At 54.5% G+C, this 68521-nt stretch overlaps 4 protein-coding genes across 4 annotated transcripts; 2 read left to right on the forward strand and 2 right to left on the reverse strand.

Moving 5' to 3' along the window:
- Nucleotides 1–3824: 3824 nt before the first annotated feature.
- Nucleotides 3825–29053, forward strand: CTDSP2 (CTD small phosphatase 2). The gene is made up of 8 exons (XM_065419330.1): nt 3825–3911; nt 23030–23178; nt 23864–23902; nt 24961–25062; nt 25571–25627; nt 26190–26282; nt 26546–26731; nt 26889–29053. Exons 1-8 carry the CDS (start codon nt 3848–3850, stop codon nt 27012–27014), a joined length of 816 nt encoding a protein of 271 aa, XP_065275402.1. The 5' UTR covers nt 3825–3847; the 3' UTR covers nt 27015–29053.
- Nucleotides 29054–33717: 4664 nt separating this feature from the next.
- On the forward strand, nt 33718–46157 carry AVIL (advillin). Its single transcript, XM_065419207.1, has 19 exons — nt 33718–33783; nt 34554–34628; nt 35262–35458; nt 35902–36010; nt 36393–36503; nt 37023–37228; nt 37685–37763; nt 38303–38401; nt 38607–38760; nt 39078–39178; nt 40099–40236; nt 40360–40518; nt 40988–41167; nt 41269–41414; nt 41488–41632; nt 42881–43069; nt 44497–44565; nt 45417–45548; nt 46044–46157. Exons 1-19 carry the CDS (start codon nt 33718–33720, stop codon nt 46155–46157), a joined length of 2469 nt encoding a protein of 822 aa, XP_065275279.1.
- Nucleotides 46158–47685: 1528 nt separating this feature from the next.
- On the reverse strand, nt 47686–54960 carry TSFM (Ts translation elongation factor, mitochondrial). Its single transcript, XM_065419525.1, has 6 exons — nt 54898–54960; nt 54139–54294; nt 50602–50730; nt 50041–50163; nt 48938–49022; nt 47686–48302 (listed from the first exon to the last, which is right to left on the reverse strand). Exons 1-6 carry the CDS (start codon nt 54958–54960, stop codon nt 47845–47847), a joined length of 1014 nt encoding a protein of 337 aa, XP_065275597.1. The 3' UTR covers nt 47686–47844.
- Nucleotides 54961–56642: 1682 nt separating this feature from the next.
- EEF1AKMT3 (EEF1A lysine methyltransferase 3) lies at nt 56643–58743 on the reverse strand. Its single transcript, XM_065419752.1, has 3 exons — nt 58510–58743; nt 57572–57683; nt 56643–57034 (listed from the first exon to the last, which is right to left on the reverse strand). The coding sequence occupies exons 1-3, from the start codon at nt 58741–58743 to the stop codon at nt 56643–56645; spliced, it is 738 nt and encodes a 245-aa protein (XP_065275824.1).
- Between the last annotated feature and the right edge of the window lie 9778 nt (nt 58744–68521).

Below are 68521 nucleotides of genomic sequence, written 5' to 3' on the forward strand. Positions count from 1 at the left end.
TAGTTTGCCAACCTGCCTCTTCCATAGTTCCCAAGATAGCCTGCTCTCTGCTAACTTCAGTTCTGCTTTCCATTTTAAAGGTAGGCTTGGAAAGACTAGATTTTTATCAATAAATGCTGATAAATGTCAATTCCACCATCCATGCACAAACTGAGGAAAACGTATTTCCATTGATAACAATAGAGAATTACAGCTAGACAAGTAAGAAAAATGCTGTTTGAGAAGTTATTAGAGTTTGAATTAAGGATGTTTACTTTGTATATTTTGACATGTGGTGGAGACAACTTGTGTTTTACCAATTATAAAGCTTTAACTTTTTGAAATCAAAGTCTACTGTCATTAAATAATTAGCTGACCTGCCCTGTCTGAACCCCCACCCCATAATTTCCTGCAATTGTGAACATTTAAATTGATAAACAATGGGGGGGAGCTTAAAAATGGATATCCCTTGAAATTATATATATAAAAAAATCAAATTCTGACATGCCTATTTATAGAGCTTAGCTTCTGAATGCATCCTCTGTCAAAATGGCACTGTGAGGTTTCAGTCACACAGCAGAGCACCGTGCATATCTGAACTTGTGGCTGTCAGCTGGGAAAGAGGTATACAGTACGAAACCAAATTGATGGCTTCCTCACCTTCTTCTCCTACCCTGTCTCTTGTCCCCAGGGCCTCCCCATTCCCTGGCATCCAGCCTCCTTTCTCTCTCTCTCTGCTCCTGGCCTGCTGTCTTATTTCATTCTGTTGCTGAAGAGCGTGCTTTCCCTGTGGACATCACTCAGAGTCTGCTCTGCACGAGACAGTGTTCATAGTGCCCTCTCCCAGCTCAGAGATTTTCCCAGCATTCATTTCAGGGAGCAGCAATGATATTATTGAACATCAGCCGAGGCTTCAACAAAAACAGGTACTCTCCACCTTTGAGAAGTCTGCACCCTTCTGTCTCCTGAACCTCACCCTCCGACTTCCTTTTGCAGCCTTCTCACCTGGGCAACCAAGGTGAACAAGACATGGGCCATCATCAGGAAAGAGAGGGAGAGAATGCTGCTGGACCAGCTAATTCCCAGAAAGCAGAGTTCCCTCTTTGTTGTACGATTATTACACTGAGCATGGGAAATGCTCTCCAGCCCTGCAGGATGGAGCAGTAGCTGCAGATAAGGTTTATTGCCATGAAATGCTGTAAAGATTGAAACATAGTCCTTGCCATTTCTCCCTTTACTTCTTCTTTCAACTCTTATTGTGGCTTCCTTTTATTTTCTGATCCCAGTCTCTACTGATTGTATCCCTATATCCTTGCCTGGCCTGGCAGCCGTCCTTTACACCTGTTTTAATTAAATCAGGAAAGATTTATAGGGTGCTGGGTTGGGCCAGGGGTCCCAGGCAGTCTTGATACTTATCTGATAAGTAGGATTCTAATTCAGATGCTGTGTAGGAAGCTATCAGATATTGTGTAATAAATCCCAGGTGCTGCTCTTAGGGACAGTGAAAATGTCATTTTTCTTTTGCCCGTCTTTTAAGGGGCTGTTGGGGTTTTTTTTTGACCATAGATTTGTAGATTATAAGGCCAGACAGACCTGTTGTGACCATCTAGTCTGACCTCCTCCATAACACAGGCGATAGGCCTTCCCTGAATGAGTTACTCTTTGAACTAGAGTGTATCTTTTAGAAAAAAACATCCAATTTTTATTTTAAAATTGCCAGTGATGGAGAATCTGCCACAACCTTTGGTAAGTTGCTCCAATGTTCCATGATGCTACTGGAGTAGTATTCCAGGTGCACCTTTCAGGCAGTTTTTGCCATGGTGATCTTTAACCAGCCTAATTCAGTCGAGCTGGGAGCTATTGAGACACTGCTTATAATCAGGAGTTATAGAAATCATGGAATAATTGCTCAGTGTCAGAGAGAGATTGTACCCAGAAGGTAAGGTCTGGTTATACCATCTTCAGATAAAATTTGGTATATTGGGAAAATCGGAGATAATAAAAATTATTTCTAGGAAAGAACTATCATTGAATTAGCACAGTAATTAGCAGGTGTCCGAAGAGCATTTCATGAAGGAGCCTGTAGTTTCCGCAGTGTTGGGTCTCTGTATTTAATATGAGAGTGGGTATTATTGCTCTATTTTATCCAAATTAGCTATGGCGAACAGCTAGGAAAAATTTGGGCACCTGTGTTGTTTATGGATGCTGTCTCTATAATTTTTTTTTTTTTAAACAAAATGCACCTAGGTGAGGAAATGACAGAATTAAGGTCGCACAACCTTATATTCTTGTTCTGTGTTTGTACAGCAGGCACTACGATGATACAATAATTAATAATGATGGTAGTCTTTAATTATGTGATCATATATTCATTCCCTGCCTAATTCCATGCACAGTGGATGAGGTAGTTGTAGATTATTTTTCTTTTATCCTTCTGTGCACCATCTAAATCCTGCACTGAATACAGCTCTGTAAATTTCAATCCGTGAGTACTATGTATCTGTCCCCTGAATGAAGTAGGGATACAGGTGGAAAAAATAGTGCAATTCAAGTCTATATCATAACAGGGATCCAAGAAATCCGTTTGCCACGGAAAAACACCGAATTTGAGTTTTTTTTTACAGAGAATGTTTAGTTTTTACATTCTGTGGAAAAAATAAAAACATACCGTAGAACCCTGTTTATCTGAGCCTTCATTATCCGGCTCTCCCTATTATCCTGGGTCAGGGCTTGGGCTGTCAGCCCCCTGCGGCGGGGCTCCCTATTGTAGCTGGAGAAACTAAAGTTCAGCGTTTCATTTTAATTGTGGAAAAACACAGATTTTTTTAAATGTTTTTTTTAAATCAGAGAAGGGGAGGGGGTTATCACTGAGAACTAGGATTCCTGATCATAATGCATAAGTACAAGGGGGGGAAATTAAGGTTACTTGGGCATGCACCCCTCATAGCGATTGTCCTCTTCTCAAGGTAAGGGGGGAGGAAGCCACTATCACGCTAGAAAGTGTTGCATACAGCTTCTTTCCTTTACGGTGGGCTACACAATCCTGCACCGTGACCTAACCTGCCAGGTCTTTCTCTTGCACAATCGGGGAGGGTGTATGTCCCCCACCCTGATCCTTGGCCTTGCTTGCACGGATCACTGGGGTAAACAGAGGCACAACCAGAGCGAGATGCAGCCCCTGGTGTGAGAGGCGTGGCCGCCCCTGCCCACTCCCTGGGCAGCTGGAATGTTTAGTAGGTAAACACCCCATAGTAAGCGTTCTAGCCCCGCCCTCTTCCCCGGCGGCCAATCAGAGCCCGGGAGCAGTTTCAAGGTTTCCCCCCTCCACTCTGAGCGCCTCTGGACTGATACAAAATAACAAAGCTTCGAACGTTGCCACAAAGTAACCGGGGGGCGCGCCCCCCACCCTCCCCGTGCGCCGCCTTGGGCTGGCGGGTCTCCCCCCTCCGTGTGTTTTGCCCGGGGTTGGCGCTCCGCAGGTCGGGCTCAGCCTGCCTCGGGGGCCCGGGGAGCTGCTGCGGGTTGTTTATCTGGAAGAGGGAGGGGGAGCCTGGAAACCGCGCCTGTGTCCCATTTCCTCTGGTGTGTGTGTGTGTGTGTGTGTGTATGTATGTGTGGGGGGGGTTGGCTTTTTTTTTTTTTTTTTCTTTGCGCTCCAGCCCCGGATTCTCCATGTTGGACCCGATCTGAGAAGCCCGGAGCCGCTGCTCGGCTTGCATGCATGCATGCAGCCTACTCCAGGGCATTTGCAGCTGAGGACCACCCCACACCTCCTACACACAGCACCCCCGCCCCCACCTCCCTGGGCCTCTTCCTTCCCCCAACCCCCTCCCACCCAAAGGATCCCCTGGATCTGTGGGATTGTTAGATGGAAAGCGGTTCTATCATCACCCAAGTGCAGAGGGAAGAAGCCCTGGTGCTTGCAAAACAAGGTAAGGGAGAGAAAGTTAGAAACTTTGCAATAAGGAACAGGAGGCGTCTCTCTCCCCACCCCCACCCCCTACTATCACCCCCACCTCCCCAATCTGTGCAATGGTGGGGAGCTAACTCCTGAGCTAGGCAACGTGGGGGCGAAGGGGCTGTTCCTGTTCTGTGCAAATACGGAGGGGGTGTCTCTCTCTTGCACCCTTCCCCACTCGGGTTCGGCGCTGTTTAGCGACCTGTGGGGGGGGCTTTGCTCTTCCATCTCTGCAGCTACGCGGGGCCCTTCGCCTGCCGTCACCCCCTCCCCCTTTTATTAACGTTTGCAAAAAGAGCCTTTGAAAGGGGGCGACTCAACCCAGATGCAAAATCCTCACTTGACCCTTTAAATGTGGTGGCGATTTTCTGCCTTTTCCCCTTCGCTGGTGGGTTTGTTTTTGTCGCTGTGATCGGCTCCCTCCCCTCCTTCCTCTTCTGTCCTGGGCGGCTGGGATTTGGGGAATTTTCATAAACATCCTAGTTATGTGGAGAGGAAGGAATGCCAGGGGCTTCCATGCGTTCCCACTCCCCTCCTCCCCCCCTTTCCGCTGAGCCCAGCGCCTGGATTTTCTTTGCATTGGAAACGATTTATTTTATTATTATTATTATTATTGCATCTGAGATCTTAAAACGTCAGGTTTGAGCTACATTGCTTCCTACTAGCTGCTGTTTGTTCTGCCCTGCCCTTGTCTACAAGTAGGGTGACCAGACGTCCTGATATTAAGAGCTTTGTCTCATATAGGCAACTCCCCCCCCCCCCGCCCCCCCCAAAAAGTGTCCCAGTTTTTTCACACTTGCTATCTGGTCACCCTATCTACAAGTGGGTGCTCTCACGTTGGTCTAAGGGACTGGATGTGGCTCTGTGCTGACCCCTCCAAGCAGCCTTTTCCCAAACCTGGCGTTTTCCAAGCTGGTATAGGAGATTGGGGGGGTTGGGGGGGGGAGTTCAATCCCAAGCTGTCTCCTGCTTTTGCCATGCCACAGGCTGCTAACTTTGCAGGCTTCCCCAGCATAGAGCGCCATGGTTTCATCATGGAAAAAACAAGACTGACCCAATGGGCTTTGCCAATTGCAGGGCACTACGATTGAAAGATCGATCCTCTTTGGCTTATGAATGGAAAACCTAGCTGGAAACACGAACCGGTTTAAATGTGCCCCTTATTGGTAGCTCTGTAGTCCAGTTCTGCTTTGGTTTTTTACTAGCCACTAGTTTCATCTACGGGCAATAAAACCTGTGAGGTGGCTTTTTTTTGTTTGTTTTTTGAGGGGGGGAGGCTTTTGGAGAGAGGAGATCTTGAAATCAGCTGTGCAAAACTGTACTTGGAGACTGTGAAGTGCTGTGACTGGAGGAGTAGGAATAATTAGTCCATTGTTTATTGGGTGTTTCTGATTGCCCTGGTGATGCATTTGTTTGTGTGCAACAGAACATGGAATTGTCTCCCTTTTTTTTTTTTTTTTTTTGAATGCTCTGGGGTTGCATGCGGGTTAATTTGGGGCCTCAGTTTTTCTCCAGTTCCTTTTTCCCAGTGTCTCCATGTTCTTAAAGAGGCAGTGTTGTTCCTTTTAGGGCCAGAACTCTGAAAAAGTTCAGGGGTCGATTTATTTCCCTCCACCCACAGTTGGGCGCACATTTTCCAAAAGAGCCAACCACTCCATGCGCCAGCCACTTCTTAGGGTGCCCGAATGAGAGCTGCATGCATGTTGGGTGCGCCCAGTGTTTTGAAACTGGCGAAACTGTGCAAAAGTCCAGTAGATTTTGCCCCTTGGATGCTAGAAATCAGCTACGTGCCCCACCGTGAGCGAAGGGAGTTTGTTTACCACCGTTCCCTCTGGCTGATTGGGGCCTACCTACCGATTAGCTCTTGGCAGGAGTGCCAGAGATCTTGGAGGTGGCATTGGCTTTGAACTTGCGTTGCTGTTCTCCCCCGGCACCCCACCCCCTTCTTCTTGGTGCCCTGGCTGATACAGAAAGGTTTAATTGAATGCCAGCATCTAGTCGCTACTCTGGCTTGCCTTGTTTCAGGGAAATGGAGGCTCATGGCAGTCGCCCAGAGAAACACTAATTTGGGTGGAGAAATCCCTAGCAAACAAACAAGTTGGCTCTATTTGGAAGTTGGTCGTGAGGAGGCCTGTGTGTTCTTTCTCCTTTTGTCTCGGTGGGTGGCACAGTAAAGGAGATGAATAATTCTTAAGTATTTTACTAGTAAAACTTGATCTTGATAAGGAAGTGGAACAAGTGTTGTTTTTTGGAGAGCGATTAACTACAAGTCTGAGCGTGGGGGGCACGCGGCTTTGGATCCCCTCATTCCGTAGTTTGCTGTTGGACGCTGGCACAACCGGATACTGCTAGCAGTGCTGAGTTTGGGTTTAGTGCAGACGAGATGGGTCCTTCCCCATTACTGAGCCCCTCTGGGTTGTGTGTGCTGATCATCCTTTGGATTTTTGTTGACCCCAAATTACCACTTCAAAGAGAAATTTCCCTAGTGTCTAAACTCCCTATTATAATCTGCTTGATAGGAACAGTTTGTGTCGTTGGCTTTTGACAGTGTAAATTCCTCTTAAAGTGGAGGTTTCTCTGCTTCTGTGTATGTTTGTTTGTTTTTTTCCTTTTGGAGTTTGCCCTCAGCAATTCATTAGCGAGGTTTCAAATAACTAGTTGTTGGACCTTCACAATTGCAGTTGTAGAGAGATCCCTCTTGATATTTGACCTGAGTTTTTCTCAGACCCCAGTCCTTCCCCGCATGATCAGCACGGAAGATAGTCACAGGATTGTCAAACCTTCTTACTGGAATTAGTTTAGAAGAACACCACTTAATAGGAAAAAATTCATTAAGTCCTTAATTGTCTGATGAAATAAATGATCCTTCAATTTTAGAGGTTTGGAATCTTTGCAGAGGAATTTTGGGGTCTTTTCTCAATTTTTTTTTTTTAATCTTGAAAATACAGACACAAATTTTAAAAAGGTATTCCCACTGGTTGTGGGTGAGATTTGTAGTTAAGGATAATTTATTGACTCGGTAGGAGCTGCTCCTGATACCTTTGGGATGTTTACAGAACAGCAAAGTTTTAATGGGTTTTTCTCTTCTTAGAAGCAGTGATTTATGTGTAAGTAGGAGAAAGCCAGTGAAATTCTCCTTTCTAGAGGATCTCTCTCTTTCTCTCTCCACTCTGGCTTTAAATGTTCAGTAACTTCCCAGGCAGAAAACGTATTTCCTCCTCTTCTATATGTTTCTTTGTGGTTTGAACACAATATTGCAACATGACGTTTAACTCAGTCAGCCGCGCTGAGACTTTGTCTGTGTGCATTTCCCCCCATTTCTAGGAACTTCCCAAACAGATGGTTTTTTTTTTTTTTTTTTTTTTGCCTAAAGCAAATGATTCGTGCTGAAATGTCCCCAGAGCGGATCCTCGGGGAGGAAAGTATGTGTTCCTTCCATATGTCCTTAGGGAGTACAATATCTTCGGTACCATTGAGCTCAGTACTAGGTGCACACATGCCACCCCCTCCCCGGGTGGTTGGTGTTCCTAAAGGCTGGGATTGGGCAGGATGGCTTTTCCTGTTGAGTTATTCTCAGGGCTGGATTTTGATTGCTGCAAGAGATCAGGATTTCTGGTCGTGACAGCCATTTTTGGAGCCAGATCAAACAGCAACGTGCTGTGTCGACTCCTCGGTTTTGAAAAATGCCCTGCAAATTGCAGTGCTCAGGGAGGTAACTGACTGGGGTGTGTGAGGCCATTTTAAGATACATTTTAACCAGCCCTTTCAATCCGTTTACAAAATAATGGATCGGGAGCAGCACTGGTTGACCCCTCTTCCCTTAATCCCACAAAACAGCTTTTCTCTCTGATTTTATTTGTTGAAAGAGAGGCACCAAAAACCTTGTTTAGCATGAATCTGATACTGAAACGTCCCCCTTGCTGATTTTTGCAAAAGATCTACAGTTTGGAAATGTTTCTTAATCCCATTATAATGGATAGCTGTATTTGCCTGGGAAGGACTAGGGGCGTAGAGAACATGATGCCAAAATGTCCAACAGGAAGGATTGTCTAGGGGTTAGAGTGGTAGCTGGGGACTCGGGAGACCCGGGTTCAATTCCCTGCTTTGCCACAGATTTGCTTTGTGACCCTGAAGTGGGACCCACAAAGGTACTTAGGCATCTACACCCCCGATTTACATGCCTAAATCCCAGTTTTGGCTCCACTGCGATCCCCAAAACTCCTGCTGAACCCTGTAGGTGCCTAAACACCTACGTTTTCAGGATAACGGTTCCCTCGACGCCTATGTCCTGCCTTTATGCAGGCGCACCAGTGTCTTCCTCTAGGCACCTGGACTCTTATGTCCTGCCTAAGCCCCAGAGCGATTAACGAACTGCGGGGAGATAGAGACGCATCTGCCTATGTTGCATGCAGGGTCCAATCCGGTAGGCGTGCTGAGAAACTGCCCCCAGGATCAGGTCCCTGTCAGAATCCAACTGGAGGAGGAGGTGGGGATGGTTCCCACCTTAAATCGTTTCACCCAGTGGTTAGAGCACGCGCTGTGGGAGAGCCAGGTTCAGTTCCCTCTCTCTGCCAGAGGGGGAGAATGGATTTGAACAGAGATTTCCTGCCTTTCCAGAGAGTGCTCTAACCACTGAGCTAGGGGGTATTTTGATGTGGGGCTCCCTGAGGCCATGTCTACACTACAGAGGCACAACTGTGTCGCTCTAGTGCCATAGTGTAGACGCTTCCTACATCAAAAGAAGGGTTTTTTTTCTCCCCCATCAGTGTAGTGTGTCCACCTCTCCAAGAGGCGATAACCAGGTTGGCGGAAGGAGTCTTCCTTTGAGCTAGTGGGGTTAGTTAAATTGACCGAACTGCGTCGCACAAGGCCTGACGTTTTTTCACAGCCCTGAACGACGTAACTAGGTCAATACCAGGCCTTAGTCCCTCCTGTTAAAGCTGTTCCACTTTGGTTAAATACTTAAGTTGTTGGGCCAGAGAGATTCACTGTATAGGTCAGTGGTTAGGTGGGAGACAGGACACCTCGGGTCCAGTCCCGTGCAGCCCTTTATGATTTATCCACAGTGGAACAGCTTCAGCAACAGACACTGGGTCCCCCAATCAGAATAGCCCATAGCTCAGTGGTTAGAGCACTCTCCCGAGAGAGAGGCTTTGACCAGGTGGCTCCCTTCTCCCTCTCTGGCAGAGAGGGGGAATTGAACCTCGGTCTCCCACATCCCGGGTGAGTGCGAGGCAGGCAACAAACCGCTTCAGTGCCTAAGCTGCCTGACTCCAGGGGCGAGGTTCCCATTCATGGCTCGCTAACAGAGCTAGATGCCTTCCTGCAGCCTGGATTTAGGTGTCTATCGCTATGAAAGGGGCAAAGGCTTAGCACCCCCCCCCCCATCATTGGCATCTCCCATTGGCTAGCTTAGGTGGCTCCCCACCTACCATGCTGGCTTTGCCCATTTTAAGGCACCTGTCTCTCCCCATTCATTGTCTAGGGAGCCTGGTTTGGGCTTTGCGGATGGCGGGGGGCGTTCCTGTGAATTTCTAGGTGCCTAGAAGTTAGGTGCCGTGAGGTTGAGTGTTGCAACACCTAATTCCCTTTGTGGATCCCACCCTTAGGGTAGGTCTACACTTACCCGGTAGTTCGGCGGCGAGCGATCGAACTTCTGGGTTCGACTTATCGCGTCTTGTCTGGACGCGGTAAGTCAAACCCGGAAGTGCTCGCCGTCGACTGCGGTACTCCTGCTTGGCGAGAGGAGTACCGCGGAGTCGACGGGGGAGCCTGCCTGCCGCGTGTGGACCGAGGTAAGTTCGAACTAAGGTACTTCGAACTTCAGCTACGTTATTCACGTAGCTGAAGTTGCGTACCTTAATTCGAATTGGGGGGTTAGTGTAGACCTGGCCTTAGTTGCTTTGTCCTCAGTTCCCCTCCTAGCACTGCTCTATCTCATGAGGGGTGGTGAAGATAAGAGTATGTGGTACTCAGATATCATGGTAAGGAGGACCATATAAGTAGACATGATAGATCTTGCCAAGGACTTACGAATCCCCACACCCTTAGACCTTGTCTTACACCCTTAGTCTTGTTTTACATATTAGATAATCACAGTGGTGCCTTCTGGTATCTCTGAATCAACGCTGGGATTTCCCCCACAGATGTAACCATGCCAATGTAAGCCCCCTAGTGTAGATGTGACGTGCGCCACCGCAGGGTGATGGGCACCAGGGTAAATGGGGGCGGGGGGCTACACCAGGAGTTTGCATTGGTGCAGCTACATCAGTGGCAGAAATTCCAACATAGGCTATGTATTGTTGTTCGACGTATATATTGCAGCGGCACATAAAAGGTCACAACCAAGTTGGGGCCTGTTGTGCCGGGCGCTGTACGGATCTGTGATAAGTGACCGCTCCTGCCCTAAAGATTGTATAAACTAGACCATAGCATCAGCCTCACAGAATAATGTCCCTCTGGGCAGAGGCTTCTGGGTTATAATTGGATTTGCCTTTTACACCTTGTCATGTGCTTGAAATAATTTGGCATTTTCCTTCTGCTTCGCTATAAATGGTGCCTCCCTTAGAGAAGCAAGTCCCGCTGGGTATTGATTCAGTGATATAATGCAGTGAAAGGCCATTGTTGTGTTTGTTTTTTTTTTAAATGGAGATGCCCATTAATTAGGCAGTGAGCTGATGGGGAATCTAGCGTGGTGCTCCCCACCCCCATAACCTTGATCGGCAAACCCAGCCCCGGCCATTTAAGAGGGTCGCACTTCACCGTTCTTAATTGGCCTCTTCCGCACCTAACTCCTAAATAAGGGCACTTTGCATAGGCCGTGAGAGGCGCAAGGGCAGCATGGGCTCGGGTATCGTTGGGAGGATTGCAGAGGAGGTGCAGTAAGAGCTCTCTGGTTGTAGAACACCGAGGCCTTTCCCTCTTAAATACATGATTGACTCCCTCCCCCCTTCACAGCAGGACTCCTGTTTTTTTCCTGCAAGAACCTGGAGTGTCGTTGGGCTGTGTTCCCTTTGGCCTCCTCTAGGTGGTTATTTTGTACTGTTGCGGCACCATTGGTGGGAGCTCTAGTGTAGAGAAGGCTCTGGGCGACCATCAGCGTTTTTCATGCCCTAGGGGCGTGAAATGACAGGGTCAGATGACATAGTGTTTAAAATACAGACTGGCGCCTGATGCCTTGTCTACACTATTGCTTTTCCCTCCCCTTCCCCCTTTGAAATTGTACTAGCATTAGCGATGGGAAAGAATTCAGAAAGAAGATTAATGTAGGTACGGCCTCTGGGGGTGAGGAGCGGTGTCTTTTGTTGGGAGAGACCCTGGTTTGCTCTGGAAGACTTAGGTATATCTCCATATATATTTATTATCTCCTAGAACTGGAAGGGACCTCGAAAGGTCATCGAGTCCAGCCCCCTGCCTTCACTAGCAGGACCAGATTTTTGCCCCAGATCCCTAAGTGGCCCCTTCAAGGATTGAACTCACAACCCTGGGTTTAGCAGGCCAATGCTCCAACCAAGCACTTACGTCACGCTTTTCAATAGTACAAATGCTCACTAGGTTAACCTTAGCACTTCCCTTCCCCGCGCGGTGGTTGCGATCGTCCCTGTTTAACAGAGAGGTGACTTGCCCGAGGCCATAGCGGGAGCCGGTGTTAGCTCTGGGATTAGAACCCAGGAGTTCCTGGATCCCAGCCTCACGTTCAGTCCACTGGACCTTATGTGTCAGGACTTAGACGCAGTAAATGGAAGCTGCATAGATGAGACCAAGGATTGGGGGTTCTCCAAATGGGAGCTAGGTGCCCCCAATCCTGGCCAGGATGCTCAGCCGAAGCTCGATTGTTCTCAGCCACAGACTCGTTAATTTGACTCGACTTCTCTCTCCTTAATGCAGCTGAGGAAGGGGAGATCTACGCCTTGGATTTTAAAGGCCTGTATCCCATTTTCAAATGTCTGTCACAGTCGTGGTGTCTCTTTACGCTGGCTAAGGGCTGGTCTACGCTGGGAACTTCATGAGCATAGCTTCTTCGCTGAGCGAGGTAGCTATACCAGCCTCACCCCTGGCATAGACCGTGCGAGGTTGATGGAAGAATTCCTCCATCGACCGAGCTGCTGCTGCTGCTTCTCGGGGCGGTGGATTACCCGACACCAATGGGAGAACCCTTCCCAGCCACATAAATAGTGTCTACACTGGAGCTGTACCGCTGTAGCGTATCCAGTGTAGACAAGCCCTGAACATCTCCGACCAGGCAGTTCGGCCTTACGACGGTTGGTGAAGCTTGTCACTGCCCCTCTGGCTTTGGGCACTTCTGAGTTCCAGGGAAGACTTTGTGAGTTAGCGGGTTGGGGTGAGACGACGTATTGCCCTGGCGCATCTCCCGACCTGTGGCTGAGGTTCAGGAACAGGGATTGGGAGCAAAAGAGGGTATTTCTCACCCAGATAGTTCAATGGTTTGAGCATTGGCCCCCTAAACCCAGGGTTGTGAGTTCAATCCTTGAGGGGGCCATTTAGGGATCTGGGGCAAAAATCTGTCAGGGATGGTACTTGGTCCTGTTGGTGAAGGCAGGGGACTGGACTCGATGACCTTTCAAGGTCCCTTCCAGTTCTATGAGATCGGTATATCTCCATATTAATTAATAAAGTTTCACATGCTGCTCCTAGAGACTGTTGTGTGACCTTCCAGAACTGGAAAAACCCCGGGTCCTCAGAGCCTCCTCAAATAGCATTGAACCAGTTTTGTGATCTCCCCCTTAAGGCGAGGCTAGACAGAAATTATATAGAGGAAGGGGCCCATCCACTGTCTTGTAGAGGAGTGGGAGATAATATCTGACCCAGGTGACATGACTGAGACCTGGCGCGTTGGCTGTGAGCATTAGCTCATCTGGGCTGCTAATGGAAGAAACTCGCCCTGCCCAACCACCAACCTCCTCCCGTCAGTGTGTGCAAGAAGGAAGTCCTGGGAAGCTGCGAATCAGACTTTTAACGAGCTGGTGGGTGGGGGAGGGTTATGCCGTGCGTCCCAGCCCAGGAGGAATTCCTGTCTTTCTGCCCTGTTAGCCTTTGCTAAACAGGTTTAAGCTGGGGGTGAGCCTGTGCTGCCTGGCTCGTCCTCACCAGTTGCCTTGTGCTAGGTGACTGGGGTTGTGATTCATAGGGACCGGACCAGCTGTGTGCCAGGCAAAAGCCATGGCTTCTCCTGCTGTAACTTCTCTCTAAATCTGGGCAGAGGCTGGCCTGGAGGATGGGAGGGGCTGGGGCATCACTCAGTGCTGGGTCACTCTCGGAGTGAAAGTAGGTTTCATTTTACTCGGGATAGCCTGTGACTGAAAGCCGTTTCCCCCCAGCCCCACATCTCTTTGCTCCAGCAGGAGTGACCCCTCTCCAGTGCTGCTCTTTGCTGTCCATCAAACCCTTCACCTGGGGTTCCGGGGGCTGGGCCCTGGGGTTCCTGTGTTTTGGGGTAGTGACGACACTGAAGTGAGAGGTGAACTTTTGCGGTTTGTCGCTCCGGAGTCCACTGGTTCCTGAGATTTTTTTTTTGGCTAGGGCTAGGAGCAACGTATCCTTTTTTTGGCTCTACTGATTTTGAGATGATCCGTTTGGACTTGTTCTGGTCTTTTTTTAAAAAGGAAAACCCAACGAGCGTGCGCTGTTGTCTTCTGTAAGCACAGTCACCTGCTTGGGGGTGGTTGAACTTCAGTCTTGCCGGCTGCCAGTTTGCAGTCTGGGTGACTGTGCCGTGCGTTGCCAGAGACGTGGGTGTTAAAAACGCTTGAGCTCATCTGAGGTTTGTCTGTCCCCCGACTTCCACTGGTGGTGGGAGTTACAGGGCTAAAATCCTTCGTTTCGGAGGCTGGCTTCAGGAAACCCGGAGCATATCCTGGGAGCATTTCCAGTAGTGTCAGAAAACATACAGAACTGCATGGAAGGGTTTGCCTGAATCTCAGGATCGTTTCAGGGCATAATCTCCTGCCCGGGGGGTCTGGTCCTTGGCACACAGAACGCAAAAGTATATTTATTCAGTGACTCAAAATCAGTCAAGCTGTGTATTTATCTCCAGCTTCCAGCCTCCTCGTTCAGTGGGTGCTGCAGGGTGGTTGCAGGATGTTGGATAGTTTACTCCTACACACAGCCAACGTGCTGCTAAGATCTTACATCTCTGTTCTCCCTGTGCCCTTGGCCCCGCTTACGCCGTGCAGGTGATTGAGACAAGTTGGAGGTTCTCCCCAGGGCAGGTGGGAGACACTGTTGGGAGGTTTAACAAATAAACAATACTTTTGACATGTAATTTCTCTGCTTCGATACCTTAATGACAGTTCCCTGGATTGGGAATGCACTGGGATTATTGCAAAGCAACTCCCTCTGTACCACGCCCAGCACCATGCTTGTGCAGATGCCTCTAAGCACAGAAACACGAGCTGCCTCCCCCAGAGAGCCCTAGCTCTCCCTCTCCACGATCCCCTCCGTGAGAGGAAGCTGTCAGCGGGAGGCAGCTGTGGGCTGCCTGGACAGAGGGACTGGTCTTTGTTCTGCAAAGTTGCACTGAAATATTGGAGTTGAGGCGTGGGGCTGGGTACATGTCACAAGGGCTGGGCTCGGCTCAGGGTGAAAAGTACCAGGGGGATTGCAACCGATTGGGGCTCGGAAGCTGCACCATCACTGGTCTAGGGTGGGTTTAGGGACTGTTTAAACCCCCCTCCTGGGTGCAAGGGGAAGGTCCCTCGGTCGAGCTCTAAATCTCCCCCCTGTTGGGAGCTGCAAAATCGGTGCAAGGGGAAAAGTCTCCTGCCCCTTCCCAGCCCCACCCCCCTGGCCAGGGGGCTATTAGTGCTTGCAGTGGCCAGCCCCTTGGAACTGGTGACACTTGATAGAATAGGGGCTCTGCCATGTGAATAATTCATGTCCTGGAGCTCCCTGCCTGCTCTGAAGGGCTCATCTGCTCTGGGACCTACCGGAATTCCTTTCTGCTCTGGGGCCTCCGCCCTTACTGCTGTGGGTTAACCCCCTCCCCCTTCCCTCTCATCTGCTCTGCAGCACCCCCAGGCTGACCTGGGACCCCACCATTTGTCTTGGGAGTGAAGTTGCAGAGCGAGGGAGGCAGGAAGCTAAGGAAGGAGGCAGCGGCTTCTGGGAGCCGCAGGGGGGAGTCGCCTTTCCCTTGGCACTGCTTGTTCCTGGGCCAGTGTCCTCACAGGTCAGGCAAGCTGTCAGGTGCCGGAGACCCTTCCTCCCCTCTGCGTCTCATCCCAGGGGATCCCGCTCTGCTGCCTGGCCCTGATCTCCCCATGCCGGGGACAGGCTGCAGGCAGAGGGAATTTCCACTTGGGATTCCTAGAAGGAGTAGCTAGTTTCCCCCTGGCCCCCCAAAGAGAGACAATCCCAATTGCTTCCTGACCCTGTAAGCTCGTCCCTCCCAGCTAGCAACCCTGCTGCACGGGGCCCCGGGCCAGGTCACTGAGACGTGCTGAGGATGCACTCGGTGTATTTTTGACACTGCACATCCTACGTGCATCGGCAGCGAATGTATTAACTGGCAGCTTTGGTGCATGGCGCTCGCTGGGGGGGGTGCCTGGGCCAGGGAGGATGGGGGGGCTCAGCCCCTCAGCATTGTGGGCTGAAGCTGAGCTTGCCTCCAGCTGCAAGGTGTAAAGGGGGGGTCATCTCCCCTTCATTATGGGGACGGGCTGGGGAGGGAAGTCTGGGCTTGTTGGGACGGGCCGATAACCCGTCCGTTTCCCCTCTGTTGTCATTCTAGCTTCAGTCCGAACAGACTGGAAATTGGTGGGTGACGTTTATTGGGCTCCTCTGGGTGGCTTCCCCTGGGGCTGAGGGTCTTTGAGATTTCCCCCTTCCCCAGGGCAACTAGAAACCCAGAGGAGAAGTAACCACCTGGGGAGAGTCCAAGTATGGGACGAGGGGACAGGTGCAGTGTGATGGCTGCATTAGTACCTAGGCGGAACAGGGAACCAGGAGGGCAGGGTGAGAGGAAAGGGCGGTGGGAGGGGACTGAAGTGCACTGGAGGGGAGGGGTCTGGCAAAGCAAAGTGTGGGCATGGGGTGGGGAGCGGGGGAGGATATGTGCGAGAGTGACAGAAAGGGGGGTGCCCTTGTGTGCCTCCTAGGAAGTAAATCACTATCCTGTTGCACCAAGGCATAGGCTCTCCAGGGGCTGCCGTAGGAAGGTGAGTCTGACTCTTTACAGGGACAATCGGGGTGGGGGTACTACACTAAAGCCCCCACCCCCAGGGTACAGAGTGAGTTCAGTCACCAGCAAGATGCGCCCCTCTGCTCTCCCTGCAATGGCTGGGCCTGGCCCTCCCCACAGTCATGCCTTACCTTAGCCCGGGATGCTTGCCTCTCATTAACCTTCAGCACTTAGGCTGGGAATTCGAGGGAGCAGCTGCCTCGGATTGGAAGACCCACCCCCGCACTGCACTCTGCGTGATGGGTCCCCGAACACGTGGCTCTGGAAGGGAGGTGGCGAGACCCCACCGCCTGCAGCATCCGGCTGGAACTGCCACTGTGGAGACAGACGATCCGGAAAGGTGGACAAATGAGATGAAGGCCGCAGTACGACAGCACCCTCTGTGCCCAGATACTACGGTGATGGGTGCTCTAGAAATTCCGGGATTGTATTCTCACTGCGGTGACTTGTCCAATATCTTTTTCCAGCTCCAAGTGCAAAACCTTTTTAATCTCTTCCCCCAAACCACTGTTGCTGCAATTTGCATCCAGTGCTCTCTGGACAAGAGCCTCTGCTGGGACCAGTTGCTGCTGTGTCTTGCCCTCCAGCTCCCAGGTGTCCTGCCAGATGGGATTTCATGCTGGCAGACTGAAACCTCACCTGGTCTGTTCCATGGGCTCCCCGGTCCTGGGGCTGCCGCTACTGCAGCGAGCTCCAGGACCTGCCCAGCAACATTCACCTGGAAAACAGTGAGGAGAACTTCAAGCCAAATCCGTTCTTGCCCTGTGCTGGGAGCCTACGAGGAGCTGGAGCTGGTGCTGCTATGAGCCCTGGAGCGGTTTGGGGAAAGGTGTTTATTGGATCATAGAAAAAATCGGAGGGATCCATGCTGTGGCCAAGGAAAAGCTCTCCACTGACTTTGGATTCTTCTCACAGATGGTACTTGGTATCCCTCGAACCTCTCCAGCTCACTACCCCTCTCCCTGTTCATGACCTTGGCACATAGATTTGCCTCCCTTTATGAGACCAGGCGTCCAGCGCGACCAGGAGCCTGTCTTGGAGAGCAGCCATCCCAGCTCCCTGCAGGATGTTGGGCCTGAGACAGTGGTACCCAGCTCAGGAGAAGTGGTTGGATACCATATATACCACGGCCTCCTGTACCTTTGCCTCTGGCTCCTTGTCACTTGTCTCCTCTCAAGAGCTGCGCTGGAAACTGGGTTACTAGAACTGACTTCAGTCTTGGCTATTTTGAGAGCTGCTGGCTGACTCATGCATTGACCTTCGCCACCACGTCCCCAAACGTTGGTGCGCCTCGGCATATACAGTAGGAAATACAGTCTTTTCCAATGAGTGTGTTTTGGCCCATTAAGGACCCGGTGATGCCGGAAATGCTCTGGAGTCTCCATTTGGGAGCCAGATGATAGCTATGTCCCTGACCCTGTTATGCCAGGGGTTGGGAGCTGGCCCTAAGGAACCCATTCCCCATCTCTCTCCGCCTTTAAAACACGTACATGTGATCTCAAGCCACTAATGCCCCCCTAGACAAATAAGCATGTGACAAAGGTGTTGGATTAGCAACAGCGAGGTCAGATCAGCGAGGTCAGGGTCTGCCTCTCTCTCTCCTCTTCACAGCATCAGGCGCTCAATCTGTTTATCTTAACAAAGAGAGGGTTAAGGGGGTGGCTTGATCACAGTCTGCAAGTACCTACGTGGGGAATAAAAATTTGCTGGGCTCTTTGATCTGGCAGACAAAAGTCTAACAGAATCCAATGGCTGGAAGTTAAAGCTAGACAAATTCAGAGGGGAAATTAGGCACCTGTTTAGCAGCGAAGGGAATTAACCGTTGGAACAATTTTACCAGGGGTTGTGGTGAATTCTCCATTACTGGCAAACGAGAGGGAATTCAGGGGCGTTACGCGGGAGGGCAGACTAGATGATCCCAGTGGTCCCTCCTAGCCCAGGAACCTTCTGACGTGCTTTGGGATGGTTTGGAGCATTCCCAAGCTAGGGCTCCCTGCAAAAACACGTCTCTCGATACTACCCCGGCAGCCCGACCCCTCACCCAGCATGGAAGCTGATCCCAACTTGCCTGCTGTTCCTGGAACGCACGTGTGAGCCGCGCTGGGGGAGGTGTGTGTGGGGGGGTGTAGGAATCCCATGGGGCGGTGACTTGGGGCTGTCTCTCTCTGGGCTGGGCAGGAGAATCCTTGAGAGCGAATCAAAGCCCAACAACTGCTTCCATCATGGAATCTTGCTGGTATCCAGGTGTCTCTACCACCTGCTTCTGTCTTCCTCATGGCTGTCAACTTGCATCCTTCCTCATACTGCCATAGGCAATGCAGCTGGGTCATCGTCTGCCTCAGTCGCCCCAGCCCGCCCTCCAGGTCCCGCTAGGGCCAGCTTTTGCAGGAAGCAACTGTTGCAGTTGCTTCTGGGGCTCTGGGCAGCACGAGCGTGCTGGCCATCACCTTGCTAATGCCACTGTTAAACATTGTGTGCAGCCATGCCTCTTCCTCGGCCACCAACTCGGCTGCAAGGACCAGGCAAAGCTGTTGGAGAGGACAAGGCTGTAGGCCCCTCTCAATTGCTGGGAGGGTTGGTTCTGCAGGCAGGTGCCACGATATTGCTGCAGCTAGCTTCCAACATGGGCTGCACCAGATTCTCTGTCGCCAGGGTCTGCCACCACCGCAGATGGCTGTGCTGGAACGGCCGCTCGTTAAAAGATGGGCGCATGGAGTGAAACCTCCCAAAGGGGTTGGGCTGCTGGAGCCTGGTGGCTGGCCCTGTGAGAACAGGGGTAATTTGGAAGGCTAATTGAGGTAATAAAGTTTAGGATCCCCTCCCTGCTTTGCACATACTGTCTTTATCATCAGCTAACAAAGCCCGACTTGAGCCTCCTTGCTGACTCATTGACTACAATGGTCCTGCTTGCTTCCTGGTGCATCAGCTGGAGATGCAAATTCAGAGAGGGAGCCAGGTGGGGTTAGGTTAGGGTTCAAGATGAGCATAAAACTTGGAGAGTGGAGAAGGCTTCGTGAACTGCTCATTGTCTAGTCTGTATCAGCCAAGTCGCCTCCTTCCCAACATCAAAATAGAAACCCACAACCTGGAAAGATTCCCCCAAGGTGGGAGTGGATCTATGGGTCGGGTGCTAATTGCGGGAGAAGGGAAATAACTGATTGGGTTCTAGTGTGGTCTGAAATGTCACCAGGAGTGAGAGAGTGAAGCCAGCTCGGCACGGGACACCGAAGTCTGTACTTTAAAGAGATTTTTAAGGCTTGTCTACACAGGGAGTTATTCCAGACGCTATTCCTGTTGTACTCCAGCAGCACCCGCATGTGGGGGTAATCGGGAATAGTTAAACTGCTTTATATTCACACCCTACCTTATTCTGGATTAACTTTCATGTGTAGACGTGCCTTCTCCTCCATTTCCATGGCTCGTGGCTACTTTTTGTTTGCAACTGATTTGTTTTAGAGGTGATCAGACTTCCTGATTGAGGGGGGCAATTTACCGTGCCCTGACCGTTCAGCATGGAGTAACTGGGCAGGGAGTATTCAGTAGCATTTCATAGCAACCGCTGCTGGAGCTGGGATGCTGGACACATTGGGCCCAGAGGCTGCTGTGATGGCAAATCCTCTGTTCCTATATCTTCTTCGGTGGGGCGTTCTCAATGTTCGTTCCCCTAGGGACACGTTCCTGGCACTTTTGGGTTTGGAGAAGCCCCAACGAGCAGATAATGCAGTGATGGGGTTGGGAGCATCTGATCTGGAGACTTGAGTTTGACCGTGGCCTGGGGGTTCTTGGTTGCCGGTCCTATCTCATAGAGCTGGAAGGGACCTTGAAAGGTCATCGAGTCTAGTCCGCTGCCTTCACCAGCAGGACCAAGTACCGTCCTTGACAGATTTTTGCCCTAGATCCCTGAATGGCCCCCTCAAGGATTGAACTCACAACCCTGGATTTAGTAGGCCAACGCTGAAACCACTGAGCTATGCTGTTGAGCTTCTGCAGCTTGTGGAGGAGTGAAAGGTGCTTCCTCCCTCCCGGTGCTTAGCTCAGCATTGTGAAGGAGACAGGGAAAGAGTTTCGGCCCAAAATGGAGGTTTTAAAAAGGAAATTTAAGATCCGCTTGTGAAGAGATTCTCTGACCAGGGAGAAACAAGGAAATGCAGCAAGGGTTAGAAATTAATCTTAGCCCGGGAAAGGTGCTGGGTATGTGCGTGGGGGTGTGTGTGTGTGGGGGGGGAGGCTGTTTTGTTCCACCCTTGAAGGCTACCCTGTAAAGGGCAGAGCGCCTGTCACTTTCCACCCCGTGTGCCTCCTGCTGCCTCCAGGCCTGGTACCTCCCTCAGTGCTCTCCCAGCACCCCACAGAGCTTGTCCCTTTGGATTGTCAGCAAAGCAAACATCAGGTTTATCATTAACCGATTCCAGCCCTGAGCCGGCAGGGCTCCGGCCCTGCTTCTAGCTGGCACGTCCATTGCAATGGTTCTTGTCACGATTGGGAGCGAACCCTTCATTTGTCTCTGTAAATGGGAGGTGGCTGGTGTGAGGAGACCATTGGCCCGTGATCCGTAAGGCTAAGGTTTTACAGACTCTCTGGAGCCAGCCAGTCGCCTGCCTGCTTCCCCCTCTGTGCTGTCCTATAACTTCTGCACCCTGACCCTGAGAACGGCTCTCTTGGTATGGGGCCAGGGCTCTCGGGAGGGAAGCCATCGCCAAATGCGGCTGGGGTGATTAACGCCGTTTAACCTCGTCCGCCAGAGCACGGCGCCAGAGAAAGAGGAAATGCCGCTGCAGTTATTGGAGAAGGACAGGGACGCAGCCTGATCTTTCTCGCTGCCGGGAGCTGGTGCAGGGAGCTCTAGACACAGATTACCCATGGGTTGGGATCGCTGCTGGCCCCAGGTTCCTCTCCCCAGTTACAATCCTGGGGACACTCTGCTCAGATCTCTCCAGGATGGGACGGGGATGAAGCCTGCCAGGCGAGACACCCCCGGGTGCGTGCTGTGAGCATGCAGATGCATGAGGCACTTTCAGCCCCCAGAAGCAGGTACTAGTTGCAGGAGAGGTGAAGGGACTTGCCCAAGGCTACACAATGAGTCGGTGGCGGAGTTCATGGTGGGCGAATCCTTAGCCCTCAGCCCCCCTGTGCCTTGCTGTGGCCACGCTGTTTTCCCGGATCAGGCTGGCTGTACAGCGGCGCTGGTGTGAAGTCTCTTCACTACAACTCGCCAGCCTCTCTGCCTGCTCCTCTGGCCCATGGGCTGTGTCTGCCTGTGCTGCATGGGCAGGTGGGGCACAGATAAGGAAGGGGCGAATCTCTGTTGAGACATTTACTCAAAGGGCTGCGTGTGCTCAGCACCCTTGAAGGATACCAGGCACTTCTGGAGCCCTGGGTGCAAATCCCGGCTTGGGTCCCAAGAGCAGATAAGCCCCACGTCACCTCCGTGGAGCGTGGTGCATCGTTTGGCCTAGTGGGCAGCCTGTCCCAGCGTGGGTGGTGGTGGGGAGTTGGGAGAGTTGTGGTGCACGGTGCCTGGAGTTGGCCAGTCAGCCCTACCATGCCCAGGTGCCCATTTGTGCTTAGATGCTGCTGGCCCTTAGCACCTGGTTGCCTGGAGGTGCTGGTGACTCAGGTGGCCCGGAAGGTGATGGGAATTCTTCTCGACTGACTCTAAAACCCAAGATGAGATGCTGGGACTGGAGGGGAGCAAAACCTGGGGTGCAGAATGACAGCGGAGGGGGTGGAGCCAGAGAGTGCGAGGGAGGGGCCCCCTGGCACCCCGGGGCAGTGGAGTTATGGCACCAGGATTGTGCTGATGGAAGGATGCAGTTTCCAGAGCGAGGCTCGGAGCTGCTCCGGAGTGCGGCCGGCCGACTGCAGGCTCCAGCCCTGCTTTGCCGCTCCTGCTGGTCTGACCGCTCTGACTCCCACGGAGTTGCTCCCGCTTTACACCAGCGTTAGCGAGGAGATCAGGCCTTTCGTTTTCGGACTCTTTGGGAGGGAGGGATTGGGGGTCTCAGTTGCACAATGGTCCCAGAGATGCTGCGGTCCCTCCCCAGCCCAGCGGCTCAGAGCCCAGGCTGGCATCTCCGCCCTGTGAACAGCTGCCTGGTTTTCTTGGGGGGGAAAACCTTGCAGAGTTTTTTTTTTTTTTACTACCTGGTGCCCAAGAATGGCTGGATTTAGCATGTGTTGTCCCCAGCTCACCTTCCATCCAGGCTCAGTGACCGTCACTTGGCTAATGATCACGCTAGGGGGCTGTGACATGTGCCCCCAGGTTGTTTCCCCACCACTGGCTCTGAGCCAGGGGCTGTTTATCTCACCCGTTGTACCAGCCTGCCAGCTCCCCCTCGTCCTGGGGGCTCCCCCTCCCACTTCTGGTCCTCCAGCAGCTCCCGGACATGACTGTACTTCAAAGTGCTGGGGACTTGTGGGTCTGCAGCGCCACCTTCTGGCTGCTACTCAACATGGCAGCCCTGGGTCCCTCCCAGTTTGGGGCTGGGAGGGTCGCAGCCTTCAACGGCCGTTGGGTGGGATGGGGCAGTGGGGAGGGACGCGTGGTGGTGGGTTAGCACGTGGATGAGTGAGGACCGTTGGGCTGAATCCACTCCATCCTTCAAGGAATTTTGCCCACAGTCCTTTGCTTGGATTTCTGCTATGGTTCGTTTTTCAGGGGCTCACTCGTCCCCTCCCCCCCCCCCTCCGGTCCTGCCCTGTTGGGCCCATATTCCTCATTGATTGCAGCCCTTGTGCTGAGCTAGTCTCCCAGACACGTTGCAGTGGACTGGACCTCTCCCGCCAGCCCCTGCAATACCGAGAGGTTGGGTCTGTATCCCGCGTGGGGAGCTGGCTTTGTGCGGGCGACCATCCTGCTTACGCTTGGCTGTGGTTCTCTCCCCGTGCTCCAGGGTTGGTGTCCAAGTCTTCTCCCAAGAAACCTCGTGGCCGGAACATATTCAAGGCGCTTTTCTGTTGCCTCCGCACACAGAATGTCGGTCAGTCAGGCTGCGGTGGGGAGCATGCACCACACAAGGAGGAACCCAGCACCATCGCTAAGGTAAGGGGACTGCAGGGCAGGGGGGACCTGGAGCTGGGCTACCGACCCGCTAGACACCAGTGTGTTTGACCCCACATAGGACATGCCTGAGTCTTAAGAACGAAGCTTGTTTGTCATTGATCACGGTAAACCAAAAAGCTAGAGAGTCTGGTTCTGTAGCCGTGCCGCAGATGTGAATGGAAGGAACCCTCATCCAAGCACAGCCCCCTAAAGTTGCACCCATCTCCCCCAAAACTCATAGAGCAGGTGTGTGTGCAGGTACCCCCACCTGCGTGATGGGAATGTTCCACCAGGTGGCAGCACTGGGCCCCTTCTCCATAAACAAGTCTGTGTGTGTGTGTGTGAGAGAGAGAGAGAGAGAGAGAGAGAAATACCTGCTGCAGTTTCGTCTCTGAGCCCTTCCCTGCTTGATCTGTCTTAATTCTCATGTTCTCCGGCTGACCCAGTGCTCGTGCTGCTATTCATTAGCCTTTGATTATTTCTTAACTGATTTCTCTCCCCTTCTCTCCGATGAGAATTGCTGTAAGCACATGGCAGCAGATCGCAGGGGAGTTCTGTCCTGTCCCCGGATGGCTAGGGCTAAGGGGCGGGTTAGTCCCGCAGCCCAGTCAGGGCCACGCTGTCTCTCTGCTGCTGCCGGCTGTCACGCTAATACCTGTGTTTCTCCTCTTCTTTCCCGCTTTAGTCCGATCTGCTGCAGTGTCTTCAGTACCAGTTCTACCAGGTATGTGCTGAGCAGCCGCCGGGTATTTGGGTGGGTGGCTAAGATTCCCAGCTCCGATCTCCCAAGCAAATGCCCCTTCCTCTCCTGCCGAAACAGGCCCTGATCCAAACCCCACAGTATCCGTGGGAGTCCTGTGGATTTTGCTGGGGTGTTGGCTCCAGCCCAGAGTGAGCTGCCTTCCCAGGGAAGGTGGAGAAGCTTAAGACTGTAACATTCCCTTACTCCCCCTCGCTTCAAAGTTCCCCACTCGTCCCTGAGCATTGTGGGATGGGGACCGCTCCTCCACTGGAGAAAAGGTAAAGGTTGCCATCTCTTAGCGCCACCATCTCGTTGCCAGAGGGTGTTGTGAAGGCCAGAAGCATAATTCAAAAGAGAACGAGATAAGTTCCTGGAGGAGAGGTCCATCAATGGCTATTAGCCAAGATAGTCAGGGACACAGCCCCATGCACTGGGTGTCCCTAGCCTCTGACTGCCAGAAGCTGGGACTGGACGACAGGGGATGGATCACTTGATAATTGCCCTGTTCTGTTCACTCCCTCTGAAGCATCTGGTACTGGCCACTGTCGGAAGACAGGATACTGGGCTAGCTGGGCCATTGGTCAGACCCAGTATGGCCGTTCTTATGTGCCACGGTCCGTGCAGCTTTGGCATGAGGTCTCTCCCCAGTCCCTGGCCGCTCCTAGTGGGAATTCAGGATAGTCCAGATGGGAAGGAGGCTAGTAATTCTGTAGGGTGCTCCGGGTCATGGGGAGGGTATCGCCCAGATATCTGGATGGGATGTTTAGAGTCTCCCTGCTGGTCCCCAGTGGAATTCTCTCCAGTGTGAGGACATGGATGGACACCCCAACTCGGTGTGAGATGGGGGAACTGCTGGAGATGAGGAGCCTTCTCCAAGGGGTGTGTGGGGGGGAGTGGGGGTGTCTGCTGGTTAGTTCCACTGGCCCTGATCTCCATGGAGGGGTCTCGCTTTGGGGAGGGGCAACTCAACCTGTGAACTGCATATGGGCCAGGGCTGCTCCCCGAATCCCTCTGACAGCTGGGCGTGTATCTGCTTGCAGATTCCCGGGACGTGCCTGCTCCCCGAGGTGACTCAGCGGGACCAGGGCAGGATCTGCGTGGTGATCGACCTGGATGAGACGTTGGTGCACAGCTCCTTTAAGGTGACCCCACGTACTTGCTCAGGGGGTAGGGTGGAGGGGTGGCGCAGGGAGGCTGCTGGTGGGAAGAGACGGTGCGGGGGCAGGAGCAGGCGGGTCTGGCTCTCAGGAGCTGGGTTCTGAGCCACTGCTGGCCATGGAGAATACTTAATCCCAGATCCCGTGAATGCCCGATAAACGGGTGACACGCCGGGGGCTGGAAACGAGGCATGAGATGTTCTTGGAGGGACTGGGGCAGCCGTGGAGGTTGGGATCTGCTGCACCCCGTTGGCTGGACAGCAGAGCAGCTGGGGGTTGGAGCAGGTCCTGGAGGCTCCTCCCCCGCCAAAGCAAAATTCTCCGACGCCATCTCCCCCAGAGCAGAGCCAGATGCATGCGGAGACACCACGGCATGCGTGCTCTCAGTCTGGTTTCCTGTTGCCCCTGGGGAGCTGGGGCTGCACCTCTGGGGCGCTGGGGAACCCCCTCTGCTCTTGTGCTAACAGACCCCTTGATTCCTTTTCCCCCTCAGCCAATCAACAATGCTGACTTCATAGTGCCTGTGGAGATAGAGGGGACCTTGCACCAGGTAAGCGAGTCCCTCTGATGGGGTGGGTGGCGCTGTGACCAGGATCCGTTCCAGGAGCGGGGCCCGTCCTGTCCTGTGTGCGAGGAGGCCCAGTTCCCTGGGGCCGCGGAGGATCTGCGGAGGCCGTAGCCCGGTTCAAGTAATCCAGGATAGGCTGTTACCAGGCAGCACGGCCTATTCTTGATTACTTGTTTCAGGAGGCGGCTGCTGGCACCGGAGGAAGATGGACTCGACGGGGCTGGGTTCGGCACCGGGCGTGGCTGGGGGAGGGGAGCGGTGATGGGACCCGGGCTGAAGCCCCCACGCTGGCTGCAGCGACGAGCACAGGGCAGCCCCTCCGTGCTGCTGTCGGTGCCCCTCCAGCTGGCTCCCAAGGGGCAGCTTGGGCAGGCGGCGCTAGGCACCAGGCTCCATCTGCTTGAGAATAAGCCCCAGGCCAATGCTGCCCCCCCCCCCACTTGCCAGCAGAAGCAGGGAACCCGAGCATCGTCCCCCCAGAGGCTGTGTTCCCCTCACCCCGGAGTCTCTCCTGCCCCCTGCTGACGGCCCCTCCCCTCCTTAGGTCTATGTGCTCAAGAGACCTTTTGTGGACGAATTCCTGAGGCGGATGGGCGAGCTGTTTGAGTGTGTCCTCTTCACTGCCAGCCTCGCTAAGGTGAGGGAAACCTGGGGGAGTGGGGTGCTCCCCATGGTGCCAGCCTGCTCCGGGCAGAGGGGACGTGGTTGGGAGAGGTGCTCTGTGCTGCTGTCCTGGCCGTGGCCTAGCTATGGCGGGAGGGGGGATATCTTCTGAGCAAGCCGAGCCGCTCCTGCTAGCCCTGGCGCTGGGCTGCGGGGGCCGGCGGGGAACCGAGCCGCTCCGGCCACGTGCCGGCGGAGCCCGCTCTAAGCAACACGCCGCTCTCTTGCTCTTGCCAGTACGCCGACCCGGTGACGGACCTTCTGGACAAGTGCGGGGTGTTCCGGGCGCGGCTCTTCCGGGAGTCCTGCGTCTTCCACCAGGGCTGCTACGTCAAGGACCTGAGCCGCCTGGGCCGGGACCTGCACAAGACGCTCATCCTGGACAACTCGCCGGCCTCCTACATCTTCCACCCGGAGAACGCGGTGAGCGCCCCCATCCCTGGGCCACGGCTGAGCTCCTGGGGGTGGCTAAACGGAGCGGAGACAAGCCATGCCCCGTCGAGGATCTGGGCTCAGCCTGCCTTGACTTCTCTGTGGGGCTCCTGCTGACCCTCCCCTCCCGTCCTTGCCCCCCTTGCAGGTGCCCGTCCAGTCCTGGTTTGATGACATGGCGGACACAGAGCTGCTCAACCTCATCCCCATCTTCGAAGAGCTGAGCGAAGCTGAGGACGTTTATACCAGCCTCGGCCAGCTGCGGGCGCCGTAGAGCCTCCAGTGCCCTGGCGGCCCATTTCTGCAGGGGACTTTCACTCAGTGCCTTCGCTAGCAGCCGGGAGGAGGTGGTCGGGCAAGGAGTCGGCTCCCGGGCCCCAGAGGGCCAGAGCCCTCGCCTCTCGGACCGGGGCGCAGGATGGGATGTTGGATTGCAAAGCGGGGAAATCTCCGTAGCCCCGGTCACAGGTCTGAGCCCATCTCCTGGTAGCCCTGGGGTCTCTGCACTGCGGGGTGCAGGGCTCCCCGCGCTCCGACTCGCAAACGGGGCTCTGCTTCCCGCCCCGCTCGCCTCCCTGACACACAGCGCCTGCGGATTCCACGTGGGGGGGCCTGGCTGGGCGACTCCTGCCATGGGGGGTGGGGAGGGTTGTGCATCCCAATGCCTGCCTTTTCCCCCCCGCGTGCTGCTCTGAGAGCAACTGCCTGAACCGACGGCCAGCCTCCCGGCAGGACGGCCCTCCAGCTCTCCAAAGGGCAAACGCCAGCTGTCCCCGGCCCCTGGAGGCATCCCCGGCCCCTGGAGGCGTTCTGCAGGGCGGGGCAGCTGCTGCGGCACCTTTGCTGTGGCTTTCTCAGAATCCTAGTCCCACTGCCGGTGCCTGGGGCTGGGCCAGAGCCCTGCCTTTGCCATCCCCCCCTCCCAGTCTCATCCTCCCATGTGGAGCCCCTGATCCCATTCCCTGTAACCCTCTCCCCCAGGAGGCACCTACTGAGGCCTCCGGAGCTGGAGCCAGGCCTGTCTGGGGTCAGCAACCCACTCCCCAGTCGTCGTCCCCCCGGCACGGCCCAGGCCCAGGGACTCATATCCTGAGGGAGCCTCTCCATCCTCCCTTGTCCCTTAGCCGGCTCCTTCCAGGAGCTGGGTCTCCAGCCCAACCAGATTCCTCCTCCCTGGCCTGGATCCCAGCCTGGGGCCAGCGTCGCTCTGAAGGATGTTCCTGGAGCAGCCCCAGCTGGGCCCCGTGACTCCCAACAGCTGCCATTGCCCGGTGGAGCCGAGATCCTTGCCTCATACCAATTGCCGCTCGGCTCCAAAGGCGGGGGAGATGCTGAGAGCGGCCGAGCCAGAGGCTGCCGTAACGGGTAACTTTAAACCAAAGCCACACTCCACCTCCCTAGCCGGTTTAGCCCAAAGCAGGGGCCGGCGGGGGCAACTTTGAGCTGCAGGGAGACGGTCACGTTGCACTCACACTCCTACAGTCCAAAGCAGCGCTCTCTATCTAGGGGACCACGCCCACCCCCCTGCCTTAACTGCTGCCCTCCATCTGGGACATGGGGCCCACGGAAACAAGATGCTTCCTCCACCACCAGCAGGCTGCTGGGGCGAAGCCTGGAACATCCCCTCCGTGGGGTGCTGAAGGGGTCGGGAGCCACATATTCAGTGTGAGAAGCCCCCCCGCACTGAAGTCCCAGTGTGGTGACGTCTTCAGCTTCAACAGTTCCTGCAGGTGGTCTCAGGAAACGCTCACTGGAGCTGAGCCCCTTGGCGATAGGAGACTTTGGCACCAGCCCCCCCCCTCCCTCCCAACTCTGCGTTGTGCTGACCCCGCTCTCTCGGCACAGCTTGACTTCCCCATACCAGCCTGGCGAGACGGGGCCCTTCCTCTGACCTCCGGCTCTCTGATCTCCCAGCATTCCTCGTCGGTGCCACAACACAACCCCGCAAGGCCCGGAGGAATCTGCCGGGATGGAGTTTGTGGCATGTCATATCCGTGGCCGCCCCGACAAGCGGTGGCTGCTCCGGGCACCTCTGCCACTCCAGCATTGGCAACCGCCCCTCTCCATCTCGGTGCCTTCCCGTCCCTGCTGCACCTTCCGCTTTGGTATTTCCAAAGAGAACCAGCTCTTCGTCCAAGCCAAATGTCGACCGGGTTGCAGGCAGCATCCCCTCCCCGAGGGGGCTCTCGGGAGGGCTGGGCCGTGGCTGTCGCTCTGCCCGCGTGGCGTTGGGGCCTGGCGCACATCCCTCCGGCAGCAGGACAGACTCTGCTGGGCTGTTACACCATCAAGTGCCATTAGGCCGCAGGCCAGTGCCTGCTGTGCCAGGGGACACCCCCGTCTGGGCCTGGCCCCCACTGTGAACTTTGTGGGTCATGGCCAAGCCCCAGGCCCGAGGAGGGCACCATGGGACCAAAGCTGTGAGACCCGTGCCTGGCTGGGCCCTGGGGCAGGCCAACCCCCTTCCTGCCCTCGAGGGGTGCTGTTCTCAGGCCCAGCTAGGAAGGGCCGGGACCTGTCGGAGTGACTCAAGGAGAAGGGCCGACAGCCTAGGCTTGGGGTCGGAGAAACCGGGAACCCACTCCCCCTGCAGGTCTCCCCTTCCCCTCAGGGTCCGAGTCTTATAGGGGAGATCTTAGTAACAGGCCGGTGTGTGCCGGGACCGGGGACTCCAGCTCTGCACATTGTACAGGGGAGCCCAGCAGGGAGCAGTGGAGCACCAGGCCTGGTGGGGGGGGAGCACCCCAACTTATAATAAATACAGGTTTCCTCTCCCCCCTCGAATTCCCTCTCTCCTCGGGAACACAACTCTACATTGAGCTTCTCAGGACCCTTCCACCCCAACCTCTGATGTGGCTTGAAATGCCCATGCTAGGATGTGAAATTGGTCCCTTGTTTGCTTCCCCTCCCCCCAGGTGGGGGAACCACCCCACACCTGTATTGTAGAGATTTTCCAGCAGTGGTTACCACATCTGACCTGTTCTCCCCCCCCCCCCACCCCTGCACATACCTGGGGGACCTGCCCCAGCATCCGGTCCAGCCCCACTCCTATCCCTCGTCTGCTGACTCAACGGCCTCTGGTGAGTTACCCTGAAATGCACGTGGCCGTGGGAAATCCCCACCCCCTGTACTGCAGCCAGGAGCCCTGAGGACGGGGGAGTCTAGCTGCAGGTGCTTGGGCAGGTCTCATGCCTCCGACACCCCAACTGGCAGCAGGTGAGCCCCAAAATGCAGTCTGGCCGGGGCCTCGGAGCTGGGCTTCCCCAGGCCTCCTTCAGCATGCACATGCTCACCTGAGCTCACTGATTTGCCTTTCACGTGGGGCCGTGTTCCCCTAAACCCCACAGCTCTGCTCAGGCCCCCCCATTGGAATCGGGGGGGTGCCCCCATCTCCCACGGTGGGGGTCGGTGCACTCAGCGTGAGGCCCTGGGGTGTCCCCCCCTCCAGGGCGTAAAGACTTCGGTTGCTTTGGTGACACGGTCACTTCCTTTTGTTTGTTACATTTTTGTCTTATTCAAAAGAAAAAACTTGAAGCCGGCGCCGCTGTCTCGGTCTCTTTCTATTTTTGGAATCTTTGTATTAACTGCGATTAAAGCCAGGAAAGGAAAGTGAATTGGTTCTGGTTATTGGCTCTGCTCGGTTGATAAGGGCCTGGCTTTTTTGTACTAATTGTCTGACAGTGCCCCCTACAGGCTCAAACCAAGACCGAAGGCCCAGTGAGCTGGGTGCTGCATAGACAGACAGACCAACCCCACCAAGAAGAGCTTAGGCCCTGATCCTCAAAGGTATTTAGGCTCCTAGCTTCCATAGACTTCAAGGATTCAGGCCCTGCCATCTAAATACAAGGCAGATGAGGGGAAACTGAGGCACATAACAGGGACAAAGGTCAGCAGCGGAGCCAGGATTAGAACCCAGGGCTCCTGAGTCCCTGGGAGGGGGTCTACCCTCTAGGCAATGCTACCCCGGCTGACCAGAATGCCGGCAGAAGTCTTGAAAGTGGCGTGTTGGCGCGGAGCAAGATACGGGTCTAGAGAGCAGGTGCAAAGGGTGCAGCGGCAGGCTGGCGGTGGGCCACGGCTCTGGCCCTGGATGGGGTTTGCTAAGGAGGCCCCCTGGGGGGGTGGGAGATGGGAAAGGCCTAGAAGTCCCTGCTGGATCCCCATGGCCTGTGGCTGGGCTGACTCCCGGCAGGCCGGGGCTGCCCCATTCCAGGCCCTGGGCAGAGCGTCCCTCCCCGCTCCATGGGATCATGGCTGCTGAAGCCGGGGGGGGGGGGGGGGGCGGGGGGGAAGGATGATGCTGGATCTGCGCCCTCAAGGCAGCGGGCAGGCGGTGATGCTCTGTCCCTTTGCTGGGTCAGAGTCGTCCCCGCCCCGGCGGCCGCTAGGTTAATAGGATCCGCAGCATGTGCCTGGGAGCTCACCCCGCGTGATGCTAATGTCCCGAAGGCTGGTGCATTAGCTCGTGGTTCATGGCCATGTGCCTCTCCCCCGCCCCCCTTGCAGCAAGGGGCCAGCTCTGGGATTGGGGCCAATGCCGTTAACCTCCTGGGATTGGGGTAGCAGGAGCTGCTCCGGCTCTGGGGATGGCCACGCACGGGCCAGGACACTCAATAACCTACAGCTGCAGGCCTGGTCTGCTCAGGAGATGGTTGACTGTCACCAGCCGGAGCCCAGATGTTTGGCGCTGGGGTGGGCCCTACGCTCCAGGGGGGCAGGAGGGGCTGTGGAGTGTGTCCAAGCCCTCCAACAAGGGGAGGATGGAGACACCCTGGGACCCCCTTTCCTGGGCCTGTCCCCTTTATTAGTTGCTTATCTTGCTGCTACTATTTCTCCCCCCCCCCCATCTCTGGTGCCCCCTCGCTGCAGGGTAAAAGCTGCCCCCTTCAGGGCTCAGCTCCTCTCCCCGCCCCGTCTCCTGCCTCGGCTCCGTGCATGTCGCCCACGTGTGGTTAATTTCCCCCCCTCCCCTTTGAATTATTAATCAGCCCGAGCACTTAAGAAAAATCGATGGGAAGAGGGCGTGGACGGAGGCGAGCCAGGCGGTGCTGGCCTTCGAGTCCCTGCGCCCCCCCCGCCCACCCCCCCTTCAGTGCTTTGACCAGGAACAAATAGCTGCTTTCCCTCTGCTTTGCCTATGTCGAGCGTGCGGCCAGACCAGTGCTCATTGGCCAGGGTCGCCCAAAGGCGGCTGAGATGCAAACTCAGGCAAATATAACGCCTGGGTCCGGGCGCGCTGGGTGACTGGGGCTTGTGCCAGCAGCTGCCCCGGGGTCTCCTCAACAGCCGCCCGCAGAGGACAGCAGCGAATTCAGGTGAGTCCCGGCCTGATTTTGGGGTGGCGACTTGGGCAGGGAAAGAGGAGTGAAAATTATTGAATTAAGGTAGATCTAAACGGGGTGGGGGGAAGAGATCCCAGCTGAGGCAGGATCCGAGAGCGTCCATCGCTTGCGCCCTAGGCAGGAGGAACTGGTGCCAACCAAGGGTTGGATCAGGGAATGCCATGCCAGGTTTCCCAGTACTGGGTTAGCTGGTGCCACATGGGGAGGGGAAGTCTGGCCCTGGGGTTTTCCCCCCAGGGGCTCAGCACGAGCAGACGCCTGCCCTGCGATCGGGCAATGGTCGGAAAGGGCTGGCCATGTCGGAGAGGAACGAACCAGTGTGAACGGCCTCTGCCAACGCAGCCTGGCCCAGCCCCGAAACCAGCACATTCCTGGCTAATCAAACCCAGCTGATGGTGTCTCACCGAGCTGAGGCTCTCCTAGCGCTGCGGCTGGGCCGGCTCCCTGGGTCAGGTTACACCATCTGGCTTCAATGACTGAAAACTGGGGGAGACATGGGCGGGGGGAGCGGTTACGGTTTGGGCTGCTGGGAGCCCGGCCCCTCAAACCCATTCTCCTCCAGAGCCTGCAGTCAGGGCGTGTCCCTCCCTGCAGCGCAACGGGCAGCGTGGCTAGAGCAGGGCCCACGCCCTGTCTGTGCCCGGGCCAGCGTGCTGGGTAGCTGGACCCACCCCAGGCAGGGAGCACCCAGTGGGCAGGAGAGATCCCTGCGGTGTTCGTAAGTATCCGCAGGGTGCCCTTGGGGCTGAGCCCCTGACCCCGGCGAAGCCAGAGGCACCCAGCCCAGCTAGGGACTCAAGATCTAGGGCATGGAGAATGGATCCAGAGATTAGAAAACCTGCTCTCTGCTGGGCTCCATCCCCGCCGGTGCAGGGAGGGCAGGAGAGGCTGCTGGGCAGTGTGAATGCGCAGCTCGGCCTGACTCCGGTTGGGGCGGCACAAGAACCAGCTGGGTGGGGCCCACATGCCCTAACAGCTTCCATCTGCTGGGGGGGCAGGCCAGGCCTGGGAAGGAGAATTCCTCCTTAAAGGGGCCATGGAGTCTCCCAAACCCTGGCTGGCGTGACTCAGGGAGAGGCGGGGGAATTATCCTGAGGAGCTGGTGAGCTCTGGCTCCAAGGGAAAACCCCAAATACCAGGGGAGGGGGACATCTGCAGAGGTGAGCCCCTGAGATGTGGGGCGGGGCAGATCCCCAGTGCTGTGAGACACGTGGGGGGGGGGGGGGGAGCTTCTCCTGGGCGTTGGCTGCTGATTCACGCTGCACGCATCACCCCCGAGGAACATCCACCTCTCCTGGGTCCCAGGCAGCCCCTGCATCCAGGATCCGGGCTGGCCCTTGGGGTGTGTGTGTGTGTGGGGGGTCTCATATGGATGGTGCACCCTGCTGAGCTGCTTGGGTCCCATCTCGTGCGATTTGGGGGATCCCCTACCCCACATTGCCTCGCTTCACCCCTTTCATTCCCCCCCCTCCCAAAGCATGCAGCTTCTGGGCAAAGCTTTTTACAGAAGCTTTTTACACCCCTGGCTGGCTCGGCTGGGACGTGTGCGGCTGCTCCTCTGGGCTGGCCTTGGCTCTGGGCTGACTGTCTCCTCTTGCCCAGCAGCTCCCCGGCGAGTCCCCGGCGCAGGGCGCGATGGCTCTGAGCAGCGCTTTCAAGGCGGTCAACAACATGCCCGGCGTCATCGTCTGGAGGGTCGAGGTAAGCGGGGCTGGGATCCCCTTGGAGCTCCCAAGCTAAGCCGGGTCTGGTCTGGTAACGAGGGCTTGGCTGGGAGACCTCCAGGGTGCAGAAGAAAGGGGTATGGGCAGTAGGCTAGCGAGTGCTTCCAGTGGGCCACTTGTCTTTGCCCACGGCCCTTTCGTGGGGGCTGGGCTGGGGTGCGGTGCCCTGGCCTAATTCCAACTCTAGCCCTTTATGCTCTGCGTCCCTAAAGGCTCCAGTGTCCAGGCGGGTGTCTTCACTTCCTGTCCCAAACAATGGTGTAGCATTGCTGGCACAGTTGCCCTGTGCCCCTGGTGATCCATGTGGGGTACTCCCATAAACAGCTGCCACGCCCCTCCCCAGAGGTGGCTGCATTCCAGTGGTGGATGTGCAGGACTTCCATAAACAGCTACCATTCCACCCCCCAGAGGTGGCTGCATTGTTGCCGACCACCAGGCCAATGCTCACCCCCAACTCCGTAGGCTTGTCCAGATCCCCGATGGCCCAGCCGGCTCCTCCCTCCTGGCTCTTCCTTTTGCCGGCCCTGCCCTGTCTGGGGGAGCTGAGCGGCCCATGGGCTCTGGCCGGCCCTCTGGGGAGAGTTTGGCTGGGGCTTTTCCCCTTGGGTGCACACCCAACGCACCATTTCGGCTGAGCTGCAGGTGGGGGGGGGGACACTCTGGGAGGGGGGCTGTTGTGTGCCCCATGGCTGACACCAGAACAAGAGGGGGCTGCTCTGGTCTCAATGCACTTCTGCCTCCCCCCAGAAAATGGACCTGGTGCAGGTGCCTCCGAAATCCCACGGCAGTTTCTATGAGGGCGACTGCTACGTCCTCCTCTCGGTGAGTGCCCCCAGGGCTGCCGCCACCCCTGCTGGGGGGGAGGGTCATTAACACCCCCCCCCAGGCCACCGACCTGCTGGGACTCGCTCCAGGGCCCCTCGCTCTGCTTTAACCCCGACGGGTGTGGGACAGACAAGCAGCTCCGAGAGGCTGCTTTGCGAGGCTGATCTCTTCCATTTTCTCCTCTCGCCCCCCTCCCCTCCGCCTTGGAAGAGCTACAGAGATGTGTGTGTGGGGGGTGGGGGGGGCGGGGGAGTAGTGCCGATGAAAGGCGAAAGCAACAGCAGTAGGTTTAAGCTTGACAAAAGGAAATGCTCTGTGCGACGTCCTGTTAGCCTGTGGGACTCCCTGCCACATGATTTGGAGGCAATCGTTCTGGTTAGGATTAGCGCGTGAGTGAGGATAGAGCAAGGAGGGCTTGTCTGTTTCGGCTTCCGGGCGGGCCCTGACAAACTGATCCCCAGTTGTAGCGGGGCAGGGTGTCAGGAAGAAATTCCCTCCCTCCCCCATGCAGTGGAGGGGGGGACATCTGCCAGCTGGGATCCGGGATCACCTGGCCCCCGGCAGTCCCGATGCTGGTCTGATCGGCGGGGAAGACGCAGGGTCACTCCTCGGGCTCTGTCCCTGCTGTAGACCCGGCGCTCGGGCAGCGTCCTGGCCTACGACATCCATTACTGGGTCGGGAAGAGCTCCTCGCGGGACGAGCAGGGCTGCGCCGCCATCTACACCACCCAGCTGGACGACTACCTGGGCGGGGGCCCCGTGCAGCACCGGGAGGTGCAGGGCCACGAGTCAGACCTCTTCAAAGGCTACTTCAAGCAGGGCATCATGTGAGTAGGAGGCCGAGGGGCCCTGGTCCCGGTGGGCCTGACCCACCGACCCTCCCGCTTGGAGCCCCATGGAGGGACAGGATCTCACTCCGGCTGCCCACCCCACCCAGACGTCCTGGGCGTGTGTGGCCTACAGACCGTCCCCACCCACCCAGCCCCCACGCGGGGACGTCTGGGCGGGGGGTGTGGCCTACAGACCACCCCACCCACCCAGCCCCCACGCGGGGACGTCAGCCTGCAAGCATTGCAAGGAGCTGTGGCTGTAGCACCTTCCGGGGCTGGGGGGGTGACGGGGCCGTGTTTGCCGGGGTGAGGACGGTCCTAGCACCCCCCGTGTGTGTCTCCCCTTCCTGCCCCGTGACGGCCCTTCCTCCCTGCCGGGTTGGCCCGGGCCCCCCTTCCCTGCTGTGGGCGCTCACCCTTCCCCTGCCCCTCTCCCCCAGCTACAAGAAGGGCGGCGTGGCTTCAGGGATGACACACGTGGAGACCAACGTCTACAACGTCCGGCGCCTGCTGCACGTCAAGGGGAGACGGAACGTCACGGCCACCGAGGTGAGCCTGGGCTCTGGCACCTGTGCCGGCCAGCGCGGCCTCCACCTCCCAACCCTGGCCTGGGCCACTGCCTGTCCTATCGCAAGGCAGCCTCCATTCTCCCCTGCGTCCCCTGGCCTCTGATTCCCTGGGGCCAGCGTCGCCACTGCCTTCCTGGTAGAGCCAACGCTCCACCCGCCCCATGCCCCCGCTGCCTTCCCACCCTAGTGCTGGCACAGTCCCTGCCTCCCGATTCCCCCAGCGTGGCGGCTGCCCCAATGCCCGCCCTACCAGTGCCCTTCCTACTTCAGTGCCATCAGGGCCACTGCCGCTCGGTCCTCCCGCTTCCCCTGGTGCCAGCCTCCTCACGGCCTCCTCTCCGTTCCCCTGCCCCCGGGCACAGGTGGAGATGAGCTGGGACAGTTTTAACCTGGGGGACGTGTTCCTGCTGGACCTGGGGAAGGTCATTATTCAGTGGAATGGCCCCGAGAGCAACACCAGGGAGCGGCTGAAGGTAGGAACCTTGCTGGACCTGCCCCACCCTGCTCGGGATTCCGATTACTCCTTCCGCTGTAGGGAAGGGAAGTTTGGAGCATTCCCCTCCCCCTGGATCTGGATCGGAACCAGCGCCCTAGAGGGGAAAGGCCCTGGATCCCGCTCCCTGGCCCTACCGGGCTGGCTCGGAACCAGCGCCCTAGGGGGGAAAGGCCTGTATCCCGCTCCCTGGCCCTATGGGCTGGCTCGGAACCAGCGCCCTAGAGGGGAAAGGCCTGTATCCCGCTCCCTGGCCCTACGGGGCTGGCTCGGAACCAGCGAGCGCTGGTTCCTCTCTCCACAGACCAGGTGAGCGTGCGGGGTGCCGAGGCCGGTCTGTGTTTGTACTCAGTCTGTGATCTGCCCTTCACCTGTCCCCTCCGTGTCCGGCCGTCCTGCCTTTTCAGAGAGCACAGGCTCTCGGGTGGGGGCGATCTGGTGCCTTTGCCCAGTGCGCTGCGGGGAGCCGATGATTGTTCTCTTTGGGGGTCTCATTTAGGCCATGCTCCTGGCCAAAGACATCCGCGACCGGGAGCGCGGGGGGCGGGCGGAGATCAGGGTGGTGGACGGCGACCAGGAGGGAGCCAGCCCGGAGCTGACAACGGCGCTGCAAAGCGTGCTCGGGGACAGGCCGCGGAAGATCAAACCCAGCACCCCGGACGAGGTGGTGGACCAGCAGCAGAAGGCCACCGTCCTGCTCTATCGGTAAGCGGGGAGGAGGGTGCAGCGCAAAGCAGCGGGGGGCACATCAGACAGAGGCTTCCCCATCTCGCTAGCTCCAGGGCGTTTGCCTGGCCTCACTCCCCATCCCTCGCTAAGCCGCAGCTCCCACGCAGGCTTAGATTGATCCAAGTGCAACAGAGCTGGCTGGGTTTTGTTCCTCAGGGATCTTCCTCCAGGGACGCCCGCCCCCCCCCACCGCTCCCAGCGCGGCTGGTGAATTCACAACCAAGCAGGGCTCCTCGTGCCTGGTGGCTCCTGGATTTGCTGCAGCATCGTTGGGATGGGCCCTGACGGCCCCGTGCCCGAGAGACCAGTAGAAAGGGGAGTGGGTGGAAACTGTCCCATCGGATTGCCCTGGCGTCTGCTCCCCTCCTGGGCCTGGAAGCCCCCACATCCCCGGCTGCCATGGGAATAAATCCACCCCTCTCCTTTCTCTAGTGTCTCGGACTCCGGAGGGAAAATGCAGGTGCTGGAAGAGGCCGCGAGGCCGCTGGTGCAGGAGCTGTTGAGCCATGACGTGAGTGAAAGACGGGGGCTCCTGGGGCATCGTCGGGACTTTCGCCACGTGCCGTTTAAAACCCACCTCTGCGTCCCGGGGCTCTGCTCCTGTCGCTCGACTTCACCCAGAGCCCCACCTCTGCCTGCCCGGCTCTGCCCTGCGTCCCGAGCCATCTAGAGTCCTCTTTGCAGGATGGGGCTAACTCTGAGACTGGGGCGGGGGATAGGGGGACCAGATCATCCCGCATCTGCTGGCTTCTTGCGCCTTCCTTTGCCGCGTCTGGCGCTGGCCGCCGTCAGAGACAGGAGACGGGGCTGGGCGGACGTCGAGGCTGATCCACTCTGGCAACTCCTACGTCCCCTTCAATCCGGGGCTGGACTGAGCGCTGGGGTGTGGTCCGGGAAGCCCCCCGAACCAGCGCATGGTGCCTGATTGGATCCCTTGCGCCCCATTTTAAGCCCCAACCCCCCCTTCACGCCTTATAGGGCAAGGCAGGGGAGCATAGCATGGGGCCAACTCAGCAGCCCCAGGAAGTGGTGTAACCTTTTCCTCCCCAGGACTGCTACATCCTGGATCACGCCGGGACCAAGATCTACGTCTGGAAGGGGAAGGGGGCTACCAAGGCAGAGAGGCAAACAGCCATGGCCAAAGCTCTGGTAGGACCGAGGTTGTGGGGGGGATGTCTCGCTAACCGTGATACGGGGAGGGGGAGTAGCCGATACAGACCGGGGACGAGCTGGGGGCCTGGAGTGAAAGCAGGATTCCTGACTCCCTGCCGCCAGAGGGTGGGGGCCCCTGGCCGGGCCTCCGGGTCGCCCCCCTGACCGGGCTCCTTGCCGCTTTCCGCCCCCGGCCCGGCAGGAGTTCATCAACATGAAGGGCTACCCCTACGGCACCAACGTGGAGACGGTGAACGACGGAGCCGAATCCGCCACGTTCAAGCAGTTGTTCCAGACGTGGGCCGTCCGGGACCAGACGGTGGGGCTGGGCAAAGCCTACAGCGCTGGCAAAGTGGGTAAGGAAGAGCCTCCTCTCTCCTGGAGCTCGCGCCGTGCATGGCTGCCTTCCCCCCAGCCTGCAGGGTGCGGCCGCCGATCTGTCTGCAGGGAGACAAGGGGCACGCGGCTGCTCTGGTCGTTTCCTAAACTAGCCCCCTACCCCCCATGCCGAGGTCTTCCCCAGGGTGCTGGGATACAGCGTATAGGGGTAGATGCTGTGGGCTATAGGGTCCACACTGACAGCTGCGGCCCTGACGCCCGCATCTGCTGCTCCCTCCCTCCTGCTAGGCTGCTCCCCAAACCCTGATGGTGTTTTTTTTTTTTTTTTTTGCAGCCAAAGTCAGCCAGGAGAAGTTTGATGCCACGCTGCTGCACGCCCGGCCCGAGCTGGCCGCCCAGGAGCGGATGGTGGATAACGGGGAAGGGAAGGTGGAGGTAGGAGCCGCGAGCTGCACTGAAGCTGACTGCTCTGTTGAGTGACCCCTCTGCCCTTTCCCTGGCAGGGCAGGTGTCTCTTTAGCCCCCGTGGCTGCTGGGACCAGGGGGACCTGGGCCCCTCCGCTCGCTGGGGTGCAGCCTGGGGCCCTCGCGCCCATCGCAGTGCCCAAGCTGGCAAGCCCCAGGGGAGTCCCGCGCCTGCGAGTGGCTTGGGAATCCTTAGTCGTCGGGCCTGGCTGCACACGGAAGACGCCTGAGTGGCTCGCGGCGTCTCTGGGCTGAGCCGGCCAGCCCTGGCCGGGCCCCTGGTGCTGATCAAAGACCTTCTGAATGACCCTGAAGCAGGGGCGTACACAGGAATAAAAATCTGGCTGCTTTTGGAGGGGCACTTTCTGGGCCCCCCCCCTCCCCGTGGCCGGAGGAGCTGGCTCTCCCCCACGGCCTTGGGGCAGTGGACCCGGCTCTCCCCCATGACCCTGGGGTGGTGGAGCTCACTCTCCCCAGTGCCGGAGGATCTGGTTCTCCCTGCTGCAGCCCCAGGGCCAAAGGAGCTGTCATCTCCCGCCCTGGCTGGGCTGGAGGAGTTCTGTGCCCCCATTGATTGGGGAGGGCCCACGCCCCTGCTTGCTCCCCCCTTGCGCAAGCTCCTGCCCCAAAGAGGGTCCCGCGTCTGGCCGATTTCCCATGGCCCCCTTCCCCTTCCAAGCTTTGTGCAGGGAATGGGCGGGGTGCGGCCTCCCCATGAGCGAAAGCTCCCTCTGCTATGGGGCAACAGTTTGAGTGTGGGGGAGGGGAACCTGCTTTTAATGGCCCCGTTACAAAGACCGCCCTCGTCCCGGGGTCAGCGTGGACCGACCGGCCGCCTGAAGAGCCCAGCGCTACGATTCCCGCGCTAACATCACTTCCGTTCGCTCTAGGTCTGGAGGGTCGAGAATCTGGAGCTGGCGCCAGTGGAATCCCAGTGGCACGGCTTCTTCTACGGCGGAGACTGTTACCTGGTGCTTTACACCTACGGCGTGAACCACCAGCCCCGCTACATCCTGTACATCTGGCAGGTAGGCGGAACCCGGCGCCCCGTCTCCGCTTCACGGTGCGCCGCACGGGGGCCTTGCCTCGCCCGCGGGAGCGGAGACTCCTCTGGGCCGCCGGTCTGAGCTGGCTCCTCTGTGCGTACCCAGGGTCGGCACGCCACGCCGGACGAGCTGGCCGCCTCCGCGTACCAGGCGGTGGAAGTGGACCGGCAGTTCGACGGGGAGCCGGTGCAGGTGCGCGTGAGCATGGGCAAGGAGCCGCACCACTTCCTGGCCATCTTCAAAGGGAAGCTGGTCATCTTCGAGGTACGGCCGCGTCTGACTGGAGCAGGGTGAAGGGGAGGCTGGGGGCAGGAGACGCTGGGCTGGATTTTCCAGTCACCGGGGCAGTTGCTGTTTCAATTAGAGGCTGCTGCCAAGATCAAGGCCCCTTTGCGCCAGGGACTGCACGAACACAGAGCTGGAGGCAGCCCTTACCCTGAAAAGCACCATCTACAATGGACAAGGGCTGGGAGGGGAAACTGAGGCACGAAGCGGGGGGGGGGGGACTTGCCCATGGTCACGCAGTAGATCAGTGGCAGAACTGGGAATGGAACCCAGGTGTCTGTTCCACACTGCCTCAGTTACAGGGCATAGACTCTTCCTCCCTCCATCCTAACCCAGCTGGAACCACTAGGCCCCGCTCTCTCTCTCCTGGGGCCCCGTTGGGACTTGGTCTCAGGCACCAGGTCTCGGTCCCCTCCCCCCCCCCCCCTCCCGCCCCACTTCTCTCTAGGGTGGGACATCCAGGACAAGCAGCAACGAACCGGAACCGCCCGTGAGGCTCTTCCAGATCCACGGAACTGACCAGTCCAACACCAAAGCCGTGGAAGTCCCGGCGTTCGCCTCGTCGCTCAACTCCAATGACGTCTTCCTGCTCCGGACCCAGACCGAGCACTACCTGTGGTACGGCAAGGTAAGGGACAGCCAGCGGGCAGCGAACCCCCCCGCGAGCGGCCCTCCCCCGTCGCCGTGCACCACTGACAGCGAATGCCAGCTTGTCTCCTTGCCCGCCAGGGCTCCAGCGGGGACGAGCGGGAAATGGCGAAGCAGCTCGCTGCCACCATCTGTGACGGCACCCAGGAAACCGTGGCCGAAGGGCAGGAGCCAGCAGTGTTCTGGGAGGTGCTGGGAGGCAAAGCCCCTTACGCCAGCGACAAAAGGTACCAGGGCACAGAGCGGGTTGCGCTGCCCGGCTCAGCCGCGGAGGGTTGCTGAAGGAGCTGTGTGTTGCAGGCTCCAGCAGGAGGTCCCAGATAACCCGCCCCGGCTCTTTGAATGCTCCAACAAGACGGGACGCTTTGTGGTGACGGAAGTGACCGACTTCGGCCAGGATGACCTGAGCGAAAGCGACGTCATGCTGCTCGACACGTGGGACCAGGTGCGCTGGGAGAGCAAAAGCCACCGGCTTCCCTGTTTGCCCAGCCCCGAACAGGGGCGCCCGTCAGCCAGGAAAATTCCTGGGACATGGGTTTTCCAGGGGGCTTTTTAATTAAGGACACGTCAGCTGTCCCAGTGTGAGAGTTGCCCAGAAGTGGGATGGCGGAGGGGTTGGCTACAGGTCAGGGGGGTCCTGGTAGAACTGGCTGTCTGGGGAACTTGGAGCTGGACTAGCAGGGGGGGCTGCGGGTCAGGATTGAGGGGCATTGGTAGAGCTGGGGGAGGGGGGGACCCAGGACTGGACGATGCACAAATCCCAGCTGAGGTTCTTTGGCCTCTGTTAGGCAGGAGGTCGACCAGGTTATTACAACCGGCCCCTCAGGAGGGGGTGAGGGGTGCAGGCTCTGGGATGGAGTTTGGGGGTGGGAGGCGGTGCAAAGGGAGGGGGTGCAGGCTTTGGGAGGGAGTTTGAGGGCAGGAGGGGGTTTGGGAGGGAGTTTGGGGATAGGAGGGGATGCAGGGGTGAGGGCTGTGGGTCTGAGGATGAGGGGTTCATGATGCAGGAGGGGGCTCAGGGATGGAGCAGAGGATTAGGGTGTGGGGGGATGAGGGCTGGGGCTGAGGGGTTTGGGGCATTGGAGAGGCTCAGGGCTAGGGTGGAAGGGCAGGGTAAGGGCAGCCTGTCTTCCCATTAGTGGATGGGGGCACTAGGACCCGGGGGCAGCAGACAGCAGTTGCTGCCGGCTCCAGCAGTACAAGCAGGCAAGGGAGAGGCAGGCAGGGAAGGGGGGGCTCACGGGGGGGACGACACGCACGGAGGGGGGGTGGCAGGTGGAGGCTGGGGACCCATCCAACACTCCCCCGCTCCCTGACTGCCCCCCCCCCGGACTCCCCTTACCATTCTGGCTCCACGTGTAGGCAAAACACGCTGCCCGGTGGGGCGGTTTGTGTGTTACACAGGGCTGCAGACGGGGGGGGGGGGGGAGCAGGGGAGGGCTTTGGCTGCTGGAGGCCAATGGGAGTGGGTCAATCGGCCCAGCCGCCCAATCAGCAGCCGCACTCTGCATGAGAGGGAGGGAGGGAGAAAACCCCCCCGGACATTTTAACCTTGTTACCAATTTCTCCCGGACGGCTATTTAGAGACGCAAAAGCCGGACATGTCCGGGGACATGCGGACGGATGATAACCCTACGTTCCCGTGCCTGGCTAATTTGCGTTCCACTGGCCAGTGAGACTTTTCCCCTTGCAGGTCTTCTTGTGGCTCGGGACGGATGCTAACGCCACGGAGAAGGAGGCAGCGCTGGCCACTGCTTGGGAATATCTCCACACCCACCCCAGCGGGCGAGACACTGACACGCCCATCTTGGTGGTCAAGCAGGGCTTTGAGCCCCCCAACTTCACGGGGTGGTTTGTAGCCTGGGACCCACACAAATGGAGCGTGAGTATAAATAAGGTGGAAGCCTGGGCACGGCAGGCTGGTGGGAGAGTGGGGTGGGCGGCTCCAGCCGGGAGACGGGGCAGGGTTTCTCATGCTCATCTGCTGCTCTGGGATCAGAGTGCACAGTCCGGGGCACCTGCCTCTCCTCTCTGCTAACACAGGGCCTGGCCTTGAGCAGATGGGGAAAAGGAAACGGAGCCTTAGACTAGCAGGGACCAGCGAGGGCTTTTTGGTTGCTGATGAGCCAATGGGGAGATTGTTGAAGGCAAACAGGGGAGTCCGCTGCCCAGTATCCACTGCCTTTCCCCGGAGGCTGGAGGCCTGGCTGATCTCCACACTCAAGTCTCCAGTTTCTTCTCTCCTCTCACTCGCGTGGGAACAATGGAGAATGTAAAGAGGGGAGGAGAAAGTCAAGGCAACATAAGGAATAAGGCTGGGCCAGAGAAGAGGACAAGTCACTCATTTCCAGCAGCCTGGAGCGCTTGGTCAACTGAGTGCGAACAAACAACATGCGTTTTAATACGGCTAAATGTAAAGATCTAGGAACAAGGAAGGTAGGCCATCCCCACGGTGTGGGGGACTCTATCCTGGGGAGCATGATGGCCAACCAGCTGAACATGAGCTCCCAGTGTGATGTGGTGGCCAAAAGATCTAATGGGATCCTGGGCTGCATAACCAGGTGAATCTCGAGTAGGAGAGAGAAGTTATTTTGCCTCCATATTTGGCACCAGTGCGACCGCGGCAGGAATCCTGGGTCCAGTTCTGGTGCCCACAATCCAAGAAGGATGTTGATAAATTGGAGACGGGGCAGAGAAGAGCCACGCGAATGATGAAAGGATTTGAAACCTGCATTGTAGTGATAGACTCAAAGAGCTCGATCTATTTATCACCGTCTAAGTAGCTACGTGGGGAACGAATATTTAACCATGGGCTCTTCACTCGAACAGCGAAAGGTAGAACACGATCCACCAGCTGGAAGCTGAAGCTAGACATGTTCAGACAGGAAATAAGGCAAAAGCTTTTAATGGGGAGAGTAATTAACCACTGGAACCATTTCCCAGGGTCATGGTGGATTCTCCTTCACTGACTGTTTTTAAATCAAGCTTGGCCGTTTTTCTGAACAATCTGCTCTAGGAATTATTTGGGGCAGTTCTCTGGCCTGTTACAGGTCAGACTAGATGATCACAATGGTCCCTTCTGGCTTTGGAGACTTGCTGACAAGGGATTCACTCAAGCTGCTCTCTCCTCCTCTAATTGCATTCCCAGGTTGACCGCAGGCGTTCCCCGCTCTGCTACGGTAACAGCTGGGCAGTCCTGCACCCACTTGGGGCACCTCCCCATGAACAGGGCAAGACTATTCCCCCCCCCCCCCCCGTTGTTGCTATAACCACGGCTAATGGGGTTCTCCGCTTTCTGTGTCCTTCCAGGAAGGGAAGACTTACGAGCAGCTGAAGGAGGAGCTGGGAGATGCTTGTGCCGTTGTCAGGATCACAGCCGTGAGTTGTGTTTGTGGCGTGGGGTGGGAGGGAGGCGGCCGGAACTGGGTGGGATTCAGCTCAGGTGGCCAAAGATAGGGAGGACTTCTAGGAAGCAAGCCGACCACACGTCTCCCCCTGCTGCAGAGCGTGGGGTGGGACATGTCCCCTCCTGCCAGGTTAGCAGGTGTCTGGCCCTCTGGGGAGTCAAATAGAGAATCTGCACGCTGCTATGCCTCTAACTGGTCTCTCCTTGCCCCACTGTGCCCATACTTACAACTTATAGCTAGGTTGCGGGCGAACTCTCCTACGTGCCCTGACTATGTCCACTGGGTCTTTCCTGCCTTTCTCACGCAAGACCCTGTGCTGGGCAGCCACTCGCCAGGCTAAAGCGCCGAGCACCTGCCACTCCCATTAATCTCCTCACAACTGCTACAAATCAGCCCCTAAGCACCTAGACAAACTGCTGGGCTCAGACAGGGAGCTGAAGCGACAACCCACTACGTTTACCTAGCACCTTCCAACTAGAGAGATCCCAAAGCACATTGCAAATGGCACATGTAGGAATGCTTTCCCCTGCCAGAGAAATGCAGCCACCTCTGGGGTAGAACACAACAGCGGTTTAACAGTGCATAGCAAAAAGAGCCCATTTCTGGGTACAGGTGCCATGGGATCGTGTAGCTACGTGAAACTGTAAGGGGACCTGCAGGGAGACTGAATGCAATTGAGGGGATCCCAGCAAGAACAGCTAGACCGCGGAGCTCTTTCATGCAGCCCCTTAACTGAGTTAGGACCAAAGTCTCAGCAGAGAGGGGGCATGCCTCTCCTGAGCTAGCGAACTTGACGTGCTCCAGGGTGTTTCTCCTGCGTAGGATCTGAACGGGACAGCTCTCTCTCCCGGCCCTGGGGCCCAGAGTGCTGGCGTGGCTCAGTTCTACCCTCTAGAAGTGCTAACCAACCAGAGGGAGGAACTGCCTGGAGACGTAGACCCAGCCAAGAAAGAGGTGAGCTTTGGGGACCAGGCGCTTGGGCTCGGAGCCTGCAGGGCTTTAGCCCCCCAACTCCCACTGATTTCAACAGGCACCTAAACCCCTTTGAGAATCCAGCCCTGAAAACCTTCCCTCCCGCCGGCAGCACCCTGGAGGAGCTGAGGGTTTATTGGCGAGGCCTAGGGGGGAGAAGCGAGTACCCACTGCACTGGCTCTTGCTACCTCCTGGGACTGGCTGTTCCAGCAGGTTGTTGGGCTTCCATTGAGTCAATGAACTTCTGTCCCCTCTTAGTAATTGTCTAGTCTGCAGCCCCGGCTTCCCTGCCTACTACCACTCAGCTTTCCGCTGCCGGAGCCCGAGTCCCAGCCCAGCGCCCCCTCGGCTCTATGGAAAAGCAGCCCGGCCTCCCTTCCTACCTAGCTACGCCCCCTTAGGTTCCAAAATGACCTTCCCGCGGCCCCCGCACCCCACCCCACCCCTGCTAATCTGCCCGGCCTTTTCTCTGCCAGAATTACCTCTCCGAAAGTGACTTTGTGGCTGTGTTTGGAATCGGGCGGGAGGAATTTGCTGCTCTTCCCAGCTGGAAGCAGATCAACTTGAAGAAAGAAAAAGGGCTCTTCTAATGAAGAGAATGGCACACCCCGCCAGCAGGCAGAGGACATCCAGAACCCCACATCATAGGGGTGGGCTCTGGCTTACCAGGGCTATACTACACCTGGGACCGATGCAGTAAGGGACAGGAGAGGGGGGGTGGTTTTTACTCTTGCAAGTGTATTCGATCAGCTGATAGTTTAGCTTTTTATACACATTTAATGTCATTTCCTTTGTGGCCGCACAGCCAGGCATGCGGGCTGCATTTCAGCTTCACCCGGCCGGCCAAGCGCAGGAGGCTGGAAAACAAAATACTACGTATCACTAGCTCCGGCTTTCAAACTTCAGCAATTGTCTCAAACCTTTAGTGCTGTTGGCAGGACAACCTGCTGGCATCTCCTCTCTAGAGGAACACCTCACGCAGGTGATGCTAGTTTGCGAACAGTAGAAGGGCCACTTCTAGCCCATCTTCTGCCTGTAACCTCCCCGCCTGGGTCATTTTTTAAAAATAAAGATGTATCATATGAACTAGATGTTGTGCCTTAATGCTTATTACCAAGCAAGCTGGGTGGACAAATCTGTGTGAGCGATACCCACCAGCGCTGCGGCCTGCACTTAATTCCCTAGTGCCCAGGTGGATTTCTCCTAGGACCTGCCAAGAAGTTCTTTACCCTCATTTCTTCAGTCTTGCCTCTGTCCATGTTGAGTCTTAAACAGAAGCAAGACCCACAAATCCCAGCCTACTGTTACACCTCAGCAGCCAGGCATTTAACTGAGTCACCAAGTTACAAGCTCCCCAAGGCTGTGAGGTGTCACAGCTGCAGCCGGTAACTGATCAGACTCCCCCTTGATTGGATGCAGTAGTATCTCAAAATGCACTGCAGCTCTGTCTCCAGGGGAGTGGCTGTAGCAGACACACACCTGGCCAGAGATCGATTACAGGCTGAAACAATTTCCTCCAGGCAAAGATCATGGCCCCTTTATCACAGGTTGGAGCCGGCTGAAGAGGAAGGTGGCAGTCCTGCGTACAGGCCAAATACTCACTACTGTTTGGGCTGGAATCAAAGTGGAAGCGTCTCCAGCTAGCTAGCCAAGCACTGGGGCCTTGCTCCTAGTGGGCAGCGTACATGTCCCTGGTCTGCTACACCTGCTGAAGAAACAGCTTGTGCCCCTTGAGACATCACTCGGTTCCTGGCGGGATAGTGTGCCCAGGGGAAGGAACTGTTCTTCGGGTGGGTCTAAGCAACATAAGGCAACACCCCCGCAGCACTGCTAGCTGGCTGCCCTACACTGTTATTGTCCAGGGGAGGGGATGTGAGTGAAGGGGCTAGTCTGGTTTTGTGGGAGTAGCTTAAGAGTAGGAGAGTCTGGGATCAGTGGATGGATATTGGTCTAAATGGTTAAACCTCAGCGGGTCTCTATCCTGGCCCCCTAGGGTTAAGATTATTTAAATATAGACTCCAGCAGTCCGTGCATCAGCCGAGATCCAACGCTCCCTGCTGACTTCCCTAGAAACAAACAGGCCAGCCCATTTTATATAAAATGCTCTCATAGGCTTAGTACAGGACAGTTACCAAGGTCCTTTAATGCTTTGCAAAAAAAGTTCCCTATATTAAATGTCCAGCACATGTGAGATTAATTCACTACTGATCCCGTCTCATCATTATTTCCTTACTGATCCAATATGTAAATGCCCGGCCCACGGCCGCAGATGTGAGATTACGAAGCGTTTTCTTCCTGTGCGAGACGTTGCTGCGTCTGCTCCGCTTCTGGTATCTCTGGGTCCTCTCCGCACTCGAACCGCACAAAGTCCAGCACAGACACACCTTGGGGCTGCACGTACTGGCCCAGGGTAATGCTGGGGTCCAGCAAGAAAGGTTGGGCAAGCATTTTGGTTTCCGTGTCTCCGCCAGGTTCATCCTCCAGAGATCCCACCGACAGAGGGGCCATTCCCACTACATGCTGACCCAGCCTCCGGCCTAGATCAGCAAGGTTTGACTTCTGGCTCTGGTCAGAGGCTTGGCAGATCACTAAGGCACCATACTTCCCAAGCGCCATGTTAGTGAGGGCGGGATTATCCGCTGGCAGCGCCCCATGGACGTAAGAGCCAATGTAGTAGGTCGCTGGCACGGCCACCCAGGCAGCCCTCGTGATAGCCATGTTCTCCCCGAGTTTACCTTTAGAAACCCAAAACAAGAACAGGTCTTATTTCACTTTTAAAGGTACAGATCAGGCTGAGTGTTCTGGGGCAGGGCCGTTTGCTGTAGCTTTCTGCCCTCTCCCGCCCCACCTTTGAGATGTCAGTTTCCTTGGTAGTTTTGCTGCTCAAGGACTGCAAGGCTGGAGAGTTGTCTCAATATAGGTACTAGGCCTGTCCCCACAGTATCTGACCCTCTCCCCTGCATTTAAAAAAACAGAAAAGCCCTTTCTGTAAGAGAGAGCTTGGTTAGCTCACTGCTTATTAGAAATGCTAGAATGACAGTACATTGCAGTAGCCTAAAGGGATGCCCCACATCAGAAAACTCCCTCTGAACTACTTTGCAGCAGTACTACTTCTGAATGCCTGAGAGTGGTTATAGGACAGGTCACAGAATTTAATGGTCCCCAGTTAAGCCTCAGTGCTGTCAGAGGCATCGGCACAAGCCGAGGCTGGAAACAGACAAGACTCATGGCAGCCAGCCCCGTGAACGCAAGGCGTAATCCTCCCAGCGGAAGGGGTTTCTCCGTCAATCCTGCACAAGGCTGACGGAAGCCGCACAATCGCCTCCCTGATTTCTATCTTCTAACAGGCAGCTGGTACTAGAGCACCCACCTATAGCTAGAGCCAGCTGGTCACTGAGCAAACATCCAGCAGGCCCGGTCCGCAGTTGAGAAAGCTCAGCTGCCTTCATGAAACGCTGAAAGAGACACGAGAGAACGGATTACACTGCAAGCCCCCTGACTCTGGGAGAGCGGTAGCCTCCCCCCCCCAGCAACTCCAAGAGATGCCTCACGCGGTGTATCCTCACACAGCACCACCAGACGACCTCCTAGTCAATCGACTTCTACACATTGGAGATTACGCAGAACAAATTCCTCCAACACGTCATCACGTCCCCTAATTCAAACAAGAATTTTGAGGCGGGATAGCTGCTTCGCTGGGACATATCCCAGCAACGTGGCTTGGCCGAATGCGCATGATTCGGAAGGACGTCTTAGTCAGGCCAGCGTCAGCGAGAATTCCACTTCAGCGAGATGCATTTGACGTAGTAAATCCACCTGCCCAAGAGGCGGCACCGAGGTCGACAGAAAAACTATTCTGTCGACCTAATGCTGGCTACACGGGCCTTCGACATAGTTAAGCTGACCTGTCAGGGGAGTGGGGTTTTTACACCCCTGAGCGAAGTAGCTGGGTCGATCTAATTTTCTAGTGTAGATTCGCTCTAAACCTATACTCAAAGTTTTGCTGACATAGCTATGTTGGTGTGAAAAAAAAGTCACATCCCCTAGACAACATAGTTGTAACATCAAAGTCCCAATAGCTCAGTGGTTTGAGCATTGGCCTGCTAAACCCAGGGTTGTGAGTTCAATCCTTGAGGGGGCCATTTAGGGATCTGGGGCAAAAATCTGTCTGGGGATTGGTCCTGCTTTGAGCAGGGGGTTGGACTAGATCTCCTGAGGTCCCTTCCAACCCTGATATTCTATGATGTAGACACAACTGTGCTTCTAGAAGTGTGCTTCTGTCGGCCTACGCTGAGTCTCCACTAGGGGGCTCTGCCAGCAAAGCTATATTGGCAAAGTGCAGACAAGGCCACCATATCTGTGTGTCTCAATAGCACTTCCCTACCTCACGGAGGTGTTGGGAGGAAAATATATATTCAAGAGAGAGGGGTGGTCAGATGGGGAGGATAAGTACTTTAGATAGATCTCTCTTACCTTGATATATGTGGTTAACTGGTCCTTAGCGCCTTGATGGTGGAACATTGTCCCAGTTGCTGCTTGTTGAACTAACTGTTGAAATTTGACATTTCTGGCCACAAAGTCTGTCTCGCAGTTCACCTGCGAGAGAGAAACAGCTGATTATTCTGAAGTCATTGTCTGACAGCTGCCCTTCCACTTAAGGGGTGGCCGTTACGGCAGTCAGAGCTGCTGTCAGGGAAGTCAGCAACCCGATGTGACAGAAATAAGCCCTCCACCTTTTCAGAGCAGGAACTGCCTGTGACTATTACTATTCTATTTAGAAACAGAAACAAACCCTCAGTCAGTCCTACAGTGAAAAGGAATCCATGTAGTATCATTCATGCCAGACATTCTCTGTTAATCATGATTTAACTAGGCCGATTTGTCTATTTAATATTTGAACCTAGTTAAACTCACAGCTGCAAGATTTGAATTTATGCACACAGGCCAGCTCAAGGGACAGGGGAAGCTACCAGGTTAATACGACTTACTCCATCCCAAGGAAAGGGTCCCTCACACACTAGGGGAGGAGCTTACCTCCACCATCACTGCTGCGTTCCCCTCCTGCAGCAGCCCGATAAGGCCTTCTTTTGTCTTCCTGCCCTGCAGTTTGGAAGCTTTGCTCCATCCCTCCTTTTGGGCCTGCTCATGCAGCCAGGCTTCAGCCTTTGAAGACAAAACCAAGAAGATGAACCCAACAAAACTCAGTTCAGAGACCAAACTCTCTGCTTGACCTAAGTTTTGTAACACTGAAAGTGGAAAAGTTGCCTCATAGGAGAGACCATAATGGTCAGACCACGTCCTAATGGTTCCAAAAAATGCAAGAAACCCAAGCCAACATGACACTGACCAACTGTGTGGTGCTGGCCCATTTGGGATGATTATTGGCAGTGCCTTTGTAGCCATGTTGGTCCTAGGACATGAGAGAGCCGAGGTAACATCTTTTATTGGACCAACTTTTGTTGATGGAAGGTACAAGCTTTTAAGCTACACAGAGTGCTTTCTTTCCTAGACCTAAAGAAGAGGAGTGTCGGAGCTAAATACAAGTTGGGACAGATTGCATGTTGGAGGTGGTCTCTTGAAATGAAGTGGGCAATTGGGGGTTAGATTCTTATGCATAAAGGGTTTGAACATAAGAATGGCCCTACTGGGTCAGACCAAAGGTCCATCCAGCCCAGTATCCTGTCTGACAGTGGCCAATGCCAGGTGCCCCAGAGGGAGTGAACCTAACAGGTAATGATCAAGTGATCTCTCTCCTGCCATCCATCTCCACCCTCTGACAAACAGAGGCTAGGGACACCATTCCTTACCCATCCTGGCTAATAGCCATTAATTTATCCAGTTCTCTTTTAAACCCTGTTATAGTCTTAGCCTTCACAATCTCCTCAGGCAAGGAGTTCCACAAGTTGACTGTGCACTGTGTGAAGAACTTCCTTTTGTTTGTTTTAAACCTGCTGCCCATTAAGTGGGCAATTAAGTGCTCAGGGGACAGGGAGCAAGGAGGGTCCTGGGGGGGCAGTTAGTGGTGGGGGTCTCTGGAGGGAGTGGTCAGGGGACAAGGAGCTGGGGGGGGTTGGATGAGCAGTGAGGCGTGTTACAAATTGTTGCAATGAGCATCTCTGGTAAGTCCATGGCTTTTGGTGGCTAGCAGAGTTATGAATTTCAGTTCCCAGGCTTGCCTTTTGAAGGTGTTGGGCAGGTTTCTCTTGAGGACTGTATTGAAAGATCAGATATGGAGTAATCACTTTGTGAAGTGTTCACCCACAGGTGATACGGTGCTTTTGTTGTATACCATTTTTCTGGGTGAATTCATTCAAGACCTGAGTGATTGGTTTCACCCATCTAGTTGTTAGTGGGGTATTTGATGCACTGGATGGGGTACAGCACATGTTGCAATAGGCATATGTAGGACCCGTGAATCTTGAAAGGTATGCTGGGGAGTGTTGATCACTGTAGCAGTGGAGATGTATCTGCAGGTTTTGCATCTGTTGTTCTGGCAGGGTCTGGTGATGCTTTTGAGTTGGTGTGTCCTGGTCCGTGGCAGGGTGGATTTGATTTAAATCAAATTGATTTCAATCACTAGTCAGGAAGACTCTATTCAATCATGGATTTCTACATAAAAGTGCATTCTGGAATACGCTGCTCAAACAGCTTCACTTTTGTTTCTACTGCCTGTCCCTCCCTTCTCACATTTATCTCCAGACTTCTTCTCCTTGTCCAGATCTATTCCGCCCCGAACCATCTTCTATTCATTGAACTTTTTGAAACTTTGTATTTTAGAGAGAGGTAAGAGATTGACTCTGTGTACACAAATTTGCAGAGGAACAAAAGTGTTGAGGTCTTATTTCTCACCTCTATATATTTATTTTGTTTAAAAATATTTTTCCTGTTAACAAGCATGTTATCTCTGGAGACACAAATCCATAGTTTGAGAACTGCAAAACTAAGCATCTCTGATGGTATCTTCTAAACTGAGCACTGAGTCCCATTGGGTAGATAAAGATTAACCTAAATAATCTATACAGAAGCCCCTGGATCCCTAATCCATGAACTATTGGAGCTCATTCACAAAACTTTTCTTAAACATTACATGAATATATTGTCTCACTATAGAATTAGAATTTATAATCCCTATTCCACGATGAGATATCTTTGAGCTATAATGTATCTTAATTAAAACTATCTTTAGATGCTTTTTGAGGAAAGAAAACTTATCAAAAAATCCAATTTAAATAAAAAAAACTGATTTTTTTTTTTTTTTTTTTTAAATCATTGATTTTTATCCACCCTGGTCTGTGGGGAGCTTGCTTCTGATGATGAGTTTGGCAAGGCTTGGGAGTTGTTTAAAGGCCAGAAGAGGGGGTTCAGGAAACATTTCTTTCAGGACATGGTCCCCATCAAGTATGGGTTGTACTTGTTTGATGATAACCTATAGTGGTTCCAGTGTGGGGTAGTAGGTGACAACTAGGGAGGTGAGGTCAGTGGGTTTCTTTTTCATGTATTGACGCAGGTTCTTCCAGGGTATTTGGATGTCCCTTTCCATGATACGATCTACTTTGCTGGGGGAGTGTTCTTGTTTAGCGAAGGCAACTTTACGTGTGTTTAGGTGTGTATTCCAGACTTTCTTGTTGGAGCAAATTCTGTGGTAACGGAGTGCTTGGCTGTAGATAACAGATTTTTTAGTGTGTCTGCAGTGGTTGCGTTGCATGGTGATCAGTGGCTTCTTGTATAAAGCTGTTAGTAGGATCCCATTGTTGACGCGGATTGTGGTGTCCAGGAAGCTGATGTCCGTGTGGGTGCGTTCTAGAGAGTTTGATGGATGGGTGGTGGTTGCTGAAGTTGTGGTGGAAATTAAGGGAATTTAGATCTTTGCCCAGAGGATGAAAATATCATTGAAGTATCTCAGATATTTTGTTGGTTTCATGGTGCATTTTTCCAGAAATTCTTCCTTGAGGCAGTCCATGAAGAGGTTGGTAAAGTGGGGAGCCACACCAGAACCCATGGCTGTTCCCCTGGTTTGGACAGTGTTGTTAAATGGGGTGATCTTGGGGGTGAGGATGACATTAATGAGTTTGGCAATATGTTTTGGGTGGATTTCCAGGCATTATGTATTAGGGATGTCGTCTTTCTGACCTTCTGCCGCTGATCTACTTATGCCTTGAGAGCAGGAAACTAAATTCCCCATGTTTCTTTCAGTGTCAGCTTGTACAGCTATAGAGATCACAACATTATCCAGACCTTTTTAAAAATCAAGCCTTCAATGATCAATGCCCGTTGGAGAGAATCCTACATAATGACTACAACAGAAACGCAATGAAACCTATTGCCTTGGTATCTATGCACCATCTCCTTTAGTATGGACTGAGGTAAGTAAGAGGAACCGCTTGGTTTTAAATATATCCTTCCTTTGGTTTTATACACCTAAATGCAGTGCGCCACCCTCCCCCGACCCAAGTAGGAATTCCAGTCTCAACTCACTCAGATTGACATTTTGAAAGACGCCTAAGGGAGTCAGGTACCCAAATCCCACTGAAATTCAGTGCAAGGTCAGGGTGACGTTCAAGCAGCTCTCACCTGTTTGGAGTCGCCACTGAACTTCTCTAAGGCTTTCTTACAATTCACGAAGGAATAACCGGTTTTCCTCCTGAGCTTCACCAGCAGCTCCTTATCTGCCGCAAAGGCACGGAGACCAGTGTGAAAGAGACCAACCAGCTGCCAGGAAACGACCTGCTGGTGGGGAGAAGATAAAAGTTGAAGTCGCATGCAGGAGAGGCCCATTGGATGCTGAAGAAAGGGGTAAGGAACAGCCTCAGGCTGGGAATGACCAAACCCCAGCCCTGTTGTCTATCTCAGCATTAACTTAGCTCAGCCCCCTACTATGTAACCCATTCCTCTCATTTGCTCCCACTGGCTTCATGCTCCTTACTGCCTCCCACTCCTCCTGCTGCAAGTGTATGCAGGCTGACACCCCGCGACTGGAGGAGCCCGCACAAGGCCCTCGGGCTGGGGCAGCACCTGGCTCCAGTGACGGCCTCCCCGGGCCAGCACCAGGCCGCCTCACCGCAGGGGTCTCCCGGTGCCTCCTCACCCGGGGAGGGGGTGTGTGTGTGTCACCGTTCCCCAGGCTCGGGAGGGCGGAAGCGAGCCCCATACCCCGAGTCCGGGGGGGTGGGTTTGAGGAGGGAACCCAGGCGTCCTGCCCCGCCCCCCCCCGGGCCTCCACAGGAGGGGGAGGGGCCGAGGGCACGGGGGCGCACAGGGAAGCCATGGGGCTGGGACCAGCCCCCCGGGGGGGGAGGGCAAACCCCGGCCTATCCCCCCTGCCCCCCTCACCGGCCCCGGTCGGACCCCCCCGCGCAGGAGGCCGCAAATTCCGGTCAGCGCCGCCCTCTGCATCCCCGCTCCCTGCCGGGGCCGGACGCCACGGCGCGCACGTTATACGTCACACATCGCGCAGCCTATAGGCGCCGGCGTCAGCAGCCAGCCCAAGGGCGCGTGCGCAAGGGGTGCCCCACCCGCGCCTCCTCCTCCGCCGGCCGATCACGTCGGCGCCGTAAACCCTCGCGGAGCCCATTGGCCGTCGCAGAGGGTGACGACAGAAGGCAATGGCAGGGAGGCGGGGGAAGGAACGAGCCGTTTCATTGGCTGCTGGAGCAGGGAGGGCGGGACAACCCACCTCCTGGGCATTTCTCTCCCACCCCCAAAGGTTACCCTGGCCTCCCCTACCTCCAGCCCATGCCCCTCCCACCTGGGGAACCCAGGAGTCCTGCCTCCCCTCCCCCAGCCAGGAATGGAACCCAGGCGTCCTGAGGCCCTATCCTAGAGCCTGCGCTCTCCCCTTCCTTACCAATACACCATAGAACCGGAGAATGCAGCAAAGCCAAGCCCATACTGCACTCTGGGCCAATTGCTCATTGCCCTGTTGGATTCATAGCGGCCCCGTGTAACACACTCAGGCTGCCTGCAGGGTGCAGAGCAGAAGCGAGGGACCTTTCCCAATCAGTGCAAGTCCTCTCGCCTCTTCCCGTGTACCTTCTGACAAAACCCCTATACTATACATACGGACATGCCTGTTCAATGGAGCCCCAAGGCTTTCTCCCGGAAGGGAACATTTCGATGTAGTTACGAGGTAGGTATCAGCACTTGGAAAGCATCCAGCGGTATAGTCACAGCCCCTGCTGGGTAAAAGTGAAGGGTGTACACAGGGGTAGCTGACACACTGATCAGCAGCCAAGGAAGTGCCGCTCCCTCCCTCCTCCGCAGAAAGTGGCTGTGCCTGGAGCAGAGGCCGAGGGTGGTTCCCACAGCATGTGCAGCCTCTAGCGCCTGCAACATTTAAGATGCTGAGCGCTCACACATCCATTTCTACTTAAATAAAACCCAAGGGAGAGCCTTCATTACCTCTTGAGAAAAGGTATGTGTCCTGCACATAAGCAGAGCTGCACTGCCATCTAGGGGTCCAAAGCCTAACCCAAGACAGGGTGCAGGTGTACAAAATAGGTTGTAGTCATTTACAGTTTGATTTTAACTCTTTTTTTCCCTTCACCATTCCCAAGGAGAAGTGACACATGAAATCCATCTTTAATTCAAATATGAAAAGTTATGAAAAAAATATATTTAGCCAAATGATAGGAACAAGGCACCATGGTGTCTCTTAAGAGACATTTAATGCTCTTGATGGTTGCTTCAAGTCACTTGGCCTACTTCAGTGGCAGAAGACCTTTTGGCTTGGAAGGCCAGGGTTCCAGGGATGGGCCTAAAACAGCCATCCTCTTAACGATCTTTGCTTTTAGAACTTCCACTGATGGCAAGAAACGCTGTCTCCAGGTCTGGGGAAAAGCTAAAACCCAGCTTCTCTCCCCAGGTTGGAGGGTGGTGGTGGTGGTAACATCTTGGGTCCACATTGCTGGCAGAAAGGAGGAATCTGCCTCAACTAGGCAGAGTCAGCACCCACACTGCGTGCTCCATTTTGGCTGCTGGTGGCTCACTCAGCTGGGATCATAGCTCTCAGTTTGGAAAAGCCAAAGGCCATGTTGGGTCTGTCCCTTTCCAGCCAGGGAGAAAGGTCTGCCCTAACCTCAGCTATTCTGCTTGCTGGTGACTCTATAGATGTTAATGTTCTCATTTTCATCCCTATAGGCCAGTTCTAAAGTGAAGTGCAGCGGGAGCAGCGCCTCGTAGAACACAGCCGTCCTGTGCTCCTGCCGCATTTTGGAAGACAGGTAGATGGTTGAATGAGGGCCACAGAGGTGCCGGAGGGTCCTGATGAGCATGGGGTACGTATCTTTCAGATAGACTATGTCTGCACCCAGGATGAAGTCGTAGTCTCTCAGGAACTCCTCGTGGTCCAGACCCCAAGACAGAGCACAAACTCTGGCCCGAGCCAAATGCTCTGCAGGCACATTCCTATGGACGTTCTCCTGTATCTGCTCCAAAGCCAGAGGGAGATCTGTGATGGTTACATCTCCTCCTGGAAAAGACAAGAGCAACCCAGAAGGCATGGATGTTGGTTAGGAGGAGAATCCAACCCTCCCAGTACACATTATCCAGATGTTGTAGGATTTTCATTGGCTTCCTGGATCCATGACCATGCAACAGATCCATATTTCCCATCCCCAGGCTGGCTATACAGACCAGCTAATGCAGGGCTAGGGGGAGGCCCAGCACACTGAGCCGGCAGCTGCCCTCCTCTTTAACCTACAAGCTGTACTAAATAGGGGAACAGCTGTTATCTTTGCCACGCTGTAAGCAGATGAGGCCCTTGGACTTTTACTAAGCTGCTGATGCCATCTTGAGATGAGCAAAGTTGGGCACACCTGCGAACTGTCGCCAGCAGGCCAGTTACAAAACCTCAACAGGTCTCTCTGTACAGCGCGTCCGCATCAGGTCCCATTTAGGTGGTTAGACACTATGGTGATAGGTAGATTAGAAATGTCACAGATCAGATGCATGACTGCCCCCCTGCTCTCCCAATGTTTCAGCTCCGCTGTGAAGCAACTGTACATACCGAGCAGGGTGGCAAGGATGCCCACGATGCCTGTCCCAGCGCCCAGCTCAATCACCTTCTTGCCCCAGAAGTTGAGCTTCTGTTTCTCAAAATATTTACACAGGGTTAGAGCCTTCGGCGCAGAGATGAGAAGAGCAGACGGACAGGTGGAGAATGAGGCCATCCGGTGATATATAGGACAGGAAAACAAAAGCATAAGGGAGACAGATCCTCCTGCGCTGACTCTTAATTGGCAGATTTAGGGAGAAACTTCCCCTCCAGGCTGGTTATTTCTTAATGACCTGTTACAGGGCTTCTTGCACCTGTCTTTGAAGTACTGGCCACTGACAAAGATGGGATTCTGAATTAGATGGGCCACGGGTCTGATCTTCCACAGAAGCTCCTAAAATGGATGGGATTTGCAGCTAGAGAACAGGAATTCTGGGGTAGAGGAACAATTGAGAGGCTACAGCTTCCCAAGGCCAGGGACATCTCCTGAGCTGCACAGAGAGCCCCCACCTTATCTGATGAACCAGCCACTCCCCGTGAATGGAGCACCAAGACACCCTACAGGCACTGGGGGGGGACACACCACTTTGTACACAGCCACCACCAGCCCCAGCTCCATTTGCTGTGGGATGCCCCAGCCCTCAAAGGTTTCCAGCCAACTCCCAAGTTCCAGCTCTTCCCACCGCCTTGCCAAACATCCTAACTTTTCCCCCTCGACCCCTTCGCCCCTGCTCTCACCACCTCCAAGCCAGCCCTCCCCAGATCCTCCTAATCTCCTAGCTCATCCTCCCCCTGTACTTTAGGGCATCCATCCCCCAATCGCACCCCCCCACTTCAACCCCTGCACCCATCCCAACCCCCCCTCCGGTACCTAACCCCCCCATTTCACCCAACCCCTCCCCCATTTCAGCCCCCCCCTCCACCGGGCTCCTCTGCCCCCTGACCCTCACCGCCTCCCAGACGGGCGCTGCCACCCCGAGCCGAGCCCCGTGGTGCTGGGCGATGGTTAACACGTGGCCGCAGAAGCCGTAGCGGGTCTCCTCGGGGAAGGCGTCAGCGAAGAGCCCGACCTCCCGGGGGAACACGGCCTCCAGCCCCTCGGGGGCGACCTCCGACGCCTCCCGGGTAGCCACCGCCCCGCCGAACTCCACGTGGCAGAAAGGCGGCTGCCTGGACGCAGCCATCTTGAGCCGCCCCCGCCCCCTGATTGGATAGGCGGGGCCAACCTGCTGCTCCCATTGGAGGATGGTCTCCGGGGGGAGGAGCCTAGCCCTGCTCACCTGGGGCAGGTAAGTGGTCCATCATGGGCTGCTGTTCCTAGGCATTTGTTTCCATGGGGCGTTATCCTTAGCATCCAAGTGACTTGGGGCATGGAAGGGCCGAGCCCGGCCAGCCCCACTGCCCAGAGAAGGTAGCTGAGCTGGGCCACAAAGAGGGGAAGGGCCCCTGCGAAACTAGCATCCACTTATTATTAATTATTATCATGGTAGCGGCAAGGAGACACAGACCAGGCCCCCACTGGGTACAAACACGGACCAAAAGACGCTCTTTTCCCCAGAGAGTTTACAATCTATTTTCCATCAGCTGCACGGTCAGCCCTGAATGCTCAGAAATCATCAGTCAGCCACCACCACCCCCAAATCATGATATTGGCAGACAGGTGTTTGTCTAACCTGCTGTTAAAAATCTCCTCCAAAATCATGCTATTGGCAGACAGGTGTTCGCAGGGCCGGTGCAAGGAAGTTTCGCGCCCTAGGCAAAACTTCCACCTTGCGCCCCCCCTCACCCAGCTAACACCCTCCCCCCCCCCCCCCGCGCGGCAGCTAACCCCGCCTGGGGAGCCTGCCCCAGCTCACCTTGGCTCCGCCTCCTCCGCTGAGCATGCCGGCGCCGCTCTAATTCTCCTCCCCTCACAGGCTTGCTGCGCCGATTGGAGGAGACTTAGAGCGGGGGCTGTGTGCTCAGCGGAGGAGGCAGAGTGGAGGTGATCTGCGGCGGGGAGCGGTTCCCCTGTGCGCCCCCCCCCCCCCCCCGTTACTGCGGGAGGCCCTCCCCGCGCCCCTCCCCCCCCCCGCCCCAGCTCACCTCCACTCCACCTCCTCGCCTGAGCAGGCTTTTAGGCGCCCCCAACCACTAGGCGCCCTGGGCGGCCGCCTAGTTTGCCTAAATGGTTGCACCGGCCCTGGGTGTTCGTCTAACCTGCTCTTAAAAATCTCCAATGATGGAGATTCCACAGCTTCCCTAGGCAATTTATTCCAGTGCTTAACCATCCTGACAGGAAGTTTTTCCTAATGGCCAACCTAAACCTCCCTTGCTGTAATTTAAGCCCATTGCGTCTTGTCCTAGCCTCAGAGGTTAAGAAGAACATTTTTTCTCCCTCCTCCTCGTAACAACTTTTTATGTACTTGAAAACTGTGATCATGTCCCCCCTCAGTCTTCTCTTTTCCAGACTAAACAAACTGAATTTTTTCAATCTTCCCTCACAGGTCATGTTTTCTAGACCTTTAATCATTTTTGTTGCTCTTCTCTGGTCTTTCTCCAGTTTGTCCACATCTTTCCTGAAATGTGGCGCCCAGAGCTGGACACAATACTCCAGTTGAGGCCTAATCAGCACGGAGTAGAGCGGGAGAATGACTTTTCGTGTCTTGCTTACAACACTCCTGCTAATACACCCAGAATGATGTTTGCTTTTTTTGCAACAGAGTTATACTGTGGACTCATGTTTAGCTTGTGATCCACTGTGAGCCCCAGATCCTTTTCCGTAGTACTCCTTCCTAGACAGTCATTTCCCATTTTGTATGTGTGCAACTGATTGTTCCTTCCTAAGTGGAGTACTTTGCATTTGTCCTTATTGAATTTCATCCTGTTTACTTCAGACCATTTCTCCAGTTTGTCCAGATCATGTTGAATTATAATCCTATCCTCTAAAGCAGTAGTTCTCAACCGGGGGTCCGGGGCCCCCTATGGTGCCTCAAGCAGGTTTCAGGGGGGCCTCCAAGCAGGGCCAGCATTAGACTTGCTGGGCCCTAGGGCAGAAAGCCGAAGCCCCACCACATGGGGCTGAAGTCCTGGTCCCTGAGCCCCGTCACCCAGGGCTGAAGCTGAAGCCTGAGCAATGTAGCTTCGTGGAGGCCCCTGTGGCATGGGGGGGCCCCAGGCAATTGCCCTGCTTGCTACCCCCCTAATGCCGGCCCTGGCTTTTATATGCAGAAAACCAGTTATTGTGGCACAAGTGGGCCGTGGAGTTTTTATAGCATGGTGGGAGGGCCTCAGAAAGCAAAAGGTTGAGAACCTCTGCTGCAAAGCACTTGCAACCCCTCCCAGGTTGGTATTGTCCGCAAACATTATAAATGTACTCGCTATGCCATTATCTAGATCATTGATGAAGATATTGAACAGAACTGGACCCAGAACTGATCCCGGCGGGGCCCCACTCATTATGCCCTTCCAGCATGACTGTGAACCACTGACAACTACTCTCTGGGAACGGTTTCCTACCAGTTATGCACCCACCTTATAGTAGCTCCATCAAGGTCTTCTCTCCCCGCTCCTTCCCCCAGTGAAAGCTGAATGTCTCCTGCAATCTCTTGATTCCAGCAGCTGGAACTTTACGGCCAACACCAAGTCTCGCGAGACTCGTGATGAAATTGCAAGAGTGGGCAACGCAATTGCGTTAGAGGCGTGAGTGCGCCGATTGGCCCCGGATGTTCAGTTTGCAGGGGCCAAAATGCTTGTGTAAATTGCACCTGCGAAGAAATGGGGAGGGTGGGAGGCCATCCTTTTGAATGGTTCCCTGAAACGCAGGGATTCTGTAGCAGCACCAGGAACAGAGCCCCAATCTCCCGATCCCACTCTACTGCCCAATGCAACAGACCTCCTACCTTTCTCATGCAGCAGAGACAAAGAGGGAGGCAAGATTGTTTTTGCCCTGTTTTAAAGCACGGAGGGATTGGCAGAGCCAGGAATTGAAGCTAGATCTCCCAAGTCCCTTAATCACAAGGTTGTCATTCCTTTCTAACACTGCTGCCAGCTCACGCATGTGATGTGACCGTGGTTTTGCGGTGTCGTGGAAAAATTGACCACACCGTTGATTTTGGGTCAGACACACTGATGCACCTTTATTAGGTTACACAATACAATTATGCATAAAGGGAAGGTCGGCGTATCCCCATGCAAGGGGGTCAGCCGCCTTGCATAAATTACACAGTTTCAAGCTTATAAAGGTAAAAACCACAACGCGTAATCAAGCATTACAAATCTTATCAGCCTTATTTGGTATATTTGCTAGCAAACCAATCAAAGCCTCTCTGGGGCCGCGATTCGGACCTGATACAATTTAGGGCTTTTCCTGTTATTGCTAGAGGCTCCTGCACGGCCCCCCCTACTTGCGGTTTTCACTATACAAGACTCTTCTGCTTTACTAATTTTCCATAGCTAAACTCCTGTTATCCTAGGTCAGGTTACCCAACTACCAGTAGGCGTTGGTTCCTCTTTTGCTTCTGTTGGCCTTTTGATTGAGCCATACAGGTTTTACATTATGCCACACAAGCTTACAAATCTTGCTTATACCTTTAATATTAAGCAGGCCTGCCATGGCCTACTGTTGCCAGCTTAGCAATAGGAAAAATCCAGAGTAAGGCGTATGGGGGTCCCCAAAATCCTCAACAACTCCCTCCTTTTGATGCTTATTCAACAGCATCAACTTCCTCGATATGAATGTTCATTAAAGCTTGGACCTCAGGTTTCTCTTCCAGGGGCGTTTCATATTCGCCACAGTAGGGTATTTCCAGTGAGTCATATACTGGATCTTCTGGTTCAAACACAGAAGTTCGCAAAGGGGCGAGGGGCAAGGGGTGAGGGGGTGGTGGAGGGAAGGACAATACTGCAGGTCGGGGACGGCAACGTGTGCAGCAACAATAGCATACACAGGTGCCCAACAACAGCCCACCACCGATGAGCCCCCAGAACAGAAACCCATGTATATCACGAGCTAGGGTGTTGGGGTTGGGGTCAGTCCTCTCACCCCCCTCCCTACCCTCTGACCTAATTTTCGAGGAGTGGGTGTTTGTTTGGGTAGAAGGGTGCTTGGTGGTTTCCGCAGGGGTGGTACTCGGCCCTAGTTTTGGTACATTTCTTAAGACTTGGACTATGTCATTTTCCGGGGGATTTCAACAAAGGCTTAAGGGGGGGGCTAGTTTGCAGATAGCTGGAGTTACGAAATAGGTCATAGATTATGCAAAGGAGAAATTGCATGAGTCTGTTTGCATTTAGCTAAAGTTACCTATTGCTTCACACAAGCGATTATTATATTTTATTAGCCATGAACATATTTTACCAGTACTGCTGGGGGGTCATTCCCTCCTCTGTTGGTACTTTTGCATAGCCTCACAAACTGATTTTTGGTTCAGGCTTTTAGGCCTACCCCATTACCCACGAAAGTCCTCAGTATGGCAGATTTCTAGGGAAGATGTTTCAGGGTCTTCAGGTAGGCATTACTATTTTTATTTAGAATGGAGGTCATTGGGCAATACTTAGCACACAAGTTTATACTAAGGTGGTTAACAGTTGGGTCTGAAAGATTATTAATATTAGTAGAAAAGAACAGGGCCCTGAGGGGTGGTTGTGGCTGAGGCTGGGATATGAGACAAACTTTACATAAGCAGCACAATAAGGCAATTAACAATTTACAATAAGCAGCTAAAATAATACCAAGCAAAATTTTTACAACTATAGAAGTGGAAAGGCTGGGTACAAGCTGAGCCAATTCTTTAGTAAGAGGGATGGCTGGGTTGAGGGACACATAGATTTGGGGCATACCAGGCCAGGTAATAAACGGCTGCCTTGTGCAGTGGTTAAGTTAAGACTGTATGGAATGGGGATTTGGGGCTGAGATGGCAGGGCACACCCATTCTTTTTGCTAAACAATAATTTTCCTTTGGGTCCTTTTTAATTGCTTCTTCTTCCCAACAGGCCATATCCAATACATTGATTATTTTTCCAGGATGCAATTTGCGGAGGCAAAATAGCTGTGGGGGTTCCAAGGGCCATAATGACCACAAGGTTCCGATACCCACCCAGATATGATGAGCAGCGAAATCATAGGGAGTGGTGATGAAATGGCTAGGTTCATGGGGTGGTTTAACTTCCCATACCTGCCGGTGGATAACCCAGTCCCATAGACAATTCGCCCAGGGTTTTGGCACAAGTAAGTGTACTGGAGCCCAGGTGCCATTTACCGGTTCCGAAGCTTGGAAGGTACATACAACAGATGTTTTATTTATTGTCCAAATAGCGGCTACTTTAGTTAGGCCATGCAAAGCTCCTTCCACCAAACCTCTCTTTCCTTGATAAAAACTTTCCCACTGCACAAGCTGGGCCAGTTGAATGGCCGCTCTCTGAAAATAATCAGGGTACTAGGTAGTTATTTGGAAAGCAGAGAGGGAAATGAGAAAGTGGTGGTTCTTTCAGTAGCATTTAGCACAATTTACCACTGTAAACAACAATTCCATCGGTAGGATGTGCTATACCACTTTCGTTGTTCCGAGGCTTGAATTTTTCCTGAGGCTATGGCCAGACAGATTTGTATGGGAATTGGAGAAGATACAAGGGGGAGTAGCTGGGGAGCGGGGACTACAACAATGGGCAACCATATAGAGCCAGAATACACTGCAATACGACACAGGCCAAACCGAAGGCTACTGATTGGCCAAGATTTAGAAAAACACAAAAACAATACAAAAATTACTTTTTTCCTCCCCACCCCAAGTTCGTTAAGGAGGAGAGGCTGAAAAATATTAAAAGTTTCATCTTTAGGTAGTTTTGGCTAGCTTCCGCAAGCTATTCTTCAAGATTTCGTAGTCTCAGTTCACTTAGCTGTCCGGCAATGAGGCTGCAAGGGAGGGGTTACCAGCACAATCACCTTGCTTGGTTGGAGGCTTTATTATGGCCTCAGGTGGAGAAGTTGTTTTCTTAGCAAGGTCCGAAGGCTTAATGGATTTGTCAGCGGACAAGAGTTCCTTAGCATGGGGCCAGGGCAGTTCTTTGCTGATGGACCCTTATGCAAACCCAGTCTCTGGTTTCCGCGAGTGGCAGGACTGCTGTATATAAAAAACCTCACATTTCGTTAGTGCCTGACTATTGTGTAATTTATTAAATGACTGTTTATTTGAGCTAAGCCAGCAGGGCACTGTTGGTAGTTGCATTGGGTGCCCTGGTAAAAATTTTCATGAGGGCTGAATTTGGTCCCTTGATTGGGAGTGGCCTTCAAAGGGTATTTGGCCATATTGGATCTGTGAAGCTGCACACATACTGGATCTGTGAAGCTGCACATAGCTCTTTTATAATCAGTTCAGATATGCCAGATTGTGATACAAAATTCTTAAGCAAAAGCTCCACAACAGCCCATGCATTACATATTTTACCAATGCAAAACTGTTGCAAAACCTTCATCCAAGATCCTGCATTTGCCCTCTCTGCAAGAAAATACACCACCAAAACTAACACACTTATAATTATAACTTTTAAACATTTGAACAAAGTAATTTAAATATTCAAAACAGATTTAAAATTTTTTATTTTAAAACAATTTAAACTTTGCAAAGCACTAAATTACTCTAAGGATCAAATGCTAAATACCAAAACTAAACAACACTAGTTTATTTTGTTTGGCAAAAATATTTCCCTTGGTTCCATAACCCCAAAACAACATTAACTTATTTTAAACTTATAAACAATAATTATACACACTAGGAGTGTTTCTTAACAAATTTAACTAACCTTTTCTTATAGTCAAATGATTTTACCTTAAAAACCTTCTGCCTGGATTACTTACAGACACTCCCAAAGGAATGGCTGCAAAGAAACCAAGAATTTCCTTTTTAACATTTATTCATAGTTTTACCGCTTATGCCATTTGTGACGGGTTGGATTACAGAAACCCACTTGGGAGCTGCCACCCAATGTACCAAGACTACTTCTGCTCCTGCTTTCCCTGCCAGTCTAGGACTTTAGCACCCCGTCTTGCTGAGCCAGACACTCCAGTCTGCTCTAACACAGACCCCGCTGAATCACTTGTCCCAAAGCTGCAAGTCTACCTGAAAACAGCTTACAATAGTGTGCTTGTCTCTAGCACTCAGATGCCCAAATCCCAATGGGGTCTAAACCCAAATAAATCCGTTTTACCCTGCACAAGCCCATGCAGGGCAAACTCATAAATTGTTTGCCCTCTATAACACTGATAGAGAGATACATTTTATATTTCCAGTTTTAGATACAAGAGTGGTACAAATCAGATGACTATACTTAGTAGATTATAACCTCTGTAATGATACCTTACAAGAGACCTTTTGCATAAAGCATATCCCAGTTGCGTTATATTTACTTATCACCATATTTTTTTTTAAAACTATTTCAGTTACATTATATTGACTTATTATGTTTCTATAAAATTATATGGACTTTACATTACACCACTATTTAAGCAATTATTATTATGAAAGGAAAAAGGCAAGAAGCCAACTCTGCAATTACTTAATTTTCACCAGCAACTACAGAGTTAACCCCTCAACCCCCCCTCTCCTGACTTCCTCAAACTGCGGTTGTCTGCCCGCTTGGGCCCAATCCTTTTTTCTTATGGGCACAGGCATTGTTTTACTATTAATTCAGCAGGGAGGGTGGGCTGTTTTTACCAACTCTCCTTGTAGAAGAGGACCAATTATTTAACAAAACAATTATTATTATACTTAAAGAGTGGTTAAACAACACAACAACACTAAAACACTTGCTATTATGCTTGAAGAATAATTAAACAACACTAAAATTTATATTACACAAATTAAAACACTGCAATAAGCTCTGCTCTCTCTTCCGGGGGAGAGCAATCCTTCCCCTATGCTCCCTTTTAAACCTGGGTGTAGCCTTACCCCTTTTAACATTTACACCACTGGGGAGGATTTATAAGGAAGGTCCTCGCATGCACCCTGTCCGGCAATGAGTTACCAATCCGCCCTTGAGAGGAACGGGGTAGGATGCCCAATTGCCCCAGGTTTTGGCAAACGATTTCCAGGGGCTCCCCTTTACACACAGCAAGGGGAGGGAGCTCACTCCACAGTGATCCAACCCACACGCGAGTTCTTGCTCCAGAGGAAAATAAGATTCGGGGAAGGGTTTTTGGTCGTAGGTCAATCACACGAAAAATTTGGAAAGCCTTGGTCACCGTGCTCTTCTCCCCCAGTAGAGAGCACCGGCCCGTCTTCAAGAGTACGGGATGGGATACTTTACTACCTAGGAGTACTAGGACGGATTCCTTAGGGGCCCCCCCCGCTCTCCGAGCAAGGAGGTGGTCTCCGTACACTCCTCCCCCAGCAGGGAGCACCGGCCCGTCTTCAAGAGAACGGGATGGGTTGCACCACTGCCTAGGAGTACTTGGACGGTTTCCCGGGGCCTTCTCTCTCTCCGAGTGAGAAGGGACACAATGGTCACTTAACGGGTAGAAAAGGGTGGGGACCTACTACTCTACTTTACACAAAACGGGGGTCTCCGCTACTTCACTTCACGGTCCCTTACCCCGCCCGTAGCAGGTCCCGGAACCACCTTACGACCTACAATCACACCACACTTAAACTGGGATCTTTGCTATAACAGTCCTTTCCAGCCCCCAGCCTATTGCTAGTGGGAGTCCTGTCAATCCCCGGACCGCAGGTCTCATCAGTTCACACAGCCTATTGCTAGTGTGGTCCACCAGCCTATTGCTAGTGGGAGCTACTCCGGCCCCTTCGGCTGCTCCGGGATTCCCTGTACCTAGCCCTACATGCGCAATGGGGGTCTCCACAGTTAAGGGTCCCTTACCCCACCCACAGTAGGTTCCAGGGTGCCCTGTCCTAGCCCCACCGCTGTCACTCTAGGCGGGGGTCTCCGCTCCTCGGTCCCTTACCCCGCCTGCAGTGGGTTCCAGGGAGTGGCTTTGTCCCCTACTCACTATGGGGTCCACTTTCCCGGGGTGCTCCTGCAGCCGGTCCCTCACCTCCCTCTGAGATAACCACTGCCCAGAGGGATATGGCCACAAAGCTAAGCAAGCAACAATATAGAAAGCTTAAAAAGGCAAAGCATAGGAGTTTGGCGTACTTCTTGTTCTTATTAAGATTAGAAACCCTTTCAGTTGTTTACCTCTAGTCCTTGGGCCACTTAGTTCTTGAGTCAGTGGTGGTTTCCTTTATGTCCCAGAGAGATCACCCAGCCTATTCAGCCTCTGTTTCTGCCTGAATAATCTCCTGCCATCCGAAACTTGTTTTTATTCTGGGCTGGCACTCTAAAAGTGTTTAACTGCCAGACGGATGTCCCAGTAATTTCACCGAGGCTGTTCCAAAGAAACCGTTGGGTCTAAGACCTTGTGTACACACCACAAAACAGACAATCCCTACGCCCTCCCCCCTAGCTTATAGCCTAAGAGAGCGCAGCATGATGCAAGAATTTAAACAGACAAGTTACAGAACAGACACACACAAAACGAACAGGCGTCAGGCAAATGAGTCTTACCTCAAAAGGTTCGGATCACAGCGCGCCCTCACCTGAACCCAGAGCCTATGGGCAGCTCCCCACCGAAGCCCAAATAGAGACAAGGGTCTCTTACCTGGCGCCTGGGATCGGTGTGGAAGCGGTCCACGGTCCTCCGGTCCGGTGGGACCCCACGCAGTCATTTTAGTTCACAGACTCATAGCCTGAGGCCAGTTTATTGACATACAAACCAGTACGCACTGGGGTGTGGTCCGGAGACCAACACACCAGCAACAGCTCACCAGCTTCTTTTATTTCATTAAAACACAAACAGGGTACAAACAATACGTCATGAGTTAAGAAATTGGGGACCAATTATAAACCCTGGGCATTACCGGGCGAATACCCTCCTCCGCCTGTCTGGATAATGGATATTGGCGGATCCTGGGGAGGGGCTTCGCTGGGTTTACA

This window comes from Emys orbicularis, chromosome 19 (assembly GCF_028017835.1).
Source record: "Emys orbicularis isolate rEmyOrb1 chromosome 19, rEmyOrb1.hap1, whole genome shotgun sequence".
In the NCBI taxonomy this organism is placed as follows: Eukaryota; Metazoa; Chordata; order Testudines; family Emydidae; genus Emys; species Emys orbicularis.

Coding starts and splice junctions, on each gene's coding strand:
- AVIL (XM_065419207.1), top strand. CDS start 33,718: ATGGCTCTGAGCAGCGCTTTCAAGGCGGTCAACAACATGCCCGGCGTC. Junction 41,168..41,268: donor ACTACCTGTGGTACGGCAAG/GTAAGGGACAGC, acceptor CTTGCCCGCCAG/GGCTCCAGCGGGGACGAGCG. Junction 41,415..41,487: donor CCTTACGCCAGCGACAAAAG/GTACCAGGGCAC, acceptor TGTGTGTTGCAG/GCTCCAGCAGGAGGTCCCAG.
- CTDSP2 (XM_065419330.1), top strand. CDS start 3,848: ATGGAAAGCGGTTCTATCATCACCCAAGTGCAGAGGGAAGAAGCCCTG. Junction 3,912..23,029: donor CCTGGTGCTTGCAAAACAAG/GTAAGGGAGAGA, acceptor CCCGTGCTCCAG/GGTTGGTGTCCAAGTCTTCT. Junction 23,903..24,960: donor TTCAGTACCAGTTCTACCAG/GTATGTGCTGAG, acceptor ATCTGCTTGCAG/ATTCCCGGGACGTGCCTGCT.
- TSFM (XM_065419525.1), bottom strand. CDS start 54,960: ATGCAGAGGGCGGCGCTGACCGGAATTTGCGGCCTCCTGCGCGGGGGG. Junction 50,731..54,138: donor TCAGTGGCGACTCCAAACAG/GTGAGAGCTGCT, acceptor TTGTCTTCAAAG/GCTGAAGCCTGGCTGCATGA. Junction 48,303..48,937: donor CCAGCTGGCTCTAGCTATAG/GTGGGTGCTCTA, acceptor GGGTTTCTAAAG/GTAAACTCGGGGAGAACATG.
- EEF1AKMT3 (XM_065419752.1), bottom strand. CDS start 58,743: ATGGCTGCGTCCAGGCAGCCGCCTTTCTGCCACGTGGAGTTCGGCGGG. Junction 57,684..58,509: donor CAGCGCCCGTCTGGGAGGCG/GTGAGGGTCAGG, acceptor TCTGCGCCGAAG/GCTCTAACCCTGTGTAAATA. Junction 57,035..57,571: donor CATCCTTGCCACCCTGCTCG/GTATGTACAGTT, acceptor TGTCTTTTCCAG/GAGGAGATGTAACCATCACA.